A 72,089-nucleotide genomic window follows, 5' to 3' on the forward strand; every position below is an offset into this window, starting at 1 on the left:
GAGGCGCGGGGGGCTGCGGACGAGTTGGCCAGCGCCGCGGCCCGCGGAGACCTGCGCAGGGTTCGGGAGCTGCTGGACGGCGAGGCGGACCCCAACGGCGTCAACTCCTTCGGGCGGACCCCCCTGCAGGTAGCGCCGCGGAGGAGCCTCCGCGCAACGCGGCCGCGAGCGCCCTCCCTGCGCCGCCGGGCAGGAGCGGAGCGGGCAGCGCGGAGCGCGGCGCCCCCGCGAGGGCAGCGCGGGCCGCGACGGCGCCCGGGGAGCGCGGCCGAGGCCCGCGGGCGCGGAGCGGGGCGCGGAGAGCGGCGGTAGCGCCGCTCCGGCCGCTCTCGAGGCGGCGCCTTCCAGCAGAGGTGAAAGTCGGTGACGGCCGCATCAGAGGAGTTTTAGTTTTAGCAACTCCGCTCTCCGTTCTAACAAGCGGAGGTGGAGTGACTCAAAACCGAGAGATCTAGTGCTCATCTCCCCCTAAATGCGCTAAAAAGAAAAGTAGCGAGTCATCTTTTCAGAAAAATATAAGCTTTCTGTCATACTTTGTCTTCTACTTTATACATCTGTCTCCGGTAATTTCTCACGCACCGATCGTCTCACGCACCTGATTTATTCACGAGGCCTTCTGAGTACATACTCTTCTCCCTTCCACCACTCCGAGTATGCAGCTAGCCTCTCTGCAGGGCTCGTGCGCTCCCTCTTACAAAAACGGGAGCGTATTGCACCTCGCGGGGACGCCTAGAAACTAGCTCAGCTTACTTGTGCAAGTAAATCCGGAGCGGTTCTGGCCAGCTTCGCTTTAAGTTTTCAAAATAAAACGAAACCAGAGTAATCCTGGAGGCTACGTTTAGGATAAAAAGGCCAGTGTTTGCAAAAGTCTCTTCTGTAAGGTGTCAGTGCAGTATTTCGCACGGAATGCGCAAGTGACACAGATTTTGGGAATGTTTTCCTTCCCTGTGTTCGGCCGCACCGGGGCGGGCCCCGCTCGCTGCCCGCGATAGCATCGGAAGCTGCCGGGCGGGTCGGTGCCGCAGCCAGAACCGCCTTCCGTAGCTCTCCCAAAGCAAAAATGAAGGGGGAGCGGGCTCGCACTCACCTCGTGGAAAAGCCGAAGCGCGGCGGTGTCTCTAAAGAAATCCCGGTGCGGTGAGGTCAGGCGCGGCAGGGCTCCGCCGCCTGGAAAACGAACAAACAAACAAAAAGCAGCCTGGAATCTCCCCGGCATTGGAGGAGGTTGAGTTGGGGGGCGGTTTTAGGAGAAAGAGCCCCCTTGCTCCCCGGTCCCTCGCTTCTGCCCACGCCCCGCCGTCGTGGCCGCCGGCTGCCGGGCGCGGGGAGAAGGGGGACACTCGCGGCTGCCGAGCGCCTCTGGGCGGCCCTCGGGGCTCCGCTCCGGGCCTCCCGTTTGGCGACGAGGAGCCCCCCGGCCCGCCGGGCGGGTGGCGGGCGCGCTGCTCACGGGCTCTCTCCCCGCAGGTGATGATGCTGGGCAGCCCGCGGGTGGCCGAGCTGCTGCTGCAGCGCGGGGCCGACCCCAACCGCGCCGACCCGCTCACCGGCTGCTCCCCGGCGCACGACGCGGCCCGCGCCGGCTTCGTGGACACGCTGGCCGCGCTGCACCGCGCCGGGGCGCGCCTGGACCTGCGCGACGCCCGCGGCCGCCTCCCGCTCGACGTGGCGGCCGGGGGCCCCCACGGGCCCGTGGGCCGCTACCTGCGGCACCCGCCCACCCACGACGGCCACCACAGCCCCCACGGGCGCGCGGCGCAGTCGGAAGCGCAGCCGTGACAGCCGCCCCTGGGACACCTCTCCCCACCGAAATGCGTAAAGGACAGGCGCGGCATGCGGGTTTTATTCTCCTTTCCACATTACATGCTTTGCATGAGACTGCGCTCTATTTTGCCCTCGAAATTACACACCTCTCCCAGAGGAGAGTCCAGACACTGTGAAGAAATAAATGTGAAGAAACCCCGTTGCGGGGGACACAAAAGCCCCCGGTACCGGGACCAGGCCTGCTTTCCGGCACAAAGGGGTGAGAGAGGCCAAAGTCCCCACGAGCTGCTCCCGCACTCGATTTAAGCTAAATCGGACTCACGGCATAAAGCCCGACCGCGGTCTCTTCCGAGCAAAACCGGCTGGGACAGCGGGGAGCAGCAGCTTCCTGGTGCGATCGGCTCGGTTAACCCACGCCGGTGCTGTGCGTGTCCGTGCATGTCCCGGGGCGCATCCGTGGCTCGTCTCGGTGTTTGTGAACGTAGGACCTGAAGGAGAAAACAAGGCACAGTGAATGTTCCTGCAAGCCCGAGATTGCCCTGGCTTCAAGGAAAGGGTTGTCGGCAGACAGCTCAGCAGGAGACATTCCCCGGGTTGGTTTAAGAGTATTTGGAAAGGAACCAGGGCAGTAACAGAACGAAGGCTCACGGCGATGAAAATTAAAACTTGGAAATCAAGATTGAGCCCCGATGTTTCTTCATGGTGCTTGAAAGTGGCCAGTTTGGCCAAGAAGAAATCGAGACATAAAACTTGTTTTGAGCTAAAATGACCGCGCTTGCAGACAGGGAGGGCGGAGGCAATCTTCGCTTTCCCAATTAATTATATCCGAGTTCGGAGTGTCTCCCTCTGGCCGCCCTGGCACGAGGAAGACGGGAACGGGCTCCGGGAAGCCGACAAGACCAGCCAGGACGTACCATTGCTTGGTCGAGGCCTTCGAGGAGGGGAAGCGGCAGGGGACACGGGGAGCGCTCTCCTTTCACCCCCCGGGAGCTCTCAGGGCTGCACTCAGAGGATGAAAGGGGAAATTAAAAAATACGACACAGCTCTTTGATCTGCAGTCTCACCATCCGACATATTTCACACGTAAAGAACAGTATCGTACCTTATTATAATATTTAAGTTATTAAAATATGTGATTCTTTATAATATAATCCGTTGCAATGCACATCATATGATTATTTCATGAAAAATGGGAATCTCTGTAAGTATGCAGTCATGCCGTTTATATATGCAATGCATATATAGCACAAGTGTAAGATATGCAGAATATGTATTTGTGTAAAATGCATTAACTGTAATTACGTATTAAAATAAATACCTGCTCATCGAATGGTTCGCATTGCCTGCTCGTGCCTCAGTAGAACCGCGTTGCACGCCTGCAAAGCAGGCAGCGCGCACGGACTGCACATGTATATTCAGTATAAGAGTCTCAGGGGACGGGGGTTTTGGTGAGGGGGAAGCAGGCTCCAGCAGACCGCAGTTTCTCACTTAGCTTGGACGGGATCCTTATGATAGAAGGTGTTATTTTTTCTCACATAGTGTAATTTGATTTACAATCTTTCGCCATTGTAAGTTGGGAAATATCTGCTGCTTAGGAAATATCAGAGCAGCAGGGAAATAACGCCCCTTTCCATCCGGCACCTCGCGCGGCCTCCTCTCGAGGGGAGCGCGGGACGCGCCCCCACGCGCGCTCCCTCCCGACCCACGCGGGACACTCACCAAGGGTGAGTCCACCAGGGATGTCCAGCCCCTGCCCGTGCCCATCTCCACGATCGGTAAATCTCCGGAAATGATAACGGTAACAGTTAGCAACCAGGGGGATCAGCAATAATGAATATTCCGAGAAAGCCCTAAAATCGCCATGTTTAACGCGGCGGTTTCATTTCTAGTGATGAAAAACTGCAAGTCCGTCCCCCGCGCCCCGCAGCCGCCGCGGCACCTGCCCGGGCTCTCTGTCCGAGAGCCGCTTTCATTTCGAAACGGCAGATTTCAGTCACCATCCGCCCGGACCCGCGGCCGCCCCTCTCCTGGGCCCGGGCACGGAGGAGCACCCACCGATATGGACATTATATGGATCCATATGGACCCATATGGATCGATATGGACCTATACGGACGGCGCGCGGCGCCCCCGCGAGGCCGCGCCGCCCCCTCCCTGGCCGAGCTAAACCGAGCAGGGCCAGGCGGATCTGACCCGGGCCAGCTCCGCGTTTCCCCCGGACCGACACTCCGCGGCAGGTTGGGGATTTTCGTCATTTTTGCTCCCCCCTCTTCCCCCTCCGCCGCTTCCCTCGTCCCCTCCCCCTTCCCTTGTCCCCGGCCAGGCGCGGGGGGACGCGCGGGGACGGGGCGTTTTACCGGATCCTGCAGCCGGAGCGGGACGGGTCGCAGAGGAGATCCGCTTTTTATTTATTTGTTTATTTCCCCCTTTCTCACTTTCTTTTCTCTTCCCTCCCTTACCCCCCGCCCCTACGCAACGGCCCCGCGCCGCGTTCAAATGAGCATGTGACAAGGAAATAGCTGCTCGCCCGGGCCGGCGCCGCCGGGCCCGTTAAAGCGGCAGCGATCCGCTAGCCGCGCCAGGCCCGCGCCGCGCAGCACACCAGCGCACGGGCAATCATAAATACATATATAGATATATGTGTACGTGCATAGCAGAGCGGTGGCAGGCCGTGAGCCGCGGGGGGGCGAGGGGGGGGTGACACGGGGCGGGTGACGAGAGCAAATCCGTGTCGTCAGGGCGTTATTTGAAACCGCCGGGCGCTCTGTCATTGGCCGCCGTCCACGCGCGGGAGGTGACACGGGGGGAGGAGAGGGCGACAGGCCGCGGAGAGCCCCCCCCTGCAGCCCTGCAGCTCCCCCTCCCCCCGCCGGGGCCTCCTCGTCGCGGAGCCGGGAGCATCATCACGGGAGGCGGTACCGCGATGGCGGGGCGGGGGGGAGGGGGGGCTGATCAACCAAACGGAAAGAAAAAAAAATACAGAGGAAAAAAAAAGTAAAAACCCCCCAAACGCCGCGGCCCCGAGCGAAACGCCTCCCGATGAATGGAGGGCGCCGCGGCGGCACCGGCGCGGAGCGGGCGCGTCCGTGTCCGCGTCCGTGTCCGCGTCCGCGTCCGTGTCCGCGTGCGCGGCGCGGGCGCGCGGCGCCTGTCGCGCTCCGCGCGGTGCGGGCAGCGGGCGCGGGAGCGCGCGCTGCGCCGGGCCCTGCTGCGCCGCGCGCTGCGGCTCGTGCTCGTGCTGCGGAGGAGGCGCGCGCGGGGCGCGCACGGCGCTGCGAGCAGGTATGAACCCACCGGCACCGGCACCGGCACCGGCACCGGCACCGGCTCCGCGCCGGGGCTGCGGGCACGGGAGGAGGCGGGAGCGCGCGGGGCCGCCTCACTAGAGCAGATCTTATCTGGTTTTTGCTCTTTAGAAATAGAATAGAAAAATTACAAGTTATTGAGCAGGCGCGATTTCTCTTCCCTCTCCCCTCCCCGCCATGCAAAATGTTTTTGCTTTTTTTTTTTTTTCCCTCCTTCTTTGACTAAGGTTTATATAGAAGAGGGAAAAAAAAGAAACTAAGTCCTCCAGCACTTGGAGATGGCTGCTTGCGACCAGGAACAGTGTTGCTCTGCGAAAAGAAAAATGGCCCCTGTTTTTCGAGCATGATATAAGCGGCAGCGAGGTGCATCAGCTTCCCTTGCACTCCTCACAGCCCAGGGCAGAGCTGCCCAAGAAAAGGGAGCTAAAAGACACTTTGCAGGACATGGGAGGCAGCCAAACTTTAGCCTGCAGGGAGCTCTGCCAGATTTTGGGAGGCAAAACTGCATCTCTGCAGATTCACGTAGAGCAGCTTAGGCCTCAGTCCTCACACAGTGTTAGACACAGAGGGGAAAACAGGGAGAACGTAAATTTTGGGGAGCTTTATGGAGATTGTGTGCAAAAATCCTCGTTGAGGGTTTGCTGGAGCAAAAAAATACCAGCCTCGCCAGCTGAGAGCATAGGTAGAAAAAAACAGAGGAGGTAGGAGGAAAGAAGGAAAAAACAGTGCCTGGAAATCTCTACACAAAATTCGTGTGTGTCATCCCCGTCCCCTCCTTTTATTAATTATGTATATATTAATTATGTATATATGTATTATATATATTATATAATATATATATATATATAAACAGATAAACAAGGAAACCTTTCAATACGCAGGACCCAAAGTTTGGAGAAAAAGTAATTCACAGCTTGGCTGGTCCAAGCTCCGGTTAGATCACTTCGAGCTCTTTCTGTGTATCAAATGTGGGGGGTTTCTTTTTGTTTGTTAACTCACTCGATACAGTTTCCCCCCCTTAAATTCTAATATCTAATTTGTTCTATTATTTTTCTAGGCCTAATTTATTCAGCTTTCACTAATAAAGGCGAAAGCACTCATAAGTTCTGCCTGACCCCGAAAAAACATCAGTGTTAAAAATAAAGTTTAAATTCTTAAGTACTGATAATTTTTAAGTAAAATCTCTCAATTGAAGTAAAAAAAAAGAAAGAAAGAAAAAGAAAAAAAGACATAAGGCAGCTTCGTCTTTCTGCACTACAATTACCACTTTTTATTATTTATTCAGGTTCTCACTAAAATGTTCGCTAAAAATATGGAAAAAATCTGTAGGTGCTATCGAGATGAGACACAAGAAGACTTTGTAGTTTGATCTAAAAAAGAAGTCTAACTTTTTCTTCACTTTTTCCTATTTTTTCTTGACCCACGATAGGGTGTAATAAATAATACCATCACACAGAAAGTACAGAACCATTTTGGCTGCTTGCAGAAAGCGAACCTCAAAACTATAATAAATAGGTTTATAGGAAAGTGCTCTCTCCTTATTCATATTATTTTCTGTATCTAAATCAGGGAAATATTATCTTGTGCATAAATAGAAAAGAACTATTTTTCGCCTCTATTCTGTATTCAGAGAGGCAATCTCAATCTTTGTTCGAAATTAAATCCTTATATTGAAGAGATAAAAACCAAAAGAAAGGAAAAAAAGTAGAGGGGAAAATAATCCGATCAAAATTAGAGAAAGAGGAGTAGAGGGAAAGAGACAGAAATTCCTTGAAACAGTGTCAAGAAGCTGCTTTTTAACCACGGCTGTGCCCAAGACAGGCAACTGCACTTATAAAATGGCTGATAGAGTCAGTTCCACATTATGCTCACAGGCAGAAACTGGTTGCGTAGTAACCTATTTTTCTGCAAAATGCAAAAATAATTGCTTTTCTTTTTCTTTTCTTTTACTATTTTGCCCTTTTTTCCCCTTGTTTTACTGTCTGGTTTTTGAGGGAAGTCAAAAGCTTTTTTTTTTTTTTTTTTTTTCTGCTTCATAAACTGCCAGCCATTACGAGGTTACACACTTTTATTATTCTATAATTCAAAATGACAAACAGGAATAATATGAATATACACGTTTCGTGATGTGTAAGAAAAGTAAGTGTCTAGGTGTATCTTTACATTTATTTAGAGCAACAGGCTGCATTCAAGATTTATTCCCGCTATATTTTTAGAGGCTTACACCTCCAGAACAGAAAAACAACGTTCTTGTGTGGACTCGCTAATTTTGAAGTCACACAGAAGTTGAAATTTATCTGGCTTAGTTTCTGACGCTATAAAATTAAGGTGCTAGATTTTCATTGATTTACACAATATGTGTAACGAAAATTAATTATCTTTGCGAATGCCCTGAGATTTTCAAGATTAAAGACAGTGCTTTAATTAGTTTTATTCATCCTTTTTTTTTTCTATTCCTAGCGTAACTGCGAAAAAGCTTTTTTTTTCCACCCCTAATTTTAATCGTGTCACTTCCATGCTATCTCTCCATTCCAGAGTCCTCCTTTCACCTTTCTTGGTCTATTAAAAAAATAAATGTTTCTAATAATGTGTTTCTGTCTTTTGTATTTTAGCAATATTTAATCCGTCTCTAGTATTGTGGATGAAGGATTTGTTAGAACAAAAAATAATTCATGCAAATATTTTTAAATTTCCTCTTTTTTTTTTTTCTTTCTCGCTGAAAGGGTAGTACTTGCCGAAATGTTAACAAGGCGATTTGCTAAAGATGACTGCTTTTCATAAGTGAAATTTTCGACTCTATTCTAGCAAAATATCTCAGATCAGTTTTCAGGTTTACAATATTGTAGTACTGAAATGGCTCTGCTTGCAGTATACTGTTACATAGTAACTTTGCAAATAAATGGCGGGGGAGAAGGTGTTTTTTGTTTGTTTGTTTGTTTTTCTTGGTGTAGTAGATTTATATTCCCCCTCCCTGCACCCTTGCCAGGAACACGCATGGAATTTTGCCTACATGCAGAGGGAATTTATGTGGCGGTGTCCTTCCTTTACCCTAGTGATGGAAATATAATTCAGGGTCGTCTTTGACGGGCATTAGCAAAAAGTCTTATTTCTGACTCTTATTTCTGCAATTTCAGATATGACAGAGTGTTATTTTTGATACGCTCTAGATCTTTTGCTGGTGCTACAAGAGCACAAATTAGAAACTGCATTTGTAGGAGTAAAAAAAAAAAAAAAAAAAAAAAAAGATTTTCAAAAGCGTAAATTAAAGCTGCAGCTTTTATAGTCCAAGAGATTGATAACTCGTTTCTCGTTTGGAGGGTCAGCAACCGTTAGTACAAAACCCTATTTATCTTTTGACCACTTTCGAAATACTATCCTATGTGTTCTGTTTTACTGTTTGTTGCCATCTTGCAGTTTTTGTAAGTTTCAGGGAATCCTGTAAGGCACAAGAATTAAGATGGGCAATCCGAGCACCACAATAGCCATCATCACGTACAAATATTTCGTGTAAATATATAAAAAATATATATTTATATTCACAAGAAAGAAAGAAAGCCATACACGTACGTGTTTTATTTATTTATTTATGCCAACACCTAAAAGCACAAAAGCTAGTACCAGTACTATTTCCCAGATATCAAGATCTGTTAAAGAAAATACACTTCCCTGCCGCACGCCAGTATCAATGTAAGATTTTAGAAAACCCGAGAAATATAGCCCAAGAGAGCATTGGTGGTGGTGTTTTTTGTGGTGGTTTTTGTTTGTTTGGGGGGGTTTTTTTTGGTCCTCTTTTTCCTTTTGGGGGGAGGCGCGTTTTGTTTGGTTGGATTTGTTTGCTTGTTTGTTTTTTCCCCTGGTTTTATCTCCTCATAGTTGTCATTTAAGCAGACCTCTGGTGAGGAGAGGAAAAGAGTGTGTAAAGGGAGCCTCGCTTGCCTGGTGGAGAGGGGTGAGGTTGTGAGAGATGCCCTTTCTTCTTATTTGGTGATCCTTAGCAGCTCAAACCTTACCTCTTTTCGTTGTTGTTGTTTGTTTTCCTTTTTTTTCCCCCTTTTTTTCCATCCACTTTTTGGGCGTTCTTGTTCTCGTGGCCTAGGCCCGGAGCAGCGTGGGAGATGCCCCGTTTCCCCAGGGATGTGCCGGTGCCCAGGGAGCCCGGAGCGCCGAGGCCCGCGCACCCCGGACCCGCCCGCGCCTCTCCGCGCTCCTGCCGCGGCCCAGGGCAGAGCGGGGCGAGGGCCTGAGTCGCGTCCGTGGGAATCACATCTTTTTTATTTTTTCTTTTTACACATTCAATAAAATAAATAATTATATAAATAAATAAATAATAATAAAAAAGGAGAACAGGGGTCTGGTGTTCGAAAAGAGAAGGGGCGGAGAGGATAAAGCCCTCCCTTATAGTCCTCGCGCTCCATTATCCAGATCTTCTCGTTTCTCGGGAGTTCATCACTGCCGAGCCTTGCCTGCGGCTCCGAGACGTTTAAGTCCCGCTGCTCTGCCCAGGTCTCGCCTCACGCCTGCGGCCGATGGGCAGCCAGGATGCAAAGCCCTGGGCCCCGACGGCGGTGGGGCCTGGGCGCCGCCTCCTCCGGCACCCGGGGGTCCAGCGGTGCCCGAGCCCGCAGGAGCTGCTGCCGACGGGATCCAGATCTTGCTCCTCACCAAAGGTGGCTTTGCTTTGAGGCGCTCCCGAGAGCAGCGAGCGAGGCGAGCCCTCAGCCACCTTTTGGGTTCAAAAGTGCAGAAATCGGCCCCTCCACTCTGCAGTTTACCTAAGCCCAGGTTTAGAGAGGTGGAGGGAAAAAAAAAAAAAAAAAGAAAGAAAGAAAAAGAAAGCCCTTGGAAGCGTGTGGTTTGTGTCACAGGGCCCTCTTGTGCGCACAGAGAAGCTGCTGTGGCCAGGAGCGGGGGGAGGGAGAGGAGGAGCAGCGCGGGAGCCCGCGGCCGCGCAGGGCGCGGGACCGAGCGGCCAGCGCGGGGCTGAGCGCGGGGCGCGGGGCGCAGCGCCCGACGGCGGCCGGGCCGCGGGCCGGACAGGGCTCCGCGGGGCCGGGGGGCTCTGCAGAGCCGGGGATGGCTCCGCGGGGCAGGGGATGGCTCCGCAGGGCCGGGGGGCTCTGCAGAGCCGGGGATGGCTCCGCAGGGCCGGGGGGCTCTGCAGAGCCGGGGATGGCCCCGCGGTGCCGGGGGGCTGTGCAGAGCCGGCGGTGGCTCCGCGGGGCCGGGGATGGCTCCGCAGGGCCGGGGGTGGCCCCGCGGTGCCGGGGGTGCTCTGCAGAGCCGGCGGTGGCTCCGCGGGGCCGGGGATGGCTCCGCAGGGCCGGGGGTGGCCCCGCGGTGCCGGGGGTGCTCTGCAGAGCCGGCGGCGGCTCCGCGGGGACGTGCCCCCCTGCCTCCCCCCCTCAATGCTCCGCGCCACTGGATCAGCTGGATCTCAGACTTCCTGCGGGCCGCGCTCTTCCTCATCCGGGCTGCCCGCGTCGCCGTGCGCAGCGAGCGGAGCGCGCAGGACCAGACCCCAAACGGGCCCTCGGGAGCGGGGTGCTGTGGGGGAGCAGGGCTCCCTTCCGGGGGCAGAAGTGAAACCCGGGCCCTACAGAGCATCTCCTGCCGCCCCATCCCGGCCCGGGCTGCGCTCGGCGCCCGCTGCCCACCTGCCGTCGAGGGCAGCGCTATGGGGCGGGGGATGGGGCGGGGGGATGGGGGGCGGGACACGCAGTGGCAGAGGCAGCGCTCTCCCCCCGCCCCTTCTCCCTAATCCCTCAATTCCGCTGCCGCAGGCAGGGATGGGCCGTCCCGTCCCGTCCCGTCCCGTCCGGTCTTGTTCCCCTCGAGGGGCCCCGGGGACGTTGCGTTGAGGAGGGGCAGGGAAATCCCCCCCCGCTAAACTGCTCCCTGCCGGGGCTCGTGTCGCGCCTGGGCGCCCTCCCCCGGGAGCTCCCCCCGTCCTGCCTCGGGGGTCCGGGGGGGGAGAGGGGGGGCGGAGCGGGAGCCGCGGCGATAACCGCCAAATCCTGCGGCGGCGCCGGGACAGGACGGGGCGGGATGGGCTACAGCGGGATGCGGAGCGGCGCGCGCCTCGCGGACCGTCTGTGCAGCGCTGCGGCCCGCGGCGCCGTCGAGGAGGTGCGGGCGCTGCTGGAGGCGGGCGCGGATCCCAACGGGACCAACTGCTTCGGCAGGACCCCCCTGCAGGTACCGCGCAGCCCCCCGAGGCTGCGGCCCCCCGAGCACGGCGGAGGGAAAAGGGATAGTTTCTCTCTCTCTCTCTCTTTTCCCCTTTTTATGCTCGTAATCAGGCTTTAAGACCCTTCTGTCTCGACAGAAGGGCTTGTCTATGTCAGCACTCGCCGCTGCGCGAACAGGGGAGAGGCTTTAGAGGGGCATCGTCCGCAGCAAACGAATTGCGGAGGAGGGTGTTCAGTAAGAGGGGTGAGATGGAAGATTTCGCTCACAAATAGATTTGAGGAGACAGAGTTTCAACTAGTTTATTTATTTTTTAAAATAATGTTTATTAAACAAATTCTAATCGGGTCTATTGCCAAAGACAATCGAAGTGGGATTCTCAGTGCACTATTTCCATTCCACAGTGTATGAGTTAGAAATGGTTTCTGAATAGAAATTCTAGTTTAGAAGATTGTACTATTAGAATTTTTATTTTATTATTATTATTGCTGTTGTTGTTATTCTGTTTATTATTTTTCTATTGTAATAGTATCTATTAGGATACTTTGCATTCACAAATATTATGAATACCAGTTTATAGATTCTGTTTTATATTCCTAAAATGACTGTTTTAGAATGAGTGGAAAGTATTTGGAAGCATGTATTATTATAAATTATTATTACTATTCCACTATAATTACTTTCGTTATTGCTATTTTTTCTAGTTTATTATTCTTCAGTAGTAGTAGTAGCAGCAGCAGCAGTAGAAGGACACTTTTCACTCACAGCTATTACGAATTTATAGGTATTATTTTCCTGTCATTTTCAGAGAAAAGATGGTATTTTTTAATCTCCATATCTAAACTGATTTTTTAAGAAGTTCATTTAATGATTGCTATGTTATGTTGTAACTTGTATGTCTTTGTTTCATGAATAAATTTTCATTTTTGCTGATATGCTTAATGGTGCACAAACTAAGCTGAACAGCCATTTTGCACCCTGCACTTTATATAGCAAAAGGATCTTGCTTGTAAAATAAGTTACAGATGGAAAAAGAGAGCAAACACTACGAATGCTATTTGTTTAGATTTTTCTTGGTTCAATCCCAGGTGAAAAAGGTCTCCACATTTTTTTTTCTTCAGACAGAGACTAAGATCTCTCCTGTCCTTGCAAAATGGCTGCCGCTCCCACATGTGGACTAAATTTATGTTCTTAGAAAACTTAGTCGAAATATAAACTCTCTTAATCTATGAACAATTTCATACTTTCACTATAAATAAACAAAATACTTTTAGTTTATACCAAAAACATTTTTTCCGTTTGCTTTTTTTTTTTTAAAAAAAGATCTGCAGTATTAAGTTACGGTTATTCTACTTACAGTTATTAAGATTCCATTGTAAATGATGATGTGATTGTGTTAAATCAGACTACAAGTGACCTACTATGTTTACCCGTGCCTGTGAGATTAAATTTTTACTTCTGACAAGTTCAGTTACCGAGTGGCGTTAGTGCCCTGCAAGGAGGCTTCCTGCATTACACATCTGTGCTTTCCTCGCTTAGACGACAAAAAAAAAAAAAAAAAAAAAAAAAAAAAAAGGTACTGAGCAGAGTGGCTGAAATTAGCAGCGAATCGAGCTCCACACAGAGGAAATCCACACAGGGCGCCGAGGAGCGCCAAATCACTGCAAGAGCGATTTAACGCAGCTGCCTTAGCTGACTTTGTGTGCCCGAGCGTGGTGGAGCTGCTCTGTTGGCTAATAAAACACGGAGACATCAGCCAGGGCAGCAAGTTTTAGAAAGCAGACTCGTCAGGGCTGCTGCAAAATACAGGGTGGGTAAAATGTGATGTGTGTATAGTGCACAGAATAGAGAGTATTATATGTAGAAGAGAAAGTGTAGAGTACAGGTGAGTATTATATGCATTGTATGGGGAAGAGCGTATGTAGAGTACGGATGAATATTATAGGCGTAATATGAGGAAGAGAATAAGTAGAGAAGAATGAATGTTATATACATAGGCATGTAAAAGCACTATGTGTATAAAGCGCATGCTGCCTTCCGTGCTGGGCAAGCACACCGCTCACAGCTGCAGGCGCGACAGGCGGAGGGGGAATATGAGGTGGGCTGTAGGGAGGGCGGGTGGCGGGCGCGCTGCTCACGGGCTCTCTCCCCGCAGGTGATGATGCTGGGCAGCCCGCGGGTGGCCGAGCTGCTGCTGCAGGGCGGGGCCGACCCCAACCGCGCCGACCCGCTCACCGGCTGCTCCCCGGCGCACGACGCGGCCCGCGCCGGCTTCGTGGACACGCTGGCCGCGCTGCACCGCGCCGGGGCGCGCCTGGACCTGCGCGACGCCCGCGGCCGCCTCCCGCTCGACGTGGCGGCCGGGGGCCCCCACGGGCCCGTGGGCCGCTACCTGCGGCACCCGCCCACCCACGACGGACACCACAGCCCCCGCGGGCGGGACTGAGCGGCGCGGGCCGTGGGGACGAGACCGCCCCGCTTCGCATCCCCGCGCCCCGCTGCCTTCCCCAGGGTCCCTGCCCCGAGGGACCCTCCAGGCGGAGCTCGTCCCCAGAGCCCCCTGCTGCACGCGGAGTTTTCTGGTGGCAGAAAAAGCTCTCGTCGTGTTTCTCCCGCGCAACACTTCGTTAAATGGGTGTGATGATTTCGGAAAGCGACCGCGCTTTGCGCTTCCTGGCTGGTCCTAGAAAGCTTCGCGCTTTGCAGGCTCCACCGCAGCGCTCCGGGCGGAGCGCGCAGCTCGGGAGCTGCCTCCGCGCCCTTAGTTAATCCCCGGCTTGGATCGTCTGAAATAGCCCGAGGCGGCACAAAGTTAGCACTCCTAAACGCTACGAGTGTTTCGGAATAGGTCTATGCAGGGAACGGTCTCCCTGTGGAAAGTCACTCGGCCATGCCCTGTCATGGCACAGATTTAATATTTGGAGGTGGCCCGGCAATGAGACCTCTTTGGACCCAACTTTTGGTCTCTCTCAAACGGATTTTTTTTGGGGGAAAAAAAAGAATAACTGCATTTTTGTATAAATTTGACTATCTTCATACGGTCTTCCTCCCCATTCCCTTCATACCCTCTGTCTCTCCACTCACGGCTCAATTTTCATGGTTTTCCCCGTGTTCATACATCTTCTGTGTGATCAATAAACAGAAAATAAACATAATGTGTTCAACAATTAAAGAGCTTTGCAAACAGCACTATTCAAGTCTGGACAGTGTTTTTTCTTTCAACTTGGATAATCTCTGGCATATTTCGCCAATACATATATATGTGTGTGTGGAAGGGTGTTAAAACATATATTTATACAAATCTTTGATATTCGATATCGAATGCATCCATATCTAGAAAGATAGCATACATATCACGTTGAATGCGTCTGTATGCAACATGCACACATGCACGCAAATACGTTTACTTCTATTGCAAATGTGTATTGTTGCACACAGAGAAGACTTAAAACATTCATGAAATATGGCAATTTCCTAATTTAAAACAAGACTTATAGAACAGTAGGAAAGAGCAGCTCCACTTCATGCCCTTTCATGATTTTCACGAGCCTTTTAAAAGCTGAAGTACTTTTTTCTTCTCCTGCCATGAATCTCGGGATTAAAAAACGAAGCCCCGTGGATGGGGCGTTTTTTCATTTTTCATTTTTCTTTTTCTTTTTCTTTTCCTTTTTTTTTTTTTTGTTTCTATTTCATCTGCTTTTCTGCAGGAGGCTGCACCGTGCCCAGAGGACAGAATGAGAGAAGCTTTGGGAAGTGACACATTTGGGCTCTGGTTTGCCAGCAAACGGTCTAAGCTGTGCCTCCTGCTTATTCTAAAAGTAAAGTAAAGTAAAGTAAGGTAAAGTAAAGTAAAGTAAAATAAAATAAAATAAAAAAGGAGAGGAGAGGAGAGGAAGGGAAGAGGAAGGGAAGAGAAAGGGAAGAGGAAGGGAAGAGAAAGGGAAGAGAAAGGGAAGAGAAAGGGAAGAGAAAGGGAAGGAAAGGAAAGGGAAAGAAAAAAGCCGTTTCTCAGCGGTTTTGGAGGCACCGCGGGGCGGAAGGGGGCGGCCCCACGCGTGAGGGGTCGCCCCGCGCGAGGCGCCTCAAGCCCCGCTCCGGCGGCCGCTGCCGGAGAAGGGGGGCGGATCCGGGGACGTGGCCGCAGCCTCTCCCCACGCGGGACCCCCGTGAGGCCTCCCCGCTGCTCCGGACAGGGGCCCTCGCACAGACCCCGGGGCGCCGCCTCCCGCTTCCCTACCAAAAACAAACAAAAATATAATAATATAAAAATTGCCTTTAAGCCTCATTCCAAGGGGCTGCTCTCGGCGCTGCGGAGCTCTCCTTCCTTGCAACTGCACTGCTCTCCCCGTTATTTGCTTATTTATTTATTTATTTTAAAAAGCGAACAGCGGCTTTAGAGTACAGGACCAGCATCCCAAGGGAGCGTTACCAGTTTTGCTATTGTTTTTTAATCTGCGTTTTCCTGCTGAGGAACAACTGCCCCGGAGCTGTGAGAGTTTAAATAGAGGAGTTTCAGACAGACAATGCTTTTTGCGATGAACAAAGAGCATTGCCCAGAACTGGACCTTCCTCCGTGAGTTTTGGAGCTGTCAAAGCAACAGCTCCAAAGCAAACTTGGAAAGTTACTCAGACGTTAAAGGTTAATCCTGGGACTGAACTAAATGCAGCCGTTTGGGAGGAGAGTGGAATAAATAAGTGAATGGATCTCGTCAAAGACATTTAACAAATTGAGCAACACTCCTTATTGCAGCCACCACTAATAGCAAATGAATGGAAAAGATCGCACTGCTTAGGAATACAAATAAAAGGTTTTTCTTGTAGTAGCCCTTTAAAAGTCCAGTTGGACAGACATGAAACAACAATGACACGTTTTTATCTCATAAAAAGATCTATAAAAAGATAATTTCATTACATGCTTTCCCTTCTGTGATAAATGATCACTGTTTAAACAAGGGCACCAGCATCATTACGTGCTACAAAGCACATTTTCATTTTTGTTTGAGTGCCAGCTCTAAACTATTTGACTACATGTTTTCTTTTGTGGTAGAATACATCAGCATTTTTCTTTCTTTCTGTTTTTTAATAATAAAACATAAAAAGGCACTCAATTATATTAACATTTGGAAGGGGGGAAAGGTGTTGTTGTTGTTGTTATTGTTATTATTATTATAAGTTCATCTAGAAAATAAATACTTGAAAATATGACTCCCAAGCTTTGGGACAAGCACCATTCTCATAAGACACTTAACCAAAGCTCTGTGTGTCTGCAGGTTTTGTACACCGTGCTCACAAGTCCTTGCATGCTTCACAGAAGTGAAAAATGAAGAGCACTTTAGAAAATAAGGTCATCACTTCATGTTGCCTGGGCTAAGGGTTTGGAAAAAGGTTAATCCAACCCTCTCTATCCTATCAAATAGGCCTCAAGCACCATGACCCACAGGAAGAAAACATGTGTGCTTGGAGTCTTCAAGGAGCAGGTGAGAAGAAAGTGAGAAAAATGAAGAGGCAAGGAAGCCACACTCAATGGACCTTGACATCAAATCAGATCTTGAAATGAAATCTTGAAAGAGCTTCAGAACCTCTCCAGCTACCAACAGTAGAGATGGGGGAGGATCCAGATGTCCAATCTTTCTCCTTTCTCTCTTTCTCTCTCTCTTTCTTTCTCCCTTCCCTTCCCTTCCCTTCCCTTCCCTTCCCTTCCCTTCCCTTCCCTTCCCTTCCCTTCCCTTCCCTTCCCTTCCCTTCCCTTCCCTTCCCTTCCCTTCCCTTCCCTTCCCTTCCCTTCCCTTCCCTTCCCTTCCCTTCCCTTCCCTTCCCTTCCCTCCTCCTTCCCCTCCCCTCCCCTCCTCTCCCCTTCCTCCTCTCCCTCTCCCTCTCCCTCTCCCTCTCTCTCCCTCTCCCTCTCCCTCTCCTCTTTCTCAAATGCCATGAGATCCTGGCAGCTCACTGTTAGCAGAAGGTAAGCAGGTCAAGACCTGGAAATACAGGATATAGGCAGTGGAGAAGAGCATCCCATGAGGGAACAAGATTCTGGAGAAAGGGGAGACAAGCAGTAAAGTTCATTAAGAGCAAGAGGATGCACAGCAAAGCTACGTGCACCTGGGAACGTCACATCAGTATTTGTCTGGCTTTTCTTACAGGCACGGAGGGTTTGCGTTGGCCTCTAAAGCAAACTCATTGCTGCAGATGTCCTCTGCTCATGGGATGGCTGTTTAGTAACTGAGCTTTGGATTAGATGCTGGACTCCTTCTTGGTAGACCTCATGAGGAAAGGGGGTAGCCCTCACCCTGAAGTTGTGCTCGTATCTGCTTATATGTGCTTTCAGGGCCAGGACAGAGCGGAGAGGGGCTTAGGAGTCAAATTAAAGCACTAAAAGCACCACAAGGTGGAGAATTTGTGCTGGAGTTATCACTGACCAAGCTCAAGGATAGACCTGGCTCCACAGATCTCTTCACATACTAGAAAGGAAAAGCAGCTCCTTCAACTGCTTTTCTCATGCAGACACTCACTGGTTTATCTTTGGGCTGAAAGGAAAGAATGGTGACAAAGTAACTTCACATAGGGCCCAAATTCACCTTTTAATAGATCAATGGAATGCAGGTTTTAACGTCAAATTAAGAAATTTCCTTATATCACGTCCTTCCACCTTTGCAAGAGGAATGGTACTGTAGAAAAACAAACAATGCAGTGGGCTTCATGTTTCCTGTCACATACATTTAATTTACTATAGGCATGACCTTTGGTTCTCTGTGTTACTAAGCCTAGAGACAGAAGTTGTGACTGAAGTTATTTGTTTTCCCCTTTGAGGTCTAAGTAGAAACTTCATTTTTTTAGCTCATTTTGGGGTATAAATTAAAACACAGGAAGTTCAATCTCCATATGAGGAAGAACTTCTTTACTGTGAGCGTGACAGAGCCCTGTGATTTTGTTCCTTTGAGCAATGCTTTATACACCACAGATGTCACGATATCCTACAGATAGATTTCTACTATCCATTCCTTTTCTGAGACTGCATAAAGACTTACAAAATATTACGATTTCTGAATGTCCTGGATTCACACACATGATTATTCTGTGGTTATTTTCAATAAATATTCATGCAGTTCTGTTTCCTGGCAGCGATACAAACTGTTTCACCAAGTGTCACGTAAGTATTGCACAGGAAACACGATTCTTTGAGGAATATTAACGTAAGGCGGGACAGTTGGAAGTACTGAGAGAAATAATCACCCAGCGAGAAGAGAGTGGAACTACTCCAGTCAACAAACTGAGTCACAAAAATAATTGGCTGAAGTTATTTTGTCATGTATTGTCAGTCAACAATGTTGTCCATAAAATCTCAGTCTCTATAGCTATGGACAACATAGATGATGTTAACTGAAAAAGTAGCATCTTCTGAATTTCTGAGGTTTATTCCAAGTGAATTTGAAAGATTATCACTGATACTGTAAGGCATTTATCTTACACTGCTGTTGTACTCTTATCCATACCTGCCTAAGGTTTCTGAAAGCCAGATGTATATTCAGCATTAGTCAGACGAGCAATAAGGTCATTCCTTGTATTTTGCCTCTGTAGAAGTAAATTCATAAAAACAAAAAGCAATAGAAAATACTGACTCAGGTGTGCAATTTCTTATTTATATGCTGTACTTCTTCCTTCTTAAAGTGAAAGAATAAACTTAGTGTTACCTTATCTCACACAAGCTAATACATACTGAGTTCCAGAAAGGCCAGTTCTGTGTCAGGAATTAGCTATGGGACAATGATCTTATTGTTCATTAAAAGAACTAACAGAAGATAAAACAAACAAAAAGAGGTTTGAATTATTTATTTTTAATTTGAGAATTTAAAGATTTTCCTAGAGGAATAGGGGTGGCTTCCACAGTGAATTCAAGAGTACTGAAAACTGATTTGTTTTCTTTATAGTGCGATTCTAGGGGCAGGTGGCAGACTCAACATTTCACAGCTGCTGAGAAGGGAATAGTCTTTCCCTCGTGCAGCTTCGGCCGTGCAGCTCTCCTGTGCCATTCTCACATTGCATCTGTTACAATCTCACATGGACCTGCTTTAAGCTCCTTGTGTGGTAGAAGCTCTCCCACCCCGAAATGGCTGCTCGGTGCTGTGTGGTCCAGGAAAATGACTTGAGCTGTAACAAAAAACTAGCCAGCTTGGTGGGAATAACAGGGTACTGACTTCTTTCTCCAAAAGCAGGTCTTTAAAGGCAGAAGAGGGAGAAATTATTTTAATGTACATATAAATATAAATGTAAACTGTAATATTAAAGGTATCAAAATTACTGTAAGAACTGTAATGGTTCTATAATAGCTTTGCACTTTTTTTTTAACCTTAATGTAGAAACTATTAATTATTAATGAATCTTGCTTAAAGCTCAGCCAAAACTGCCTTGCTTACTTTTCAGTTCATAATAAAACCCATTTTGCAACAAAACTCAAAAAGTAGCCCTTGACCTCTCATGGCAGGTTTGTCACGGCTGAGTCAGCCTTCTAAATTCATACAGCTTGGTGGTGTGATGGAGAATGGAAAACGTATTTTCAAGTATGCCTATCTCATATTATTTTATAGCACAAGTAATCTGAGTCAATTTGAACTAAAGATACTAAAAATTTTCATAATTACCAAAAAAAATACTTTCATAAATTAATTAGTAAATATTAATTTCACTTGTTTAATACTGTCCTGAGTATTGCAATGACAGTGGGTCAAGGAAGCAGTTAAAAGTTAAGCTGGAGTTTCCATCTCAAGGGTTGATCCAAACACTCCAGCACCTCCTGACTGAATTTCTCCTCTAACTGACAGAAACTCAGCTGGTTTCGATAAACAGAATATTCTCTTGCATCAGTTACAATTCTGAGAACCCCAATTGCTTTCAGATCTGTTTTGAATAATAATATGAATAATAAAGACAGTTGATGTCACATGCCACCTGTACTCATGCTGAGACATGCTTCAGTTTTGTTAGTATGACTGTTAGATAGTAGTTGGCTTTTAGTAAAAATGAGGTATGAGTTGGCAAACTTGTGCTAGCAGAGCAGATCTGTTCTAAGCAACATGGGAAAACGATTTAAAGATGCAGACAGGAGGAGAGGAGACAAAAAAGGCAGAGAAAGACAGATCTAGCTGTCTATCTTGTACTGTATCTGGACTTGCAATACTGGCATCAACGCAGCACGCTGTAAGCGCACACTGGAGGGATACTTAATGCAAGCCAAAGCACAGACAACTCCTCCAAAGCAAATCTCTTTAAAGGCCAAGGAGAGCTGGGGTCAGTAGCACCCAAACAACGAATGAGAAAACGAGCAAGGCACAACAGCATCTCCATGTTAGAGAGAGCAAACACTCAAGACAGATGTGGAACCTAGGCAAGGTATATTCGGGGCGGAGCACCACCAAGCCCAGAGCTAGCAGCTCCTTTGGTTACAGCGGTAGGACTTCTGTTCCTGTGATGTGTGCACCAGGAGTAAGCAGAAGTCTGAGAGGAACAATCCAGAGGGAGCTCCTGTGAGTGGGTGTACTGCTTCCTCCTGTATTTTTCATTTGCGTTATTAAATAGTAACACTTCTCCCTCCTCTGGCCCATGTAGTTCTGGACAGTTTAGGAGCAATCTGCACTATTCCCCTTGGTGCCCAATGGAAAATTTTACAAGGAGTCTGTTGGATCTGAATTTTTTATTTCCCAGTCCACTGCTATTTTTGCTGTGTGGAACTGTGCTCCATACATACTCACTTTGCTCCCCTTCATGTATATAAGGAAGAGATTTTCAGTATTGATTTCTAATACCCATGCTGCTTCCCAGCTGCCTTCCTCTCTTCCTCAGCTCAACACTGCATATACACATGATGAAGCAGAACTGTTCTTAGCAGCACCTGCTTGGTCTAGCAGTGACCTCCTTTCTCCCACAGCCTTGGAAGTACTCAAGCCACACAAATCAGCGAGCTAGGTCGGGACAACTCCACTGGAGAATGAGAAGCAGGGTTGAAAAGTACAAGCTTAAGCTTCATCAGCTAACACTTCACTTGGCATTTCACAGGCCTGAGCTGTCTCCCGTGAGACATTCGATTCACTCTCAGAGCAACTGCTTCAATTGCTTCAGTTCTCACTTTTTTAGGTATACACACACACATATATATATATAGGTAGCTGTGTTGAACTCTTCATTGTTTAGATGAGATTTAAAATGTAATGCTTGGCGAAATACACAAACATAAATCCTAAAGGTTCCAAAAGGCCTTGCTAAAACCTTTTTGTTTTTCAAAATGGATTAATATCTGGCAGATGTAAAGCTATAGACATTAAGTATATAACGATTCAACAGAGAGAAGGCATGAAGTTTCTGTAAGTTCTCTGTCTTAACTCTACATGAGACCCCCACTGGATGAGACACCTCAGAACACCAGGTATCCAGTCTAGATGGTGCAAGAGGGCACCACCTACCCCTGCACATAAAGGTGAGGAATTCCGACCAGGACGGTTCTGAACCACGGCCTTCCTCTGTGCTGCTGTGTTGTACTTTCCTGCGCACTGAAGCATGCAGTATATATAGTATATGTATATAGTATATGTATATAGAGACACATATTTACAAAAGCACTGATTTTTTAGATTACCTACTTATGTCACTAAAAAAAACACAGAAACTTAACAGGGATTGAAAATGGAAGCCCAGAAACAGCTTCTTCTGAGATTAATTGACTGTGAGCTTTGCAGCTTCCCTTTGTAGCTCCCTAGAACTGTGTGAGAGACAAAGCCTACTTTTCACGCCAGCCATCTGCTCTGGCTAGATATTGATGACAGTAAGAGTCATGTTAAATATTCAGCCATGCCCTCTCAAGCTTCAAGATCTTCAATCCAAACTTCTTAAAAAAAGACCAGGACGCAAGTAAAATTGACTGTTTTTTTTCCAGTATCTCAAAGGTAGCCACAGTCTCTTCCCAAGTGCTCAAGCACAGAGCTTTTCAGAGTGAAAGACTGGTTTACAAGATAAAAGGCTGAGCTACCTCTTTTTTTATGTGTCACCATATTTTGAAATCTTCAGCCTTTCTAAACCTGTGTTTATAAACTACCCTACCAATTTAATCCATTGGTAAAAGAACTGCCAGATGCCAGACACACAAAATTCAGTCAATTAATAATAACTAGGAGAAAATTAAAAAATCCATTTCCACACAGTTTGGGGAAGAATAGGTTTCATTTGTTCTATTTTCTATGCAAGAAGCAGCAGGTTATTTTATTGAAGACAAACAGTATTCATGAATGAAATGTGTACAAAGAGACCAAGTACATTCATCATTTAGAATAAAAACTAAGAACAGAACTGTTCATTTCAACGTAACAAAAAAAAAAAAAAGGCCAGCACAGTGTTCAAGAACTGACATTACCTTCAGTCACAGACACCTATCTTCAGGCACAAATTTGACTTAGCTATCAGCTATTTTTTAAAAAATCACATTATTCACCATTATACATCTGCTGTGAAAGAACCGCTGTAATTACCAAAACAAATTTTGTTTGCACAAAACCAAAATTCACATTCTATACAAATGAAAAAAGTATTTGAAATAAAAAACAATGTATAAAAATATTGTATTTTGGATTTTATTTCCATTCATTACATATTCACTCACTATGTCCTGAAGTGAATGGTAGCCACATTCCTTCTTGAAGGAAAAGTAGAGAGGCAGAAATAGCAAAGTAGCTAAGTATCTGCAGAGTTGCTTTTTTTGTACTTAATGAAACTGTAGCAGAGCATTATCTAGCCCTTCCTTTTATCAATCAATTAAAAGATACCCTTGATGATACATACTGACCTCATGAATCATGCAGTAGCAAGATTCTAACTCATTATGGATCACTGTCTGATCCAGTTACACAGTAAAACCACTCCAAGTTCAAAAGATGTATTTGAAAAACTAACTTTAGACATCTCATTAATTATCCATATGGCTGTCTTACAAAAATTGTCTTTTACAATACAATCAGTCACAATTTATTATCATTATTTTCCTTATCCATCACAGGAAACATTCTTCCATGCTTGTAACATTTCTTGAAGATATTATAATCCATACATTCAAAAGTGGGTCCGCTTTTCTTTCCGAGTGCCCGAGCTTCCGCGTTCATCCAGGCTGTTAGTGCTTTGGCAGGATGACCGAACATTGCACGGTTGTCTGAAATACAGAAACGGAGTAGATGAGTGCTCCTGCTTCCAATACAGGGCCTTTCCTGGGTGAAGGCAGACTGTATAGCTTCCATACAGATTAAAAACAGCTACACCTGACACCACAAGAATAGTAACTCCATCTCCCCCCAACTCCACAGAAGTCAAGCACGGAGCACACACCTTCCTTACAGCAGATGATGAGTTACTGTCACCAGAAATCTTCGAAAATAATGGTGCTTACAAAGATAATTTTTGTATTTTCTTTTACCCATTTTTAAGTACAGTTGTCTCTCTAAAGTGCATTGGTCAGGAGCAAATGAAATGCTTAGAAGATGCAGTGACAGGCAACTTTAGAGCAGGACACATTAAAGGGCAAGACCTATAGCCTTTTTGGGAGGCCCTTAGCCTGCAAAGACCACGGTGTATGTACTGTCCAGTTGAAGTGGATCCTTAATGAATTTCCTCTCTCCACCTTACTCCAGCTGATCCAGTTCACTCTAATCACACAAACATGTTCACTGATTTCAATGAGATTGTCTCAAGGAAGAAAATTACTCGAGAATCTAAAATCAGAGCTCTGCAAGCATAAATTATGAACTTATGTCAGGCATGGAAAGTGTTAACTTTCTACTGGAAAGTTAGTGAGGTAGGAAAGAATTAACTTTCAATATGTTAGTTATCAAACATGTTACATTTCAAGTATGCAGAGGATGAAGAGTGCTAAAACACACCCTAAGGTTAACTTACCCAGTCTAAAGTATTCACCTCACACAGCTCCATCCTAAGAGCACAAGATTATTCCTTGTACCAGGGCTCTGACAAGTATCGCTTCATTCAGGCTAGTTAGTTTGTGAGTTTAAAAAAGGAAGGCAGTGTCAGCAGGACTGCTCACAGAGACAAGATAGCTAAACTGATATTTCTATCAGTTTTAGATATTTCTATCTGTTTTCCTGAGATGGATCACTCGTGTTTGGAGGATGCTATACCTGCAGGATTGCAAACGCCATTATCTCGTGACCACTATAATAAAGACTGCCAGTGATTACAACTCCCCTAAACATTTTTCCTGGTCATGGAACAGCAGATCCAGCCATGCAACAACTATAGTTGGTCCACCCTGTCAAGAAGTTTCCTTGATATTACCTAGAAATTACTTGGATTACCTTGGATTACTTGGATCAGGAGATTTACCCTCTGTGTTTCCTCAATGGACACTCAAGTCCGACTTTGTCACATCCTGTTCTGAAAAAGTATTACAGCCTGGCCATGCCTCAAAACAGCAGGCTGCTGTACCCTTAGAGAGGATTGTTAAAAATTCATTTTTTTTTTCCAAAGCTCATGCAATCTGAGGCTGGACAACCGTCTATTTTATAAAACAGTGAGGTTACATAACACCAGGAGACCCTGACCTACAGACATCCTGGCAGTTAGAAATAGTAACACTCAAACTATACTTAAATTAGAAAAGTGAAACAGAATGGATGGCAGTCAGCCTACATAGAAAAAGTCATCCCTGGCCACTCTTGCACTGAAGATACAAAAGGATGTCCCGAGGGATGCTGAAGGGCTACTTTTCATAAAAAGTCCTTTACATGAAGGACTATATACCACTATACTAGAACTATTGTGAATTTCAGAAAGGACACTGTGTGCATGTGGATAGAGTACACAATTCTGAGTGGGAAGAGAGATAAACACTGCTGTGAAAAAGGCCTGGCAGCGCCTTCTCTCCTCTCTAGTCAAATTTCTTCAGTGATAGTAACTAGAATAAAGAGGCAAAAAAAAATGAAATGTCCTCTGACCTTGAGGAACTTTAAGGTTTCATATGCTTTCCCAAACACTAAAAACAGACCATGACAGAGGCTCCTTTGGGCTGCCCAAACTCAGCCTGGGCATTGTTTGGGGTGGTTTCACTTTATCACTGTTCGCAGTTCAGCAGCTGCAATCTTGCTCCTCCTTGTCAGTTCTCCTGCCCACACAGTTGTGTTAAACAGCGGCCAGGGAGATGACGGAAGGGTTAGTCTTAATGAAAGAACAGTAACATTACACACGCAGGGCCAGCGCTTTCCACCCAACAGCTCTCTCAGCCTCTATAATGAAGGCAATGAACATATGATAGAGAGCAAGAGGGTACTGGTTACTGAAGCACACATAGCAGAACTTTGGAAGTAGATCTCTCAGTCCCTATGCAGAGGGAAAAGTGCCTAAGCATACCTGTGAAAATTCTCTCCATGGCAGCATGATCACAGGAGCTGAGGAGTATCCAGTGCATTTTTACAATTATTTATTTGAAGTCTGAGAGGTTTTTTTGTTTGTTTGTTTTGTTTTGTTTCCAATACAACCAGGCATCTGTTTTAAACATGAAGTGTGGCCCAGGGCCCTGAAAAAATGTTTTCTGGAGATTAGAGAAAGAATATGACTCTGTTGTCTCCTTTATCTCATCATGCCCCACCTTCAAGCAGACTATAAAGCCATCTGCCTCTCACAAATAGTGATAGTGCGGACTAAAAATAATTAATTCCTGCTCCAGATAACTGTGTGAGGAAGGGTGATGAATATATCATCCAGAGCTTTCCTCAGAAAAAAAAAAGGTTTTCTAAAGAAGTACCAGGAAGAACACATTTCCAGGATTTTGGTTGGAAATCCATGACTTGTTCAAGCTTAAAAATGCTTAAACTGATTTGTGGTGAACTTTCCATAATGCTTCTTTGATTTCTGTACATCAGATTATTGTCTAAACTGGATGTGACAGGAGTCACTTACAAGAGAACCAGACCACAAATAAAACAGAAAATCTGATCAAAATCCAAAGATTCAAATAAATCCAGGGACACATTATCAGATATCAGAATGATACAACTTATGCCTTCTTTTTCTTACACACTGAAACTACAGTAAAGAAAGTGTTTTTCAACTTCTTTTATAAAGGTAAGGATAAAGAGGGAACCTGAGAGTGAAGAGAGTTTTTTCTCAGGTGGCTTCCTCCTTTGCAGAGGAGGAAGCCACCTCATATAACTCTACTCATGCTTCTACTCATATAGCTCTTTCTGGACCACTTCTGTCTGTTTTCTGTCCCACATCACAGTTCTCTTTCCCTTTGCTTTTGCCTTTGCCAAACCAACCTGGTGACATCCTTAATTCCTGGGACTCTGCCTGTTGTTGTTGTCTTAGTAGTGGCTATTTGTAGCAGAAAGCTTGAAAAGAAGTTGCATAGAGTTCCAAACTATTTAACATTGTTATTTTCCTCTACACTGTTGGTAAAAAGGAATCTCAAGCATTCCTGTGAAACAGAGGTGATACAAAACACATACGCAAACTCTGTCTTTGAAAAATCCTGCTGGTAAGTCCCCTCATCAAGACACTTAGTAGTATTTTTTTTCTTTCCATTCTTTTTTTTTTTGTGACCTCAGGTCTGAAAGTGACCGAGACATAATTCCAAAAAAATTTAAACTAGATAATGGCTGTAACTTGCAAATAGTTCTTCACCTGTCATACATTCAAAAGAGAACAATGTTTTATCCTTTAGCCTTCTCCATTTGGCTCTACATTGTTTTAAAACACAGGCTAAGGCTGAACAGAGGAACAGGTTATTGTTCTCTGTACTATGAAGGGTATCAGTTCATTATCCATAATACAGGTGTGTTGAATATTTGCAGCTTTTAAATATACTGGGGATGTAATATGGAGGCTTGATTTTCACAGCGAAGCTTATAAGGCCATTAATGTTTTTTATGGCCATCCTGAATTGTGGTGGATATATTAATGCATATACTATATTCTAAGAAGTCGCATGTCAAGTAGAAACATCCTGAAACATCTGCCTATATTATGTGCATACACATACTTTCCCCCAATACTAGTCATGCTCATATACTTACTTTCAGAATGTGCAGGGTGTCTGACCATTCCATGGAAGCTATCTGAGGTATAGCAGTAAGGAGTATGCTCGTGGCCTTATTTGCATTCTCTTTCAACGTCTTTAAAACCTTATCCACTGAAACCTAAAAAGAGAAGAAAACTGTAATTATCTCAAATTTGGTGGCACATGTTTTAAATCCCCAACTAAACTCACGTCACTCATTAAGGTGTGAGTGCAAAGCTGAAGTACAGACAAAAAAAAAGTAGGCATTTTAAAATCACCTTCTTTCTTTCCTTTTTTTTTTTCCTAGCAAAATCATTTTTTTATCTTTTCTGGATGTGCATTTGGTTATGTTTTATTCCTTGGGTTCAATTCCATTAATTAATTCCCCAAAAAATCTCTATAGGACTTTTCATCTGCACTTATTAGAAGAGAAGTCACTGGTTAAGATACATAATGTCTTCTAGCAATATGTATGCATTATCATAATAATAAGAAACAAAATAAACACAAATGGATATACTGAAAAAAAACAAGAGCTGACTAAACATAAAAAAATATTCTGGGAAATCCTGATCAAATTTGTATGGAATTTTAATTGCAAAGAAATCCCCAGTGTTTTTCTCCATGGGGCACAGATAGCTTTACATAAAAGGCCACATGGGGCCCTTTAATACAGTGACAGTGCAGGCATGTGCGTATTAGTTTTAAACAGACACTTCTTGCTCACACAGTTTTCTTCTATACTAATTATTATTTAGAGGATATTTTTTATATTATTATATTTTCATATTCAAAAATTCAGCTGAAGAATAATAAACAATAACAGAGCCATGCTGGATCTGATAAATCACATTTCCATAATATCCAAGTAATTTATGGCCTAAGTAGCTCTTAGAGCAAATCATGCCACTTGTACTATTTATCTGTGCTTTTACATTAAATCAGTGCTCCAACAGGCAAACTTGTACTGTAAAAAAATTAAAGGAAAGTTAAAAGTGAATTAAATAATACCATATGGGAATGCTGTAGGTGGAAACATTTGACAAATATTAATAAAAACTGTGAGAGGAGAGTTTTACAAAGTTACTGAGACAATTTTGCATGTGTTTTAAGAAGCTGTCTGTCTCCATTGTCTCAAGTGCCAAGACTGCACTGCCATTTCCTATGACTAAGATTTAATTGGCAACTTTCATAAATATTCTGCTAGTAATATGTATTACATGAGAAAAAAAAAAGGACTAAAAAAGGTATATCCTTTCACAAAGCTGCCAAACAATACAACTAGAACAATTACAGGTCAGAGGTCACACTGGCCTTATAGCATTCAGACCAGCTGATTCACACAAGAAGAGTCAAAAGGTTTATAAGGAGAGCAGTTTATAAAAATTAATGAGGTAGCAATGTCTGATTTTGTTCGTGCTTTCATAATTGTTAATCAAGAATAATTCAGTGATACTGATGTATGAAAGACTGGATTTAGCTTAATACATGATTTCCACCTAAAGGTACAGGTTCTCATCTAGATCCCTGTGAACAAGACCCAGAGAAATAATCAGTTTCACTCACTGCTTCTTCGTGCTCTTTCCAGCAGTCGTAATCTGTTGCCATAGCAATACTTGCATAACTCAATCCAGCTTCTTTCGCAAGAATCACCTCAGGAACTGTGGTCATGTTGATGACATCAGCTCCCCAGCTGCGAAACATCAAGCTTTCTGCTCGAGAACTGAAACGTGGGCCTTCAATTGTGATCATTGTTCCCTTGGAATGAAATGGAAGCCCAAGCTTCTTGGCAACTTCAATAAGAACCTAGAAAACATGCTAAGGTCAACAAAATCATTTTCCCTTACTGGTGCAGAATTAGGAAGCAATTAATCCCCCCCGCGAAGTGCATTGCTTTTGCATCTCACTCAAAAAAAAAGGAAAAAAAAAGAAAAAAAGCTTTTTCCTACAGGAAAATTAACCTTATACTTACTAGTTGCACTGAATATGTCTATAGCTGTCCAAAAATAAAAAAGTTTCAATTTCCTTATCTAATAAGAGAAATAAATAGTCTCTAGTAGAAATGATTTGAATTCATCTGATTTTATTTACTATTATTTGGATTACTATTTTCAGTACAGACGAAGGAGACTGAAAAGCAGGCAGCGTGTGTGTTTTGACTTTGCTTACATTAAGCATAGTTTACTAAAGGTAAACACCACCAAGCACTATGTGGGCACAAAGTGGGAAATTTACCTTCTGAAAGTCTACTAGATTGAAAACTTTACAAGCTTGAAAGACCTCTGAAGAAAAATTATTATCTCCTTTTCCTGTATCAGCAACTAACCATATACTTTACACATACCAGCAGTTTGGTATTACTCCATTCAAACCCAACCAGGACTGTGCATATGGGTGAATCACTGCAACTTCTCTTGGTAAATGGCCTTGCTATTAACGGTTGATGTAACAGGAATACAACTAGTATGGTGTGTGTAAACAAAATACTGCTCTGAGAAGGTGCTAGCCCCCAAACTGGTAACACTTAAAACAGAAGTATCAATGATGAAAACTGCTTAACATGACCATCAACTGCCCTCACAGTAACCACGGGACTGCTAAGAGATGTTTGAGAAGTACTTGGCATGAAAAGAAGCATGAAAAATTGTGGCAGTAGAGACCTTGGTAGCACAGCAGCAGTCAAAACCTATTCTGATATTGCCAAGAATTGCCTTCCCAGCACCATGAACTCCAGCTAGTCTTGCCATCAAACACTGCAAGAAGCCTGTGCTTCAGCTACTAGACTGTCACACAGGGTGCAACAAGCAGTGACCAAGCCTTGAGTGTCCTATGCGATCTTGTGGGCATCATGGATTGTAAGCAATAGCACAGCTACCCATGATGATGTAGCACCCCACAGATGCCTGTAAATGGGTAAACCTGCACTCCTGAAAGCAGGCGGGTATTCTCCTAACCCCCTCACGCTGGGGAACAGCATTTGTGCACACAGCTGTGTGACAATACATGTAGTGGTGGGAAATCTGAACTTCTAGGAGTTAGTTTTTATAGAATGTTTAGAAATTTGTAGGTGTTTATAGAATGTTACCAATGTATAATATTGTGTTTTTTTACTGATATAAACCCTCAGAGTATACTCTACCAAGTTACTAATAAATACTCACTTGATTTAAAACTTATGAGCTGAGCACTATTGTCCCGCCACATTTACAAAAGCCCAGGTTCATTCCTTATAAAATGTTTCAGTGGGTTCTATTTTCTTAAAGTAATAGCAATCAAAACAGCCTATTTTATTCAAAGCAATTATGATTATTAGAAAAAAAGACAAACTGCTTTCAGATGATTTACAGTGTATAAATCAAACAGAATATCTTCACAAACTTCACAAATGCTATGAAATATGGAACTGTCAGATATTTTTCATGCAAAGTCCTTAGTTATTCTACCATATTAATAATTTTGGCATTATTACGATTTCATTTATCTGTGATATTTCCTTGAATCCAGACAATCTGGATGAAAATGGTCACAGCAATTTTCAGGGTCAGGTCAGGGAAAATATTATAGATCAGTTTGATATTTTCAAATGAAGTGAAAGGAACTTCTAGCCCCTTTAAGAGCTCAAAAATACATGTTCTTTAAAACATCTGTTGGCCTGATTAGAATGTACAGGCTAATGACATAATGATCACATGTGAGATTGGGAAGTACCTAAATGTTTGTTCTCTATTTTAAAATGAGTATTTCTCTGTTACTCTTAAAAAAAATTGTCAAGAAGTTTTGTCTCTAGCTACTTAATAATCAAATTAAAAACCAGCTTTTGTATGCTTCATTCAAGCTCACGAAATGGCTTATGCTAGGCTACTTGCTTTTTTTCCCTTTTTCTTTCAAAGTAAGAGAGAGACACCTAGCATAACAACATTCCTTTTTAATCCTTTACAGGTGTGCAGAAAGTATCTGGTAAAATCTTTGTACTTATCACGACATGGCATCGGGCTCACTATCAGCAAGATAATATATTACACCTGCTCCTTGATAACATTGTGGAGGTATTCATTGTGTGGTTTCATTAAAAAGACAAGGTATTTTGCATAGTTTGCTGCCCAATGGCAGAATAGGAAAGTGCAGGTATATATAATGCAGGTATATAATGAGCATTGGTCTGTTTCCTCCTTAACTTTGCAAAACAGTGTAGAATCCTAGTACACTGAAATTTCAGCAGTGCTGACAGACACTTCAGAGCAAATCATGTTGCATTAAGCTAACTAAAAGAAATCACCTACAATGACAGCGAACTGGTCATAAGAGCCAAACAGCTCAACAGGACTAACATTTTTAACATACTCTGGGAACAGAGCGAGTCCTGTGCTGCATGATTCAGCTTTTTCACCTGTTCAGTCTTGCAATCAACTGCAAAGAGAGTAAGTCTTTTGGATAGGTAGGACTATTATTTTAAAGATTCCTGTGCCCCTTGAGAGTGTACCCTGCATTCTACAACAGCACAAAATGCTAAATTCCCTCTTCACCTTCCCTTTTACTCTGCTGTAAGGATCCACTGATTCACTGAAATGGTATATGTATTTACAGATAATCTCCTCCCAAAAGCTTACAAAGGTGTTGAAAAGCAGAACAGTATTTCACTCTTCTTAGTCTAAGTGTTAGCAAACCCTGAAAATCTTGAAGCAACAGAAAGAGTGGCAGGATTTAAGAACAAAAGATTTGCTGTAAGTTGGCTTGTTTCCATGCTAACATCCCTTAAACAAAGCCTTCACTCCTCCAAGACCAACTGCTAGAGTACATAAAAGCGTAAATGCAATAATGGCCCTTCTATGAATGCTTAAGTATTACTTCTAATTCTTTATATTTTAAGTGTGTATATGCCCTGCAGTAGGTAAAATTCCATTTAAAACAAAAATTAATTATCCACTAATTCTCTCTCCTTATTATGCCCGCATTGCTGTTCCCACTGCTTGCTACCTGATAAATAAAGATCATTTGTCCTTTTATTAAGTTCCTGGGATATCTAACAGGTTGCAAACTGCCTTCTTACATCCTTCTGTATATTTAATTTAAGAAGATAGCTCTTACAGTCTTATAATCTCTTACTTCCAAAGCCTTCAAAATGTTACATTTTTATTTAATACCATAAGACATCTGTGAAATAGGACCAAAGGGGTGGAGATTGCCTCTGTGTTCTGACGGTTCACAATTATCCTAAACCACATATGCCATTAAAAAAATAAACTTTTAAAGTACTTCAAAAAATTCATTTACCCCTCTGGTTCTGGTGCAGAATGGTTCTGCCATAGGAATATGACATACTCCTGAAAGAGAGGAACACTGCCCATCATAAAACGTAGAATGTCTCCTAGTAGTCCTGTAAAAGAAGAACACATGCTTAGAGATGAAGGAGAAGAGCAGGGAGAAAAGAGACAAGAAAGTAACAAAATCGGAGGTCAACAAGGTGGTCCTGTAAAGGGATTAAAAAATAGAATGATAAATGTTTTTGATATATGTTTTGTATAGATCTTTCAGAATTGAGGTCAAGAGCACAAAACTGTTATTCCAGTAGCATATTACCAATTCATTAGAGAATATCAACTGTTAGCAAGATACTGAAATGCTGACTTGTTCTTAAGTGCCAGAAACAGCTGAAGGAAAAGAGATAAATGTAATCATGGTATAAGCAATCTTTGAAAAAAGACCAGAGAGCTTCCAGAAAGGGAAGGAATTAAGTCTGAACAGTCCACAAAACTAGTCAAAATAGAACTACTTCATCATATTACAAACAATTTGTTCATTAGCTGTTATATTATCATGTATCTGCTCAATAAGCAGTATCACCTTAGTCTAATCGTCTAAACTGAAACCAAATGCACAGAGCAAAATTTCTGCTCACAAAACTTGCTCACAAAAGTTCCCCACCCATGTCACCAGCAAATATTTACATGAGATTTTAGATACAAGTTGCACAAGTAGGTTTTGAAAAAAAAAAAGTAGTAATACAGTTGCCTTAATTATGAGATTATAAAGAAGGGAAATAGAGGAAATAAATTGGCAAATTAAAAATATATGCATAATGAAATAACTGATGATAAAATCTACCAAAACAGTAATATTATTTTTGCCTTCACAGGATACTGAAAAGCTGCAAATAATATCCCCCTGATACTGGATTCCTTTATATGTTAAGTGTCTGCTAATGAATTATTTAGAATTGAAGGAAATGGAAAAAGTCATAATCCATTTCCTGCTATAGAGTATTTCACATATTGTTTGTCAGGCACTTTCACTTGGAAAGGTCCTGAAGAAAGACCACTTATGTACAACTTAATTTCTAGTTTTCAGCTGTCTATATTCTTTGAAGAGAATGACCACAGCACTAATAAAGAAATCTTGCTATACTTAGCAGAAGCTGTGCAGGAACCGGAAAACAAGGTGAGACCTGTAACTGCTTTGAGCGAAGGACCACTTGTGCAGTGACCTCCCTTCACAGAATGTTTCACTGTGATTCGATATGGGGCTGCCTGCTGTCAGAATGCTGCTAGGCCTAGGGTGGGCGTAAGGGCAGACCTGAAGCAGACTCTCCTCCTTGAGGTGAAGCGAGGGCTGGCACAGAGCCATGTCTTTTGGGTCTCATCCTTTCTGTCACTCAAGTCAGGAGTGGCCATCCTGATCTGTTCTGTTAACCTATCAGGTTAGGTTAGGCAAGGTATAGGGCAATAGCACAAATCTTTCACAGCTGCTATACTGCTATTTGTACCAGTCACCAAAAGAATGAACCTTACAGAATCCACATCTTCTTTCTTTGCCTTGTGCTCACAGACCATGAGGAGATATAGTTCTCAATAAGCTGCCTGCACCTTTCACTGGAGCAAAGAACCACAAGAGTACCTGTGCAAGACTCCTCATGTTGCAGGACTTTCAAGGTCTTCTCCATGTACCCTGAGTGGCCTTTTTTTTTTTTTTTTTTTTAACAAAATCACCAGTGAACAAGAAATGTGGAGTTCAAAAATCACTGTTCAAACGGAATCTGCTCTGAAAGTTTAAAGACACGAGAAGTCACCAAATGTCTGCACAGAAACCAAGCCTGTCTGCTAGCGACACTGATCCTGCACAGAAACCATGTCTCTCTGCTAGCCACAGTTATCCTGATAGCACAGTGGAGATGGAAAAACTATCCCTGGGAGAGCACGATGTGTGCACATATATTTGTTTATGAAGAAAACCTTGTATACCAAACTCAAGGAGACAGTGTATCTCTACTGTAAGCAAACCTTTGTACTGTTCTGCAGTTCTGCTACTGCTGTATTGCCCTTACCCACTTTTCATTACAGTGAATTAAAAATTGCATGTACTAAAATTTTGAAGATGCAAGCACAGTTTATGTTCCCTCCTTGTGGTAATAAACAGACTTTTAGCCAGACAGTAAGGTTAGAAAAGTATTTCATTTTCTTACAGAAATGCAGGCTTTTCTTGCCACAACAACTATAACTAGTGGTGGGAATCAAAATCTAGCTAAAATAAGTAATTAAAGAAATTCATTTCACTCTGTGATTAACAGTTTTTTGCTATTGGCATCACCTTACCCTTTCTTTCAGCAGTATTGAAATACCAGCAAGTCAATGTAGTAATAAAAGGACACCATGAAAACTCACGCTTGGATCAAAAGACTGCCAGTGTTTCTCTCTTCAGGGACACTGGAAGAAACTCACTCACCTTCAAAATTCTGCTAACATAGTGTAATAATATTGCAGTAACTGTAATGGTGTGACAAAAATTAAAACAAAGCTGGCAGCTGTTACAGAATTCATTTCATCAAGTTATTTCCTGTATCTTCTTCACTGAGCTGAGTCTACTTCTTACTTTACTTTTCCCAGCAAACAAAACAGAAACTTACAAAAAAAAAATAAACCAGGCAGTTTGATATACCCCGGTGACTAACAGCACAGTGTGTTTACAGGAGCTCATGGCATCCTAAAAACTCAGTTCCAGACTTTTTTTCCCTAGCAATCTGTTTCAAAGGGAATAACTGCTGTTCCCTATAATGGCAGCTGTGGTTATCTTGAGATTCTGGGAGCATGGTGAATACAAGCCAATTATTTTGGTTCTTATTTAACAAAATATAACTATCCACATTTACACACAAATAGGTAAGTGTGAAGAACATTAATTTAAATACAGAGATACTTCATATGTGAAATCAGACACTTAAGTGCTGAATACATGCAGAGTTTGTCTCTCTAAAGTTTTTAAGTGCTATGGTCCTAGTTACACATAGTTTGTCACCTGATTATGAATCATATGCCATAAACCAGACAGAGACGCCACAAAATTCCAAATATTTTGAGATCTACATAATAAATGCTGCAGTACACATTCCCATCAGGAGAAATATGAGGACTATGGCAAGTCAGTTCTAGCCCTCCTCCCATTCTCATTCGCTGTTTCTGCCTGTTGCCTCACACCTAAGACACATGCCCCTGCTAAGAATGAGAGAGCATGGATTCACAAAATTTACTTAGGTAACCCAAAAGCACTAATTATAATGGCAGCCTAAGCAAATCCTTTCCGTCTAGACCCATACCTCTTTCCTATGTAGCGCTTGTACTGATTAAAATCATATAGAAGCAAAGATACCTTGAATAACTCATTGATTTTGCTAGTTAATTGACACTTTTTTTTTCACAAGGCTGCTTGCCTCTTTATAGGACACTGATCGGGCATTAGAAGGTGTTTCAGAAAAAACTGCATCATCCTCAAACTTGAGCGGACAATTCATGCAACTATCCCATGAAAATATCTGCCTCTCAGCAGTACTATCTGCTGGATGACAACATTTTATCATGTATAATGCAATCACTTTTGCAGACAATATACTGTGAAAGAGGAACATGCAGGCCCTGACCTCAAATACTTATGATCTAAAACCCACTCACAAAAAAATCAGAAAGAGAATACATCACAGAAATTGAATTGTATGATGGAATTGACGTTATGACTTGCTAGTTTTTATGAACAGTAGGAGAGCTAGTAGAGTTTTTAAAACTTAGATTATCTATTATTTTCCATTTTCAAATATCCTTGCACATTTTTCTGAGAAGCTGCTTGGCTTCCTGAGCCATGAAATGAGTTCCCACATGTTTCCACTCTTCTGTGTGGGAATGAGAACTTACCTGTACAAAAGAAACACTGCTCATCTATGAACTATGTCAACAGTTGCCTGCTGGTCTCTGAATACACTCTAAATGAAGACATCATGTAAATGCTGCCTGTTCTTTCTGTCCCTTCACTCCTCTTCACACATATATACACACTAATACTTTTTACAACTCTTTTTTTTTTTTTTACCTTGAAAGAGACATGTTCTTAAAACCCAAACCTAGCCAGCTGATTATTTCCTTTCCAGCTCACAGGTTATGATGCAGACTCACAAGTGCTAGGAAATGTAAAGCTGTGGGAGAAGACTAACTATATTCAGAAAAAATTGCTAATTCTGACATTCTAGATGATGAATGATCTCAGATTTCACATCTGGGTTTTTTTCCTGTCTCTGTCAATGCTTTTCTGCCTGAGCTTGGCAAGAGCTATTATCTCTGGATTTCCACCCTTCATCTGTAGCATATAAAAACTCTGCTTTCATCCCAAATGTTTCTTGTTTAAAACTGCAGACTGCTGGGGCAGAGTCTATTTTTTAACCAAGCATGAAATTCATCGTTTAGCACAGTTAGGTTCCAATTCTATCACCCTTGGAGCCTACCAGGTGACAATACTGTCAAAATAACTGACATTTTACTACCACAATTATTCAGATTGTGTATCAAAATCTTTTTATTACATTTTTTTCTCCCACAAAATCGCAACTGTTAATAAAACTATTAATATCCAAGTACTGGTGGCAGAATAAAGACAAATATGATTGAGTCTCTAAAAACAGTGATCAGAGTATTTTTAGACTGAGAAGAAGGACCATTGCCAGGAATAAATCTACTCTCCACCCATAAATCAAGTTTAGTATAACCCACAAATACAGGAAGCAGTTTATATGGGGCTTGTTCCTGCAGGGTGCTTACTCATTTAGATACCTCTATTCAGATGGTACTCCTTTACCAGAAAAAGCATTCGGTTTATAGAAAAAAAATCTTAAGTAAAAAACTGAATAGTACTGTACTGCAGAAAACAACCTGGGTAAAGAGCATTCAGGCTCAACTAGCAATCAAATATTATCAACAGCCATGTTGAAAGCACAAAGACTTGCAAACCATTTCAAATACAAAAAAAGGATGAAATACCCAAATAAGACTTCCATATATAGTACATGTATAATATTAATACTAAATTCACTTGTAAAAATTGCAATTACATTGTTGAATTATTTCATATAACTGAGTCACTTTCAATGTTATTTTCAGTGGCAAGATTCCTGTTTGCTTGGATTTTTCTAACCATTAGACAGTCAAGGAGAAGGAAACAGTCTGCAGTAAACAGTATTTTTTTTGAAAAGCTGTATGTCTTTATGGTTTTTAGAGAACCACAAGGTTTGGCATCTCTCCTTATTTTAAACCAACTGTGCCTCTTGTCCCACTATGTTTCAATCGATAATACTTCTGCAGAGCATTTATCTTTTCTTACTTGGCTCCTTTTATAGTGGGTTGTTTCCTGCAACTCTTCACCGTGTTTCAGATTCTTCTTAAAAATGTTTAGTGCCTTGTGCTTTTTATTCGTGCTCCTCCTGAGTGTTAGGATGGGAGATCTCTCCCACTCTCCAGAAGACTACTCTCAAGAGTAGTCTTTGCCTCACTGCAGACAATTCTTTAAAGTTTAGCATTTTCTATGTATGCTATAGTTGCACTACCTACAATCTCATTCATAATACCTATCATGTCTGCTCACAGGAGTATCATTTTTTTTTTGCCAGAAGAATTGAGGTTATCACGTAATTCCACACACACACAAAGGAAAAAGAAAAAAAAAGAGAGAGAGATTGACACTATTACTGCATGATTTAATTCTCCCTTTTCCCCTCTTTTTTTCTCCAAAAGAAAAAAAGGAGAGGAAAAGTACAGATGCTTCTCACATACCTGTCAATGAATTGGTCAATCATGACAAGATCTCCAGGTTGTATTTCTTCTCGTAATGAGCCACAGGCAGTAGTTACTAAAACATGGGAACAATTCTCTTGTTTAAGTGCCCAGATATTGGCACGGTAATTCACATTTGATGGCATAACTGTATGATGCCTTCCATGTCTGCAAAGATAAAGGTGAAAAGAGTGCAAAATAAACCAGAATTCCAGGAAATGTAATTGCCCTAACAACACTGCAAAAGGAACTTAAGCAACTTACAATCAGCCTGTTTTCCTGGATTTATTATGAGTCTCTCAATACTCAGTTTGTAAATGACTGGCAAGAACTTCCGTAATTTTCATTTTGAAGGCAAAATTAAATGATTCAAAAGTTGAAATTCAAAATAGATCTTGAAAATGTAACACAAATACACCTTGGCAGATTAAGAGCATAAAATACATTTTTCAAAAAATTTTTGAGACAGTTTCATAAATTCTGAAAAACTAGACTTGATGATATTAACTCTTCTACATATTACAGCAGATTTATAATCAGTTCTCTAGGTTTGCTGTTCAAAAGTGCTGTTTCCATCCTTCTACCCAGGAAAGACTGACACAACGTAAGAAGTAAAAAACAGGAAAAGTCCACTGTTTTAATCTATGCCCCTTCCCAAGAAAACAGTGCGATTGCAAATTTTTTATTTGCTCTTAATATGATCTAACAAGATTTTTCTAAATAAGAATGACAGTAGATCATGGTAGTAGTCTTGTATTTTTTTTAAATAGCACAGAAAATATTCAATCATATAAGCACATTTCAATTTATCTCTGGTATCACGTTGTATAAGATGATGAACTGAAACTCAAGCAGTATTTTTTCAATTTTTTCCATCTCTAGCACTATAAAGATGAAGCAAGGAGTCCCTAGATTTCTAAAAGAAAATAGGAATCAGCAGTATTCTGTGAAATGCCTTGCTAAAAGTCAGTCTCTCCACTGCCTACAGCACTGCTAGTAGACAAGTATTAAAACTTCTCTTGACCTTGTTATCTTCCTCTGTCCAGAAATGCTGGAACACTCTTCAGACTCCCTTCTATTCTCCCAGATCAAGAGAGAAAACGTTTTGCTCCCTCTGCTGGAAATTATTAGTATATAGTCTTTGACAGTATCAAAGTACATTGGATCAGAGGATACAGAACAGCACTACTCAGATTAGCTATAGCAATGGAAGAATATAAGAGAATTAAGATTTTGTATCTGCTGTCAAACACACTTACCTACAGAAAAACCTTAGTGGTATTCCTGACTGCAACCTAAGTCTAGGTAATCACTATTCACACCCCTAGGCAATTTGTTCTGTACTGACAAAGATATAGAAGGAAGCATGAAGAGACACACCCAAGTTTCATTCTTATGCATATGCTGCACAGGGTTGTCTTCCGATCATCTGACCTAAAAACGCTGACAGAGGCCCTATGCAAAAACTTCTGCATGAGATGCCAAAGTTGAACACCATGTCTCTTCCCTCCCAGAGAAGAAAATTCTTAGAGGAACTTTCTCATTGGGAGCCTTGAAGAGAGAGAATGTAGAAGAGATGTCAGAGGTGATGTTTATGGAGGAAGATAGTTACATAGGTGCCAGGTAAGTTTAAGTTTTCCCAGACTACCATGACAAATGATTTGAAAGCATTGCCGTGTCTCTTTTTGTCACATAAAAAGAAAGGTAAATCCTCTTAACACAGCTCCACAACAGCAATCTTCCCCACCATCCTAAATGAACAAACAGCTGTAGTAAATTTATGGCACAACATCACCCACTACAAAAAGCCTGGAAAAACAAAGCAGGAGAGGTAGGAAGTTGTGAGGACTCTCCCTATGACTCAATAGCAGTGATATATCTGCACTTGAGGTCTACCCTCTTCGCACAGAGTTAGCAGTGGAAGGAATACAGGAAGGTATTCCTCATCAGGAAGAAAGGAAATGCATGGACAAGGAACATACAAGATAAGAAAAGTAAAACACAGAGTAGTTGCTGAGGTGGTAGCAGTCAGCAGTTTAAGGGAAAAGTACTGGTATGAAAAGTAACAGAGTCCTCAGTGTACTAACAGCTTTTAATTGCCCTGACCAGCCTCACCTTGGGCCTACAGGCATGCGCCAAAGTGCTACTGAGTCCAGGAACAATGTTTAGTCTCATGACAGTGTCTTCAGTCCCTCGCCAGGCTCTGCTGCAGGTGTGCTTGTCTCCAGCCCTGTTCCTGGATGGCCTTCAGAATTATATCAATATATCATTATATTATATTGTCTCCAGGCCCATGCAGCCCTGTTTGCTGAAAGGACTGTGGACTCTCATTATGGCCTCTTGCCTGGCCCTGTGTCCTACCGTTCCTGCCTAGACTCCTTGGACGGATTTTGGACTGGTATGTCATCAGTTTGGCTTGTCTGCAACTGTCATTATTCCTCTTACCATCACCTATCTGGATAGCCTATAATATCCAGATGCTGTGAGCTGTGCCCTGGCTTGTGAAAGCACTGCCTGAGCTACAGTCACCTTCAGCTCCTAGCTCATCCCCACTACTCAAGCGGCCTGGCCCTTGCTGCCCCACATAAAATGTTATAAAAACCTATAAAAAAGATAAAACACACAATCATCGTAAGATGGCAACTATAAAATATCAATAATCAACCTGTCTAAGGCCACTGCAGAGGCTGGTCCTTTCCCATCTAGCTGCTGACTGCATGACCTAATGATTGCCTAACCACTCATAAAATGACTTTTCACATGTGGTGAGCATTCTCATGTTTGGTCTAGAAGAACACTAGTCCTAGATACCTACTGTTATATTAGCCAATATGATTTTTTTAAGCACTCTCTTGCAGATCCTGATCGCAGAGTCTTTTTTGCACACAGTTAGAGATACCTAACACAGATGACCCAGTGAGGGAGAATTAAAGAAATTATACAGTTACATTTTAAGACATACAGACTTCTAAGTGATAAGAGTAGCAGCCACAGGTTTAACTAATCAAGCAGAACTGGAAGTGGCTACACTGTTGCTGTATGTAAAGTTAATCTAAAAATTGACAATTTTCTAGTTTCACAAAGGAAATTCACCAGCAAAGTGTGCAGCCAGATTACTGAGATTATCAGGTGTCACCTACCTGCGACTGGAACAGGCAATCTTGTGGGTTGCCACTTCTATCACAGCACCATCCTCCACTGTATTTTTCCTTCCCAAATCTAGATGGTATTGTTAATACTTTCAGCCCCTGGAGTACTAAATTTGTTCAGGCAATAGGCAAGAATATTCCATTGGTCTTTGCCATCAGTCACACAGAGCAAGATGTGAGAGTGAAAAATTTAATCATTTAGTGTAAAAAGAAAAAGCTTCTGAGAAAAAAAAATCCTATGATATAAATTATCTATGTATCTATTTATCTATGTATCTATCTATCTGTAAAAACCCTGAAATATATATTTACCTTGCCAACAGCACACAGTCCACATTTTTTATCTTTCCCAATATCAAAGCATCTGATGGCTGCAAAACAAACAAACAATAATGAGTTATAAGCTTGCCAGTCACACTGGAAACCTTAACAGCTACTTATAAATACATATTATATTAAGAAAGAAAATACTCGTTACCACTATAGTCTCAACATTTATTCAACTCAGAAGAAACCTGTGATGCAGTGTGGCAGATTAATGAGAGAGTCTGAAACTGGAAGATCATTTACTTGACACAAGAGTGATGATCACAATTTAGCCACGTTCATTAGCTCTAAAACTGCAAACCTCAACTAAAAATAGTATTTCCAACAATGCAACATGAACATGAAAACAAAATCATGCACACATTATCTTTAAATAATTCAGCATGTCTCATTCTCTGCAGTTAATTTTAGCTGTTTCTTGCAAAATAGGTGTCATTCCTTACTAAAAAGCCCCACCACCAATAAATAATCTGTCTATTCCTTTAGTACTTCCCATCGACTTTCCCATCTCCTTTATATCACAACTCTTAGCTTGTACGCATGTTCCAGACTCCTTCTAAGCCACCCTTTTGCTTGCCCACCCTCCTACACTTCCTGATAAATTCCATCTTTGCTGCAGTTGGAAACCTCACTTTTTTTTTTTTTTTTTGGCAGGAGGGGCCCTCTGACATGATAGGGAGCTCCTCGTGCACTAACTGCAGAAGCAGAGTTATGTTTGGCCTGCCCAAGGATAGGAAGACAGTGTGCACACGCCTCTCATTGGTGTACAATGAGCACATGCATTGCTTCTGCAAACCTCCTACATAATTAATCAGCCTGGAGTAAGGGCATCAAGCCTTCAGGAGCTGTGCTGGGAGATATGCCCTGCCTTGGAGGATGGATACACAAAGGCCTGTGTATGGCAATTACGAAGTCATCAAACGCCATGAGAACATATATTCTGTTTTGTAGGCTATATTCTGCTCCTGAGGTAAACATGAAAGGGACAGGAAATATACAGTGCCTCTAGGTTTTCTTCTTCAAAGCTATTGTTAAAAAATACAGGTCCTCTTTACGAGATGCTGAGTTGTACTGGTGCTGAACACTGGTGCAGCTTTTGTAATGCTGCCTTGTGTCCCACGCACCTCTCGGAGGGATTTTATTCAAAAATATTCATGTGCTGGTTGGAGGAAGAACTTAGGATGACTACATCCTACTATAGGACGAAAGGGCCCTGGAACAGGTTGCCCAGGGACATGGTGGAGTCTCTTTCCTTGGAGATCTTCAGAACCTGCCTGGATGAGAGCATGAGCCTTGTGCTCTAGGGGTCCCTGCTAGACCAGGGGGTTGGACTAGAAGATATCTAGAGGTCCCTTCCAACCTTAACCATTTTGAGATTCTGTGAGTCTGTGAGCTAGACATATTGCTTCTCCTGCCCAAATAAGAAGCCAAGCTTTCCACTGCTTATTTCAGTGTAGAAGAAACTTCACACCAAGTAAATTTGCAAGTGTTTGGAAAGACTCACACATTCACATTTAGAAAGGTCCCGTTCTGCTTGATATAATTTTATCTGTATTTTACTGCTAATTACAGGCTCTCAGTTATTATTTAATTTTGCAACTGTAACTTTAGTTAGGCATACAAAAATTTGCAGAGATTTGTAATACTTAAAGTAAGACTTGAGTCCAGCATACCTGCATTTTAGCACTTCTTACTATCCAATGCACAAGTTGGTTTTGGTAGTTTTTAATGTGCTGTGTCTTTCAAGCATCATAATTACTCCACCATGTACGTTTAAATACTGCTAGACAGATTTTACATATACTTTCCAGGGAATTTACTTTCAGAACTACATATTCTGATTTTTTTTCATAAAGTCCTCATTTAAGTTTAATCTGTTGACATTTAAATGTTTAAACTATTTGCCTTATTTTATGTATACAACTGTGAATCAGGTGTTCTTTGTGCCAAGACAGATCATATTACTTTTTGTTGCAAAATAGAAAAGGAAACAAGCAATCCTGCACAGTTAATCCTCAAGCATGATAACAACAAACAATATATCCTATTTGATTGCAACAAAATTAAACATTATTTATGCAGAGGGTTAAAAAGAAGCTTTGTTTGTTACCTATACCTATGACTAAAACAGGCATTAAATAGGTCTTACTACAATTTTCTAGAATATGAAGATTTTACTGATTTGGGGAAAGGAATTTGAGAACCTAGTTCTGCTTGCCAGAAAGTAAAAAATTTAATCATTTTAAATTTAATCATTTTAAAAATTTAATCAATTTAAATGTTTGTTTTCCACAGCATACTGACTCTTCATCCAAATGTTTGGTAGAATGGAAATGGTGAAAGGAGGAGAGAGAAAAGAACATATTTAAAAAAAAATAAAGGTAATTTACTACACTTCTACTAAAACTACCAATGTAATCTGAAAGATCACGGGAGTACCCCTACTGATAGAAAGAACTGCATAAATTCTTGTATTAATTTTTTCTTAAAATTTTCCAGATTTCCATTATTCAGATGGTAATTCTAAATGACTCAGCCTCTTCTGGTTTTAAGATACTACAGAATGTCTGAGATCCAAGTTCTGCTATAAATACCCTGTGTTAAATACAACCTCCCTCTGCTTTGATTTCCCAGCTATAGAACTGCTTTTGTCTTGTTCATGTTCCCACTGCAAGCTTTCTGGAGAATTTCTTTTTCATTACACACTAGACACAGCATAGAGCACATATCCATTCTCTTTCGCTGAGGAAAAAGGCTGAAATAATGTGAAGAAGAGCTGATTGAGAATACTTGTGCCATGTAAACAGCCACAAGGATTCATTTTCAAATCACTTTCCAAGTCATCCTCAAATCATTTTCAAATGATGCATTTACAGGCATGAATTTACATAAATTGATATATGAAGAGATAATGCAGAGTCTGCAAGGAAAACTGGGCCCGTATATGTAAAAGAAAAGTTTTTTGTCATTTAGAAAATCTCCTAGAACTGTTTGACATATATTGCAGGCCACTGAATAGCATCAATTTGAAAGAGCAACTTATCCCATCTTAAACTGTAAATTTAGTATTGAGTTTGCAAATCCATTCAATGTGCAAAGGCGGAGAGCTATAATCTCTTCAGCACGCCATCACTCATAAGACCTTGTTTTCACAGATTTCCAAGCAGAAAATGAGCATCAATGAAAGAGAATTAGTCTTGACTGTACTTCCTTTACATGTCTATTTAACACAATAGACTTGCCCGCAAATTCTTGAAGGACAAAAATGTCTTTAAAAACACAGAAAGTTTTAATAATAAAAAACAGATTATACAGACCTTGCCATACGGAGTATCAACATATTTTTCTATTCTTCCTTCTAAAATATCTGGATCATCCAGGCCAGTTCCACCAATAATTCCAATCTTTAACAAACAAAAGCATATTAGATTTCTTGAGATTAAAATCCACTTAACAATATAACTGAAAAACTAACTGGGCAGTAACAACATATGATTTCTGATTGATATGCATTTAGACTACAGATCAACCTGAGAAAGGAAAGCTACATGTGATTTTAAATAGTCATATTTAATGCTTTACTTCTACACTATCGTTACAATTTTCCTCTTTAAACATACCTAATTTTAAAACACATGGAAAAGCTACCGCTATATGCCAATTCATCACTTATCCCAGTAGAAAAATAACGAGCACTGCTTGGGAATGCCTCTCTAACCATCGAGAAACAGGGACAGTTTCTGAAACAGGGACAGTTCAGTGGTATCTCTGCTTGCACAAATCAAAGGAATGTGCTGAGAACTAAAAGTGCTGTACGGCTTTCTTGGCAGTTTTGCAGCAGGATCCGCCTGCTGTAGGATCACTAATTTTCACCTGCATTAGATATAATGCCAGATTTTGTTCAGACACCAGCTAAGTGGGAATATGAATGGATTCTTGCTTCTGCTACTTTTTAGGAAGTCTTTCATGATAACTACTTCTCTTTCAAATTTTTATGAAACTGACCAACTGTTTCAAAGCAGAAAATAAAAGAAAAAGCAGAGGGCCAAGCAAGAACCAGTTTAATTGCATGTATCTTATTTCCTTAGAAAATCAGGCTAGACAACCTACGGTGTGCTCTGATATAATTTGCAATGTCTAAACATCAAGTGAACCACAAATACCACGTATTTGTCATGCTTTAGTAATTACTGATTTCTTGTTCTTGCTCATAGCTGACCTGTTTTAGTTCTTCAGAAAAAAAAAATCAATCGTATTATCATTGGATCTAAGCTTACTTATGACTTCATATTCCAATAAAATAAAAACACATCAGAATTTTCTTGTTTCTAGTGGTCCACTGGAAAGCAAGTTCCTTTGCCTTTCTAGGAAATGTCTTTTCCATTTTCAGTGAGTCAATACAAAACTTTCTATCGACTTCAGTATACTTCTGGCTCTTTCACCTTTCACAACCCCAAGCCTCATAATGGCATAAAAAACAATATCATCATTCATCGTACACAAGGAAAATCCTACTGGCTTGTTTTCAGTGCAACTAGCTGTTGAAAAAATGTCTCAGCAGTATTAAACAAAATAATTTATGGTTTGGTTGCACTTCTGAAGCCATTTTGGCATAAGGTGCTATCGCATGGTTAAAGATTTTTTTTCCTTATAATAGTACAAAAGTACTGCAAGAAAAAAAAAAAGTCTTAAATGTAACCCACCCCACACATGTTTCTTAGGTTTCACTTTCATAAAGATGTCATTGATTCCATCGATATATTTCAGTCAGCTCACTGAGCACTTAGTCTCGTGTAGAAATGTGTAGAAACTCCGTGGCCTTTTCCTCAAGCCAAACAGTTCCCTATGAGAAAGCTTTCCACAGCAGATGGTTACCGAAGTACCATATACTGAAGCAGTTGTTCTAACATCCTGTTTCCTTTTGCTACCCCCCTGTGGTGCATGAGGAGCACTGCAAAGGAAAGCACCAGTTTCATACACCAAATCCCGAATGTATTCAAGCACTACAGAATTACTAGTGTTTTTCTTCAGTAGTACTGATGATCTGCCTGGTCTTCCTCGTGTTGCTTATTTATCACAAGTATTCACAGACTGCCCGTGGAAAAAAAGTGAAGACTATGTAAATTTTAGGATAAACAATGTTTTGTCCTGAAAATTCTACCAGAAGTGTGCAATGGGTATGTCGCTCTTTTTTCCTCTTGTTTCAAAGTTATGCTAAAAACCTTGCTGTCTGAAATACCAGCAACAGGCTTGCAGAGTATTCATGACTTCCAGGGACAGAACCCACAACATCACAATAAATGCTAGAATCCAGCTACTAGAATAGCACCTGAATTTTATTTTTCTTTCTCTTACCTGCAAAATAACTCACTTGCAGCCTGGTCGGCCTTCAGGCCACTTTAGGCAACACTGGCAATGCAGAGGGAATGTTGTCGATGGCTACAGAAATGACAGCTTTTGCTGTAATTAACAAGGGAAGAACTCCACTGGAAGGAAAGACTGGCAAGCGCTGATTCACCCATTAAAGAAACTGCTCCTCCAGACCTGGAAACCAGCCTAGAGGTGGCAGCAATAGTCACAACACTTATTAACCTTTTTTCTCTACAAGAGGCTGATGGTTTTTCCTCCTGCTTACTTGATCCTCAGGAATATCAGCTGAACCTGGAGGCAGCAGCCCTAAAGATTCAGTTCTATAGTAAACTCTGCTTTATAGACCTTGTAGTGAACTATCAAAAGGAGAAGTTGCTCCAGGGTCAGTGTGGAGAAATCCAGCCAAGAGGGCTGAGGCCTGACTCCACAGAGTAGTACAGGCTTTAAAGGCAAGGAATAGCAAAGAGAAGCTGACCTGTGGAAAAAAGTCTCATCCTCAACAAGCAAGGAAAAATTATTTCTAGGAGTGACCTCAAGCGATCAAGATGCAGGACTTTGTGTTCCATTCCCAAGCACCCTACAAAGGGGCAAAGGAGGTAGCACCTGAGATACAACCTCCACTGATTCCTACAGGTAATCAGGAATCAGCTTAAGTGAAGACAGGAGGCTGTGGAACTAAAGATGTAGCCATCTTAAAATGCTGGCATGAAGAACGAACCTAAACCAGATTATTATCACACCAGTGATAAAGAGAAAATATAGAACTTCTTTTTTCCTTTCTTCCTGGGGGAGTCTAAACACCAGTCATATTTATGTCTTTCTTCACCTATTGTTTGTTCAAGTATAGGACATGATTCTGAACTCACACTTGTGCTGGATCTCTAAACATTTACAAGAACATTGTCATAATTAGCTCAAGTCTTTGTGCTACATTCTTCCCTTCTATTTGTGAATAACAGAAAGAGGGAGACCATGTCATTAAAAAGCGTTTTACTTAGAAGGGCACAAAGAGCAAACTGTAATCAACTTTCAACTAAAAGTTTACAAAATCAGAGTTTAAGCATATCTGGCCTGCTCAGCCATGACACAGGGCGTGTTTTTTTTTTTTTTTTTTTTTTTTTTTTTTAAAACACGTGGGATTCCAAGTTCGTGTTGACTTAAACGCACAAAGCGAGTGAGCACAGGGTCCTTGCGGGCCCATCTCCGCAGCTACCGGGCTCCGCGGCAGAGCCCCCGGCCGCGCGCAGGCCCGGGCGGAGGCGGGACGCGGCTGCCCGGCATGGCCGCGCCGCGACATGGCGGCCGCGCCGCGCCACGGGCCCGCGGGAAGAGCTTCCCGCCGGCGGCGCCCCGGAGCGGGCAGCCCCGCCGCGGGGCGGGCCTGGGGCGCGGCGCGGGGAAAGCGACGGGGAGGGAAGCGAAGGGAAGCCAAGGCAAAGCCCCGCACCGCGCTTGGCACGCGGGGCCCGCGCCGCCGTCGTCCTCCCGCCGCTGCTCGTCGCCGCATGCCCGCAGCGGGCTGGGATCCCGCCCGCGGCGGGGTGGGATCGGAGGCGGCAGTGGTGGGCACCGCCTCCGCAACGCCTGCGTTCCTTGCACGACTTTTGGTCGCGCTCCAATCTTACCTTCACCGCCGCGGCAGCCGCGGCCATTTTAACAGCAAGGTCGGAAAAGGGGAGCAGCGGGGGGCGGTGTCGGCCGCTGGCAGCCCGCCCAGCATGGGCCGGCCCGCGGGCGCGGCGGAGCGGCGGGAACCCCGGCGCCGCGCTGGGCCGTGAGGGGCGCTGCGCGCGGGGCGCCGTTGGAGACCCGGGCCACCGTTAGCCGTTGAGGACTGAGGGACCGTTAGCCGTTGGGTGCGCAGGGTACCGTTAGCCACTGGGCACGCGGGGGATCTTTAGCTGTTGGGGACTCAAGGGACCGGTAGCCATTGGGCGCATGGGGGAGTACTGGCTGTGGAGGACGCGGGGGACCGTTAGCCATTGGGTTCGTGGGGCACTTCTGGCTATTGAGGGCTTGGGGGGCCGTTAGCCGTTGGGGACGCGGGGACCGTTAGCTGTTGAGCACGTGGGGAGCCATTAACCGTTGGGTGCACAGGGCACCCTTAGCCTTGGGGACGCGGGGACCGTTAGCTGCTGGGGACTTGGGGCACCGTCGGCCGTTGTGGGCGTGGGGGGCTGTTAACCACCTCGCCTTCCTGACCTGGCCTTCCTAAAAAGCCTGAAACTTTTTATACGCTTTTATAAACTCTCTGTAATATAGACAGATAGATAGATAATGTATTACTCTATATAAGGCTTTGCATATTTCATATGTAAACCATATCACAAAAAAAAAAAAAAAGAAATCAGAAGACACTCCTCACTGTGAATTAGTAATGAGAGAAATACTTTAGACTGAGAAATTTTGTGCTGAAAATTCAAAGGAAACTTTAATGCGTGCAGTTTTAGAAGACAGCCTACCCAAGCCACACTTCTGGCATATTCAGGTAGTATTTAGAACCACATTCATGTTCAAAACCAGAAAAAGGACTGGAAACACTGAATTCTTGCAGACAAGCTAAGTACATTTTCAAATTTAATACCATTCTTCTTTCATATTTAGCAGTAAGCAGACCCAGTAATAAAAGCCTGCTTCAATTTTGCATTTATTTTTGAAGTCCTATGGCTGTAAACCAGCAGCTAGAGAAGTCCCATCATCCATACCAGCTCATAACCTAGCTGAAATCACATAAGCATTTAAGCCCTTGAAAGGGTCAAAGTATACTGTAACAGGTAAGAAATACTGCTTTGTGAGATAAACATTTTAAGATGCTTTCTCTTTTGATGACAATATGCTTTTGGTAAATCATTTTGAATACTTTACAAATAAAATCTTGTCATAGAACTAAAAGGTGGAATCCGGTTCAGTGACATTTCATCAATAAACTCTAATGTGGAAGTTTTTAACCTAGCATTTATCACTGTGGGCTGCTTCTGCTATCATTTATCTGTGTTTTGAAGAATAATAATTTTTCTCCAAAATCAGGTAAAACTGGAAGCAGGCAGTCAAGAAGGAAAAAAGAAAGATTTCAGGATGGATATACACAAACATACATGAAACAACACTATTTATAGGTCACTAGAGATATAGTATTTTCAGTTTACATTTTCATTTATGATATCACAGAACCCCTTGAAATAAAATTACAGCTTTGCACTTTCCCAGCGGGTATACTTTGTACTTCATGTTGTAAATGATGGAATGTAAATCTATTTGGATAAAAATTGAGGTCATCCAATGAAGTTTCATTTCAGTTTAATAAAAGTGAGAGAAATATGCAATGATTTTGAGCCTTTGTTTTCTCTGTGTTTCAGCTGTGGCTCATGAGCAGTGTTTCCGTGGCTTAAGTCATAATAATGTGAAAGAACCACATCTCATTTGTACTTGCAGCACTCATAAAGTACAGAGGAACCTTGAGATGAAAATTATTTATATTTGCAGGTTAAGGCTCTTAAGAGTGTTTACTGCAAAGTGGCATTTTTATGCCTCAAAAGAGTCATGGTGAGTGCATACATTGCAAATAACAGAAAATTCTGGCCTTGTAAGAAGTATTGACGGCAAGGTCTGGCAGTTTGAAGTCTCTGCAGCTAGCTGTATGTGTGGTAGAGCTGTAATCCAGGCCAAATTAATGTGTAACATTCCTGTTGGGGAGTAAGTACTTGAGCTATACGTAAGTATATTATTTAGTTAAATATCTGTAGAAAACAAAATTAGTCCATAAGAAGATAGTTCTTCACAGTGCAAACTGACCTGGGGAGAAGCTCTGACACCATTGTGGTCAGGGAATGAGGACAAAGGGAGTCCTGCATTTTAAATCCCCCTTCATCAAATTCTTTGTGGATTTAAGTAATTTAAAAACTGTCCCTTCAATATAATGATAATCGTAATGATAATCAACCTTAACTGCTTTAAAGGAGTGTTCAGATTAGCTAGAGAGTATTTTGAAAATGCTTTGAAGATGAAAAGCACTATATCAAGTCTAAAGGTCTTATTATTTTTCATTATAACAGAAATAGCTGTGAAGAAATAATAATGCTGTGTACACATTGCTGAACTTTGAATTGCTCTTGCTAAAACTACTTCAAAGGAAAAAATCAATCACATTAAAGAGAGGGAAAAATAAAGACGTGATCCAAGTCAAATCTACCTTTCACACTCATTGACCTGGACCTCAGTGTCAGGAGTTCCCATTATGCTGTATTATTTGTTGACTTTGCTGTTTACTCACGACATTTATTTCAGTAGTGCTGTAGGATTGTGGTCTGGTCAAAGGGAGAGCGTTCTTTATACGCGCCTATAGCAGCCATGTCTTGAGACAAAGAGGAAGCCTGTATTCGCCATGCGCTGGTGGAAAACAGGCCTGTTCTTGCACAGTATGTGTAAATTACCTGTTTTCTCCTTTATACTAGAAGCAGTTTGCTGGACCCAGACCTCAAGGTGATCAGTAAAAATTGCAGCTGACTTCAGAGTAAAAGGAGATGAAGAATTTGGTGTTAGGAGTAATGAATTTTAAGCATAAATAGCTTTAAGGATTCTCTGTGGATGTGTCTAAACAACCTGGTCATAAATATTTGAAAAGTTTTCATTTGTAGCTCGTTGTTACTATGGACTGCCTAGAATTCCTTGTTCCAAGACTGCCCTGTGCTGGGGATGTGTCGGTGAATGCTCCCAAAGCACACCAGTAAAAGGCTGACCAGGTATGTTCAAGTGGCCTTCACAGGTAGCTTAAGTGAGGACAAATGACACTGCTGTGAGACTCTTAACAGCACTTACTGCTCCATGTATTTGTAAAATGAACAGCTGCCTTTTCACTCATTTGCAAGTAGTGTCGAGTGTCTTCAAGTGCCTGTTCTAGCAATTCATAATTGCCAGGAACTCCTTTCCTTTCCCAACATGGTTCTGTGTCTAGCCAAAATCATTAAGGAATTAACTTCATCTTCTTTAAAGCTGCTCTGTGTTCCTTGAACACTAAATAGCCTCGTGAGGCTAAGCTTGCACATCCTAGACAGAGCTAAACAGAGATAGGGCAGAGCACCCTACCACCTGTTTGCAAAGATGCTTACAAAATCTATCTAGCTAGCTATAGCATGACTCTGCTGGAATTTGATCAGTCCTGATTTGCAACATGCTTTAACTTCTGATCTTTTAACTGATGCATCAGCTTTAGCTTTACGTACATCACATGATGGTTGAAAGGGGAAGAATGAAAATGATTAATGTATTTTTTCCATTGAACAGCCTTGAGGTGGAGTTATTTGGACCAAAGGCAGACTGAGTTTACACATAGCTGTAATTTGCCTGCATCCTAACTTCCTGTGTTTCCGTTGGCTCCGTTCAGCCTGTACTTCTGCATGACTTAGAGGTACGTAGGCGCTAACTCCCGCAATCCGTGATTGTAAACTGCCCCACCAGGGACAAGGCCTGGGAGGCATCATGACTCAGGGAGATGGGTGACGCACGCTGCCTCCCCTCACTGCTGCAGGGCGGCAGAGGCTTGAGCGTTGGCCTGGTGCGTCAGTCAGTTGCTCTCTGCTCTCCCACACAGTCTTGCAGCAAGCCATGGCCAGTGAGCAGTGGGAGTGGGGCCAAATGCTCACCCTGTACTTGTCTCTGCCTGCTGCCCTTGCTTAGGCCCATGGTACTTTTATTTCTGTGTAGTTAGAGCAGATCCTCTGTAGAGGTTTATAAGGGGGTATTTATGGTTTCATTTAGAAGTGTGTTGGTACCTCTATCCAACATCTGGCCATGCTGTGCCGAATAAAGCCCGCCTCACAGTTTAATGCAAGTGCTTTGAAGGTAGAACTGATGTCCTTCACCAATGTGATTTAATTCTGGTAGGAAAATAACTCCTTTTCCATAAATGAGGTATTTCTTTGCTAATGTAACCTGTGTGTCTAGATCAGTTAAGCCTTGCTGAATGTATCATCTCCCAACTCATTATCTGGCTCTTAATAGCAATTAAAATTCACGAAATGCATGTTACCTGAAAAAGGGCATCATTTTGTCCAGTCCCCTTGCTCCAGCAGGGACCCCTAGAGCACGTGGCATAGGGTCACATACAGGCAGTTTTGGAAAATCTCCAGAGACAATTTTCTGGGCAGCCTTCTCCAGTGCTCTGTCACCCAAAATATTGAGAGTAAAGAAAAATATTTAAAAGGTTGCATTTAATATTTTATTTGGTCTCACTATAGAATGATTGACACCCTGCAGTAAGAGGAACAAAATTAAACTCCCAAATTGAAGGACATTCCAGGTTAGTAAAGTGCACCTTTCAAAGGGCTCATGTCTGCTGATACCCACTATGTGTATGGGATTTATCTTACTATACCTGAGAAATACACAATGTTTTAAAAGTATTTTTCCTAGCAAAACCTGGTCAAGATAGGAAAAGTAGGTAACAGACTAAGGGCTTGATAAAGCCTGGTGTTCAAATGCTGGAGACCTCAGCAGGAGCTCTGCCCCTGGCTTTGTGATCAGGTACACAGAGAGGGTTGTGCACCTCAGAGTGAGACCAAGAGCCTCATCATCGAGAACTAATGAGTAAATTCTGTCTTGTCTCTGCTATCAAGTGAGTCCCTTGGTGAAGATAAAGAGTCAATACAGCGTAAGCCCACAGAGCTCTTCTCACGTCTGCAAAGAGAAGTAGGGGAGCTTCCCAAAAAGCCTTTTGCAGGAGAATTCTCTGCATCCCACATGGGAAGGGGGTACAGTGGTGTCTCCTCAGGAATCTCCATCTAGTCATCCCTCAGACTGAGTCACAAGGCAAGAAAACCTCTGATCGTATAGTAGGGAATCGCCGTCTGGCGATCACATGATAGGAGGAGGTTTCAAAGGCTGACATTTTGTCTGTGAAGAAAAGTATAGCTAATTTCCAGAATGGAGGTGAACTTCACTATTGGCCTGTGCACCCAGAGGCTTAAGAAAAAGCTCTAAGATAAAGATCACAGTTCTATTTGGAAACAACTGGGATCAGCATTTTGTACTTTTTTCTTTTTTTTTTTAAGCAGTAATAAATGCAACATGATTAACAGTGATCATTAACATGATTATTGTGCTGAATGCCTCTTCTGGGACTGACTGTAGCCATCAATACTTGTCGCACAAGGATAATGTATAGCGTAGACAACCAAAGTGCTATTAACTGTGATGACAGTGCTACACCACTGCTCCATATATAGTGAAAGACTATGCTTCAAAGAACTCTTCTTTTTTTTTTTTTTTACACAGCTCTAAATGAGTAAAGAGGATATGAGGCAGAAAGAGAAAGGTCCTAAGCTACTTGAGCATTGAAAATACTGAAACTGAATTCAGGTTTCCCAACTCCTGACCACATATTTCTTTCACTCAACCACAGAATCAGTTATAGGAACCAAGCTTCCTCAAGAAACAGTAAGGTTCCCAAGGCTAGTTTTGAGCTCACTTTCATTGAAAAAAGAAAGTGATGCTACTTTTCAGTCATTGGCCCCCACCCTCCTAACAGTGCTTAAGGAAAGCAGAGGGAACAGGAAAAAAACGTGATCATCTCTCAGTGTCTGTGAAATGAAATGGTAATAATTCTAGGCACTTGAAAAATGAAGAAACTGTTTAATTGGTTTGTGATCACTCTGTAGTCACCACAGCTCTTTTAAAAAATGCCATCTTTCCTGTTTTCTGATTTAATGAATAGATTTAATTGAAACTTCTTTTAAAAAAAATCTCAGTAACTATCTCCTTTTTATGAGCAATTAATATAAATCTTTTGATGAATAGATGGTAAGAGTTATGTTGGAATAACTGGTTTATCTTGTTACTAGCATGCATTATCAAAATTATTTGAATTATTTGAGTTTAACAGGCTTTCACAAAATGTCAAAAGCTATTAGTGGTGTAAACCCCTGCAGCAATAAAGGAGCTTTTCCTCTTGATAGTTCTACCATGAAGAAAATTAAGAGATGTACAGTCTGAGAGATCACGTGGTCAAAGAGCTTTTATTGGCGTGGTTGATTCAGGGTGTACCACAGTTTATGAATTTAACTAGGAACTAAAATACAAAATTATTGCTGGAGGATAACAAATGGAGCTGGAATATTTTGATAAAATTTGGAGGCATTTAAAGAAATAATTCTTAATGCCCTATTTAGAAAGTGCTCAAAGTTAATGCCTTTGCTGGGGCTTCTGTGGAACCCATATTTCAACTGATATGTTGGAGAACTGCTCATACTGCAACTGGTTGCATGATTCCTTGACTAATTTATACTAATTTATAGCAAGGAAAGTTGCCTGGGAGAATGAAGAACAGTTGGCAAGATAATAAAATAAATAGAATTTGATGTGTGGGCAGGCTATGTGACACAGTGCTATCCCATGCTGTGTGGGTGCACATGCTGATGGCCTGAATGCATTGCCTGCTGTTGTCAAGAAAAAGGAGCTTGTTAATTAGTAGGAGAGAAATGGGATATTTCAAAATTTCTTGGCAAACACCTTCTGACTCAGTGGGAATGGAGTAACTTTAATCCCATGTGAAGGCCAGCAATAAGTGCTCCTTTATCTTCAGTGTTATTAAGAGATTTCTTACAAACATTCCTTATTTTTAAGTGAAGTCAGCCTCGAGATAATGGCTTTTTATGTGAAACACAGAAGATAATGACCATGAAAAATAAATAATAAATAAAACCTGATTACATAGCTACCATATCTGGCAGTTTTGACCTGATCACCTAATCTGCTTTTCAGCTGATGTGTATGTCTGTCATTAAGAAAAAGACACCAGATGTGAGAGGTTGGAGCCCTTGGGTCATGTCTGGTTTCAGAGAGGCACTTTATCCAAATCCGCTTCACACTTTCTCAAAGGTGGTAATATTTTCTGTTTCTATAGGATGAAATCAGAGGACAATGTGAAAGAAGATGGAAAATCTGGAAATTAACTTTCATTTCTTGTTGTTTTAACACATAAGCTAAGACTCAGAGGGAAAAAAATGTATCGTTAGGCACAAGGAGGGCAACCTTATCACAGTTCCTGACTTTTCTTTAAAAATTCATAGAATCATAGAATGCTTAAGGTTGGAAGGGACCTCTAGAGGTCATCTAGTCCAACCCCCCTGCACACGCAGGGTCACCTAGAGCACGAGGCACAGGACTGCGTCCAAGTGGGTTTTGAAGATCTCCAGAGAAGGAGACTCCACAACCTCTCTGGGCAGGCTGTTCCAGGGCTCTATCACCCTCACTGTCAAGAAATTTTTCCTCATGTTTTATTTCTTTTTACATATCTTATTTCCTTACCTTTTATGGTAGAGTTTAGCACATTTACTCATATATTCTTCCCCTTTTCCTTTGTTTCTAAGTTTCTCCTTTGTCAGTCTCATTCTGTCTTTCCACTTTTCTTTTGAATGTCTTCATATCTCCTCTCTTTTTAAGTTTCAGGGTAAAAAAAATAAAACTCGAGAAAAGCAGAGAAAGCCAACTCCCCCACCTTTTTATTCTCAACAATTTCCTTTCACTGTACTGCCTTCTGCTTCCACCATGGTGGCAAATACATTTGTGCAGAAAGCCTTCTCCAAAACTCCTTACTGGAATAAATTTTAGTTTGGATTTTTCACCAGAACTAGTTCCTGCATCTTTGTTGTTAATTTATGAACTATTACAATGTTGACATTTTGGCATTTTTTGTCTAAATAAACAGACACTGTTCTTCTTTGAAATAAAATTACATGCCATCATTCGACTGGCCTGGCCTTTCCAGATCCAGAAAATATTTCTTGTTAGATATGTTATTTTCTATCTAGCCTGAAGAGATATAGTTGCCATGCCATTGATATATCCTGTCTGTCCATTGAGCTCTCAACGATTTCATAATACCACAATGTCATACTAAACACAACATGGAACTGGTTGACTAGTCAGTATTTGCTGTCAAAAGGTTGCAAAATTAATATAATAAATTTGGCTAAGAATACATGTTTGACCATGCTTATATTTAGGGAGAACGTGGAAGGAGCAAAACTCTCTTCCTAAGAAAATCTTGTTTCCTCAAAAGGTAATTGAATTTTAAATTGCATTTTGTTATTTCAGCTGTTTTCTTTCAGTTGTGACCAAGAAAAACACTCTAGTGACCTTAAATACTATGATGATGATGATGATAATAATTGTAAAAATAATAAAGAAAACAAGAGATAAGGTCTTAGTTTTGGAAATGAGGTTGTCCCAGGTCAAAATATTCCTTGCTATAAGGGTGATGCAAAAAGTGTTAAAAGCCTCTCATTATTATTTTACCAACAAATGCTATCATTTTATTTTGGTATATTAGAAAAACTGCTCTAGAGAAGGGAGATTATTTGATTATTTGATAGGTGACAACATCTCAGGAAGTCTGAGATGATTACTGAGCAAACCAAATGTTTATAAAATATGGAACAAATTTACCTTAAGTAGTTAATTGGCTCACAACTTACCAACTAGCTAAATCTAAGATCATTAAAGAAAAGGAGGTGCCTAACTGTTGCATAGCTAGTGGATAGTTGTAGGAAAATTGTATATGTTTGGGGTTTTATAAAATCTAAAACAGAGCGGCCTAGTATTAGCCGTCCATTTAAACAAATGTAATAAATTATTAACAAATAAAAGCCAACCTACACATTGCTAATAGTGCTCAAGTAACTGCATTGCTTATACTAAAATGACAGATTGTTACAGACCCAAAAAACAAATCACATTCAATACATAAAAGTAATTTAATTTATTCAAACAAGTGTAACTCATAACTGCCATTCATTTTCAAATCAGGATTAGACAATTAAGATTAGTGGCTTTGTTTACATTTGCAAAGCACTGAACATATATTTAGGGAAACAGGTGGCTTGTAGTAAAGAACTTAGAATAGTTCTTTACTTCTCTGCACACAAATACAGTGTAAATGTCATGGTAAAGACTGCTGAGGTAGAGAGGCTTCAGGCTGCTTTTTTTCTTTAATAAATAGTTCGGTCTCATGCATATATAATGGGGATTCAGAAACTATTCTTAATAAGAGACTAGTTTTATGCAGACAAAAGGCAACAGTATTACATTAATCTGTTGGAATATAGTCCACCAGATGCTTATAAAAGCTAAAGCTGGAGCAGAGAAAAACACTCCCCCTTTTACCTTTTAATTGAAGATACTTAACGATTAAGAGAACCTTTAGTTAAAATGAGAGGAATTATTAGCAAAACTAGGATCTTCTTCTCCAAATCTTTCATCTCTGCATGCAGGATATATTTTGGTCCAAAGAATTTGCCATGTTTAAAATAGAAATTTGAGACAGAATTGCCTTAAATTTTCTTCCACAGACTCCCTTCATTCCCCCCAGAAAATCCACAGATATTTCACATTTTGAAACCTTTGGCTTTGGCATCAATCCACATTTTCTAAGTATTCATTAGAAGTATTAATTTTGTAAGGGTGTGTAATGGAAAGCAATCAGCACTCTTTGAGAGTTCCTTTGATTTGATATCTCAAGCAGTAGTTGATAAAGTTTTTTTTTTTTTTTTTAAAAAGGAACTGAATCATTGCTTCTTTTGCACATATTTGTCTTGCATTAATTTTATTCTAAAATACTTGCTGTAAAAAGTCATTATTTATAGGTTGTTCTGAAATTATGGACATTTACAAGATTCAGGTTTGATGTAATTTTTTTTTTTTTTTAGTTATGTGGCAGTTGTCAAGCCTTTTGATACAAGACTGATATATTTTTTGTTTCCTTGTCAAACAGTCCAAACAATTGTTTTGTATGATGGGTCAGTATTAGATCTACATCAGTTTTAAGCAAGGAAGGAGTCATTTTGACTTCCACATTTGTGGTCATGCGCTGAATCAACCAGCTCCCGTTTAAGCAATATATATTCTGGCAAAACTGAAGGAAAAGTTATTTTGAGGGTCTTTTTATATATGCATTATATACAGTTTTTGCCTTCACAAAACAGTATAAAATGCTTGAACTTAAGACAAGCTGGTCCATTTTTAGGAATACCTTTGAAAACCAAGCATCTGGTCGTCAAGTAGAAAAAAGATACAATGTCTGCACTGGTGAGCAAAGAAGGCTCCCTTATAGCTATGTTTTAGATATATCCGCCTTAGGGAAAAGATTCCTACTTCTGTAAATTCTGTAAATGTAGCTGTTTGGACATAAATTAATTTCTGTTTGAATTGCATGGACCCCCATCACAACAGAAGTGGGTCAGCAATGATGATGTTTGAGAAATCCTCACCCACTGTACAAAATTAGTGGAAATACAGTATTTGAGGGACTTGCAGACCATTCAGATTGATGGTTTGATTTTTGCTGCATTAGTCGCAAATCACAGTTCCTTGTGAAGCAGATGGAATCTCACAACTAAAGTCCTTTGGCGACTCACAGTTTAGGCAATAAAGCCAAGAATTTCTCTTCCCTGAATGGGGTCTCCCAAAGCAGGATCTTATAGATCATCAAGAAGCTGGCTGCTGACTCCATTAGGCCTGCCATGTGGCTCAACAGGATTTTAAAAGTTTATTGATACATTACCATTCATGGGGGAAATAAACGTCTGTAAGATAGAACTTCTCTCCTTTCAGGTATGGCAGGTGTAATTACCATCTACTGCATAATTTTGCCGGTACTTACTTTAGATGTATAGGTGGAGACATATTTTGAAAGTATATGTTGATAAAATGGGGATAGTGTTGATTTTACACAATTATTAACAGCACAAAGGTCAGATCTTGATGCTGGTAAATGACTGGTTAAAGCACTGGTGGAAAACTTTTTAAGACAGTCAGTTTCAAATTTAAAAGCCCATGCATTAAGATGATATTTCTTCTCCAAAACACACAAACACATACAAAATATCCATAGTTACAAAGGTATGTAAAAAAATTATTGCAGGGAGACATTTATGACAAAGTGTTAATAAACCATAATTATGCTATAATAGTCTATTACAGACATAGAAAAAAAGTTCAGATTTGTTGTTTTTGAAAAATATATCTTATAATAGCAACAAAGGTCTGAAGCATGTGTTTAGTTCAATACTTAAACAACAAAATATTTAAGGACAGACTTACTTCTTAGTATTCTGTATGTTTTTTGTTTTGTTTCTTGTATTTTTTTTCATATTATTTTCCTGGTCTAGTTTTTGGAGGGTATACTTCCAGAAAAAGGTGTATGTGTGGGGTTCTTTGCTGTTTTGTTTTGTTTTGTTTTGTTTTGTTTTGTTGTTTGAGAAAGGGTTGGAGAGCTAGGAAGTCTTACAGGAAAAAAAAAAGACAATGATTTTTAATGGCAAAATAAAAATATAAATTTTTAATTAAACACCAAACCAGAAATATTCCAGTTAAAGGATTAGGATTTCTGCAGGTTATTCTCTGAAGGTTATAGTTTGAGCTGTTAATATGCCCATTCCCCCTTACAGCTTACATTCTCCAAATAGACTAAATATCCTCAGAAGTCTATACAGTTATTCCACAAGAGGGAGGTAGTCATGCAAGTTGTAGTGCCAACCAGGAATGTGGCTCAGAGGGGATAAAAGCTATGAGATGGTGGTTAAATTAAAGCTTCTACAAGGCACCAGGACTAAATGGGCAATTTTCAGTTTCAGGACAAATAGGGCTAAAAAAGCAGATAGTTTGGGGGAAGCCTTACAGCTCTTTCTTTTATAGTTTCTCTAAGGAGACTGAGGAATAAAAAGGAGGTTAAAAAAAAGGCAAAAAAAATCCAGAACATATTTAATTATGTTTGGGAAAATATGTATTATGTATAATACATACCATATATTTTAGTAGGTACCAAAAATCAGCTAGGCTCCTAGAAACTTTATTCGGCGTCGTACAAAGATCTTTGTTGACTGCAGCTTGGAAACACATTAATTCCAGAGCCTAGAGGAGAACATGAAGAACATGATATATGGGATCTGGAAGAAACTAGTAGCTGAGGTGTGGTCTCTGGGTAACAATGTCTGGGGGCACACTTTCTGCTAAGCTTGTTTTTTGTTGTCATTAGAGAAAACTGCTGAAGTGCATAAGGAGCGTGGCCTGCAGGCGGCTGAGGTGAAGGCTGAAGGCCAGGGCGAGGGGAGGCAGATAGGCAGCCATGAGAGACGCCGCCCGGTCAGGCCGAGAGGGCCTGCGAGTCCCGCGCCCTGAGCGCACCTCCCTGCGGCCTCCTCTCGCGTCCCAGTCACAACAAAACCGTGCTCGTGAATCACGACTTGATGGTGGATGTTCTGCCCCGCGCAGCCGCGACTCAGCGGATCCCAACCGGTGGCAATTTGTAGCAGATATGCTGTTTGCCTGCATAACAACAGCAGGAACAAATGAGTGGCTTGGACACGTGCCAGGTTCCATGAAGAACCTACATTAGGGCAGAGGCAGCCTACTTAGTCATCTAGTCGTGCTTTCAACCCTGGTGGATGAATTTGCGCATGTAAATATCATGGCTGATTTGAAAACCTTCCAAACCTTGTCTTGAGTTATAAATCAGATCATTGGGATAACATTCTGTAACAAAAATCATTCAAAGTGTACTTCCCTCAAGAGCTACAAGAGAAGCCATTTTCCTTCCTCACACTTCGGAAATGTACATGTACATATTCATCCCCCTTCAGTTGGGATGAAATGGGACCAAAATACATTGTGGTGAAGAAACTAGCATAAGTTATGTAGCTGCTGCTTAGAAAGTAGCAGGTTGATGTTTGGTTCATTATCAATACTTATTTGGGAAAGAAGAAATTCATTTCACCTTAAATGGTCCATAATATATCATATGGTATGTAAGGCTTCTAAAAGTAAATTGTGTATATTGCAAATATCTCATTGTTATATTTCACTAGCAACACGATTAGACATTAACCTTCAACAGACTGGACAGACCTTAACCTTTACAGACTGGACAACTGGGCGGTGAAAAACCTCATGCAATTCAACAAGGCCAAGTGCAAGGTCCTGCACCTGGGGAGGAATAACCCCAGACACCAGTACAGGCTGGGGACCGACCTTGTGGAGAGCAGCTCTGCAGAGAAAGACCTGGGTGTCATGGTGGATGACAAGTTGACCATGAGGCAGCAGTGTGCCCTCGTGGCCAAGAAGGCCAATGGAATCCTGGGCTGCATTAAGAAGAGCATCTCTAGCAGGTCGAGGGAGGTGATCCTGCCCCTCTACTCAGCCCTGGTGAGGCCGCATCTGGAGTATTGTGTCCAGTTCTGGGCTCCACAGTACAAGAGGGATGTGGAGCTGCTGGAGAGAGTCCAGCGCAGGGCCACAAGGATGATCAGGGGCCTGGAACATCTGCCCTATGAGGAGAGGCTGAGGGAGCTGGGCCTGTTCAGCCTGGAGAAGAGAAGGCTGAGAGGGGATCTAATCAGTGTATATAAATACCTCAAGGGAGGGAGTGCAGAGGACGGGGATGGTCTCTTTTCAGTGGTGGCCACTGATAGGACTAGAGGAAATGGCCGGAAACTGAAACATCAAAAATTCCATAGGAACTTAAGGAAAAATTTCTTAACAGTGAAGGTGACAGAGCACTGGAACAGGCTGCCCAGAGAGGTTGTAGAGTCTCCTTCTCTGGAGATCTTCAAAACCAGCTTGGATGCAGTCCTGTGCCACGTGCTCTAGGTGTCCCTGCGTATGCAGGGGGGTTGGACTAGATGATCTCTAGAGGTCCCTTCCAACCCTAAGCATTCTATGATTCTATGATTCTATGATTCAAGTAGGATAGAAATAGAGTGTCATATGGTCAATTTAATCACTGCTGCATAATGTACTAATTCAACACACACACAAGTTGTAAATCAGTTTTGAGATGCCAGATACCTCTGAACTGCAAGAAATTTTTGAGAAAAAAGAGCTTCAGCTGCTCAGTCAATTAGTCAAATTATCACAATTTCTATTCAAATAGAAGTCTTTGAACAAAGAAAATGAAGACTCTGATGTTTCTTAGTTCTTCAATCTATTCAAAATAAAAGCTATTAAAAGTTTTGGTTTCTCAGGCTGATCCCCTAAGATTTCAGATCACTACCATAGAAAGGATTTGATTTCTAGGTAGGTCAGATGTCTTTTAACAGTTTATCTTATATCTGTCATCAGCCCCACTGTCACCAAATGATACAGAGGAAGAGATAATATAAAAGGACAGTGATTATGTGAACTAATAAGAGCAAACTCAAAGGTAGAAGGGTTCTCACCCTTAAAGTGGGGGAAAAGGGACCACTGAGCCAAAATAAGGCCTTTATATAACTTTCCGAGCCCTTAACAAATAGATTTAATATTGTCTGTGGCAAGAGAAAGACTAGCTGTGTTGTTGGCCCAGCATAATTATAAGGCCTCAGTGTATTTGTAAGACCACAACAAAGCTGCTGGCATGCACTGTCATGAACAGATTTAGCAAACTGCTGATTTAACATAATTAGTAGAACATAGGGTAAGTCATGCAACAGCAGCAGGGTTTAGCAGCTAAAGAACACGTGGTGAAGGCAGCGGTCTCCAAGTCCATTCCAGGGAAGGGACTCCCTGGGGAAGGCTGCAGGGTGAGGACCCAGTGAAGGGAGGACACTGTGACTGGTTGTGTTTGGGTTATCTCCAGAGTGACTCAGAGGAGCTATGCATCTGCCTGGAAAAATAAGGAAGGGACACTCAAAAGGCCAGAGGTCAGAACGTCTCAGGGGACAAAGGGATGGCTCAAAGATGACATAAGGGGTCAGCATAAGACCGGTGTTGAAGATCCGAAGTGTGAGAAGTGGCTGCTAAGGAGGCAATCACCCTTCCCAGGGGCCCTGTGCAGACCCTCAGGGCAAAGAAAGGAGTCTGGCAGACTTGGACACTTTGGGAGAAGCTTGGGATTTGGCAGTAGCTGCCATGACCATGACGCTGTACTGCTGACACTTCCATGACAGATGACTGCTGAGCTTGTTGATGTTAACCACTGCCTTTGCCATGGTTATTTCACAGTTATCTTACAATTCGCTTCCAAACCATAACTCTAGCTGCTGTTGAATTACTACATTACAATTGTATAAAGTGTCAAACCACCTAAACCCTTAAAAAATATTATTTTGACCTGACATAGTCACAGTCTTTTTCCTTACTTCTGCTTCACTGCTATCAGAATTCCTCTTGCTAGACATGATAGTTGTTTTCCAGGACAAGTTGAATAAAAATATCTGATGATGCCTTCTCCACCCATCCCTGGAGGCATCTATAAATTATATCCCCTTTACTGTGTCAGCATGTGGAGTGACATTTCAGCATGCCAGAGTGGGACAGCAGTTTGTAAACAAGTTCTGCTTTTCCAAAATGCCCCAGAAGGTCTAAAAAAGGAGATGTAAAACCATTAACCTGAAGAAAATTACGAAATTAAAAAAAATATAATGGAAAAAGGTGAACACTGGGGATGGACCTATTGTTTTGTCTCATTGCATGTTACATATGCCAATTAACTCTAAATAACTAGAGAAACCTGTTTTGGTGGAGGAGTTACAAATACTGATGTGAACACCAGACTCAGACGTTTCTTCTGTGGACAGGTACGTTATTTGCTGTTATCTATGAAGACAGCTTCTTGATGCATAAAACAATTTAAAAATTTATAATCTTTTTTTTCTACAATTTTCCAAAATATGGAAAATTCTCTAAGTGATGGATAGATTTAGCAGATTGCAGTGGCTTGACTAAATGATTTGACCTATCTGATTTCTCGGATGGTTGTTTGGAAGCTACTGCATTAATCTTGTAGCATAGCTCAGTGAGGCTGAGGCTTTCCAGAGTGCAGTCCTGATTTTGGCAACATATTTACCACGATCACAAGGGACAAGTAAAGTCAAGTGACCCACAGACTGCCTCAGAGAGTAAGTCCAATGTCTGAACTATTCCACAACCAACACTCAGAGTTTTGGTTACAAAACTTTGGCTCTGACACAATAATGGAGCAATCAATTGCTAAAAATATATGTGCCCAGGCTGCATGAAGAAGACAAAATCTGGCCTTTTTGGATGTTCTCCATCCCTTTTTTTGATGATAAAAGAGGGAGGAGAAAGTTCTGATATTTTTGAGTGCTTGAGAAAAAAGACAAGGAAGCTCATGGCAAATATTGAAAACCCTTGATTTATTCAACAAGTGTTCCTCTGTACTTCTCGTGGATACATAAGCTGCCATATAAGCATTTACATAATCTCTCCAGTTCCTTAGGAAATATTTAAAGACTAAGTTAACTTTCCTTTAGGATTCTCTGCATTCTTCGGGCTGTACTGTCCCCATAAACAATACAAAAGTCAAGAGAAAATAATGAATATTGAATACTGAACTCTACACTCATAATTACAATATACAATAGATGTTGCAGTGGTAGGAATTCCAGCCTGAAAAATTTTCACCTGGTGAGGAAGAAAGATTAAAATTATTTTAAAAGAATCTGGAAAACATAAAACAAAAGAACACTTCCCCCTCTTCCCCTTCAGAGAAAAAAGATAAAGAAAAGAGAAAAAAGAAAAAGGGCAGATTCTAAGACATCTGGAGGTGAATAATGTATCTATTTCTATGAACAGATTTTAGAAAAAAAGCAAATAGATTTTAGGGATAATTAATACAGTTTCTTCATGCAAAGATCCTTGTGAGCTTGAGACTCTTTCAGTCAAGAACCACACAATCCATAAAAAAAGACCCAGCTCCCAGGTGTCTCCAAGCAGCATCTGATACAAGTGTAGAGAATGGTGCCATGGTCTCACGATGAGCAGCTGCAAAACAGGGGGTTGCCAGACCTCTTTGCTTCCCTTTTTCCAAAGTAGACTGTTGCAGTCAAGCCTCACCAAGGCACAGCAATACTACACAAGGTTTATCCACTTCTTCCCAACAAACCATTAATTTCAAGGATGATTTGTGTCAAGATTAGCAAAAATGACTAGGTTGAACCTTGAAGAGTAGCTTAACTGGTGTAGTTAAAAAAGGCAGACAGATCTTTTTGATTTGTAAAATCATTGCTTTTAAATTGAAGTGGCTGAGGATTTATAAATTGCTGATATCAAGTTTGTCTCCCAAATACAGACAGTGTTAAAGACTCACCTCTTCCTTTAATTAAGGCCCCAAACATGACTGCCCATTTGCCAAGGGTTTTGTTCCAAATATATCTAAATTTCTGTAGTGTTATTTCTCCTGCAGTTTACCACCAACGTATTGCATAAATTTAAAGCATATATAATTGTATTTATCAGGTTGAACAGATTTTAAAAATGGAAAATGCTTAAATTCTATATACTGCTTATATTGAAAACATATACATAGATATTCAATAGTCAGAGGAATCATTAGGACCACTTTGGAGCAAATGATATGGATATCATGGTGACTACAGGTAAGTAAAGTGAGTGACAGGAGAAGAGACCAAAATATACACTCTTTCTTGTTTAGAAAGGTTGCTACATGTTCTTTCTACTGGTACCTTATGGCCACCGCATGCAGCATATATATGTCTGGGTCACTGTACACAAATAAGAATAGTCTTTAAGCAGGGGATTATCCTTGTGCACCGTTTAATAATCAACTTCTAATCAGTTGGTTTGCAGTATCATACCTAGCACATTTGCAGCTTTTTTCCTTTAAACCACTCTCTTTTGATAAAAGTGTTCCAGCCTGAGCCTGGAATAAGTTTTATTTCTTTCTTTATCCCTTTTTCCATACTGGTCCTTTCTAACATTAGCCTAACAGAGAGAAGGGGCTAGAAGCAGTGTTGGATTTGTATATGCTAAAACTGTGCATCTTGTACTAAAGAGTCTCAGTCACCAATATGGGCTTCTTCGGCCCATGACAAATTCCTTCCACTACTTCAATGCCTGCCAGGATTTCCTGGCTTTCCCAGAGAAACTATCTCCAAAGTTCCTATAGCATTTCCTTTAACAGGTTATCTGTTTTGAGAACAACCTCAGCACTTCACCATTACTGTCGGTGAATTATTTAGTTAATTTACAGGCTCAGGTTTCTCCCGCAGCAGCACACTTACCTGGCTCTGTCAACACCAAACATACAACATGTAACTCCTGCACATCTCTGCTGGAATACAGGCCCAAAAGTCCCTTCAGTGAGTGTGCAAAGGGGTCTAGCTTTGAGTTGAGAGAGTAGAGATAGTCGTGACATTTCACATCTGGGTGAATTTGATCCATACTCATATTAAAAGAAAAAAAAAAAAGATCGAGAGGAAAAAAAAAATGGTTTGTGTTTTTCAACGTCTTTACATCTGGGTATGGGGGAAGAGTACCAAATTCTGCAAGTGGAAGGTGAGAGCAGAGCAGAAACCACACGCTGATATTGCCATCTGAGCCAGATGAGTAGCAGGCAGAGTGACAGGGCAGAGGGTGCTCAACCCTCTGAGATGGTTATCCTTTTAAAAACTGTTTTAAAAATGGAATTATATCTGTAACATATCTACATTGGGTCTTCCAAAACCACAAGCACTTGTGATGTCAGTACAACAGCTGCATACAGCAAAAATGTCAGGCACTAATGGGCTGAGAAATTCCTATTTTCAAGCCTGCATTTGTATGCCATTTGGATGCGTGTCTGGCTGCAAAATATGTTTTGAGCTTTGTTTGTACTTTTTACTAGGTTCCTCAGAGTGTGATTTCAACAGCATGATGATTGCAGGTAAATAAAGCCGATGACAAGAACTGAGCCTGTGATAGAGATGTGGATCTGTTCAAAGCGGGAATATCTGGCAGCACATGAAGGGGTGGGGAGGGAGATAGCAAAAGCTGGAAACACTGAAGAAAACTGTTTCTCTTTTTCAGAAGCTCTTGGTCACAGGCTTTACAGTCTCCTTATCACTCTGTGATAAATCCCACTCATTGCTGCTACTGCATTACAAATATTGGCTCTTTAGCAGGGCCCAAGCCACTTTGGGATATTTCACCCTGCTATTAAACTGCTGCTTCAAACAAATCACCCTGTGAGTAGCACAGGGAGTCAAGCCCGTTCCTTAAGGCTTGGTGTGCTATGCCTCATTTTTCTCCTCTCCACAGTCTTCCCTGTTTTTCCAGGCAGGGACCCCCACTGGTCCTAATGGGGCCCTTGCTGTGACCAAGCAGAGGGCAGGCATCGCCATGGCCCTGGCTGCCCATGACAGCAACCACTGGTGTCTGCAATCCTGTCCCTCTGCAGTGTCACTGTCAGTCTTTTTCCTTCACTTATATGGAGAATATCTGTGAACCCTGCCAGAGTTGCTGAATTTAGTCCACAGGTGAATAAGGAATGGACGAAACGAGGAATTAGTGTAGTTGTTATTAAGCCAGGCAGCTTCAGCTTTGCCTTCTTGTGGAAACTAGGCTAAACATGCAGAAACAGTGCTTGCACAATAAAAGCAAGCGAGGCAGGAGAGGGAAAGGGGGGTATAAAGCTCATGATCCTTGCAGCACACACATTGCTTCCCATGACGGAAAAGGGAGAGCGATTCCTCAATGCCCCCCTGACTGAAGCTAGTGTAGAGCACTCCAGTTTTGCTTCCAGCACTATTCAGTCTAATCCTTTCTTAGTTAAAACATTACTAAATGCTCTTCCCTGCAACATAACCAGTCAAGATCCTTGCCATGACTAAGCTCCATCTGACACTACTTCGCATTTATGTCCTTACAAGGGCTAAAAAGATGCTACAGGAGCTGTATCAACATTTTGAGTTGAGAGTGGTCTGTAGAAAATTTAATTTGATATTGTTAGAAGAGATTTTCCCCAAGAGTTTCCAAAGACAAGGTAAGGTGACTACAGATTATTCCAGGTCAGATGTATACTCAGATACGAAATCTTGTCCTGTCTCTCCGACCTCTCTTTCTGTATGACTGTCATTTCAAATTCAACAAGATTTTGAGATATCTTTCTCTCCTGACAAACTTTTCTCACTTTCCTCTGTTTACACCTACCTGCCGCTTGGGCTCTCAATTGGTCATAACGAACTGTAAATCTGAGAGCCCACTGATCTAAAACTTGTGCAGTTGTGCTGTATAATTTTCTCTCTTCAAGGATACACCCATTCCAACTATCATAATTCCTTTCTTCCAGACTCTTACAATGTGACACTTCCATCACAATATTATCTTCTGTGACCTCAGTAGACAAAGAACTAAATAAGCTCTTTCAGGACACTGCTGCAGTAGAAATTCATCTTCCTAGACTGCTTACCCTTTGTAACATCAGTCTGCATGTCTGTTTTTGGTTTTCACCACAGACGACTTCTTTCCCTTGTTGAGGTTCGTCATGTTCCATTCTCTGCCTTTCCTCTCTTCTATCATCAGTAGGGTGACTGACACTGTTCCAGTCCCATTTCAGTTTCAGCTGAATCGTTTCAGTCCTTCTCTCTCATTGCCTTTTACACTTTCAGAAGAGTCTATGAGGAAAGATCAGCAAACTAGACCCATGAGTGTACCATTACTTATATCAGATTATATCAGACTTGCGTGTCTGAAGCCATGCTGCTGATTGTCTGCTCAAAACTCTTGTTATACTTCATGTTTTCACAGTGTGAAGCATCAGTAGAGCATCAGTAGGGACTTTCTTAGGGTCCCTAACATTACAAAGAGCAAAACTCAGGAACAGAAGGAGCTCTTCAAGTTATCCACAGGTGTTCACAAGAGCTATGCTTACTGCTGGAAGAGAACAACAGAGCACTTGCACTTCTGAGTACACACCAAGAAAACACTCACTGACATTATTAACTTTAAGTCCGAAGACATTTTCACAAGCTTATATACAAAAAAGTGCCATTATACTTTAGTTATTCATTATGTTGAAAAAAATACATTTTCTAAAATTAATTCCAGCAAAAAATAGATGGTTTATTTTAAAACATTACTACAAAGCCCTTATTTCAAGGTGACTTTTAAGATCAGTGAAACTTGAACAAAAAGAATATGTTAAAAGAAAGCAAATTCCTTTCTCCATGAGGGCAAAAGTTTCTTGTGTGATTTTGTTTAACTAAAAGCACGGGTTGTGTCTTCATCATGAAAAAAAAAGTGTAAAAGGGGACCATGTAATAGAAAGCAGTAGAAGGCTAGGAATACAAAGACCAGGCCTATCATACATGAATTCAAGCAAGTTATTTTGCTTCTCTGATCCTTAGGCTCCTTCTTTAGAAAATGTAAACCTTTGCAAAGCACTGTGGTCTAGGGAGGATAAAGTGCTCCATGATCGCTAGTTAGTAGTTGTTATGTTTCTGACAAGTCAAAACTTCTAAGGAGGCGGTGAATTACAGTGAAAGTACCGTTACATCTAAAACAGGGCAATGACTTCATCACAAAGCCTTGTGGGAGGGAAGAGGGACTATGGGATGATTGGCAAAAGGTAGAAAAAATAAGTAAAAATAAGGCACGTGAACTTTTGCATGTGCCGCCATTGAAACACTCAGAAACAAACTCCAAGCAACCTTTTAAATGTTTCAAATATTATGTCAATCTTTCCATCTCTTCCCCCATGCAATGCCTCAAACTCCTATGTGGTCTCTGTCTTCCTCCATAACGCATCATGAATAGCTAATCACCATCGTTACCACCTCTTATCAACTATAACGTTAGATCAGCTCAATCAAATGCAGACAGTGAAGTCAGCATAAAGTATTCAAAAGATGACAGAAACAGTTTGCTATGCAGAAAGGAGTTGATTATTGTATCACATGTTTAAATTTATAGGTTCTGTTCATCTTTAGCTATATATCTAGTTATTTAACAGCTGTTATGAGTCAGCCAGAGAGAGGATTAGTTAAAAAAATGTAGTGGTAAAAAATGCTTTCATCTTGAGTTACAATAGAAGAGCAAGTCTGGTCAGGTCACATCTAATAAAGCTGGCTCTCTAGTACTACTTAGGGTGGTATCATTGTTTGTACAAAACAAGAGATGGTTTGATATAGTTAATCCTGCAACCTTTGTATTAACCCTATGGATTTTAGAAATAGCCAGATGAGAGTTTTCAAGACATGATAAAAATGTTTTCAGATAAGATATTTTTGTAAATAGGTGCACTAGAAAAGTGATATACCACATATAGAGCTTTGTAAATGCACCATAGTATCTTGACTCAAGGACTTTTGATTTTCCCATCATGATAATATAGGAACATGAACAACTTCTTGTTAGTATGTCTTTATGTCACATCTGTAGTAACAGAGACACTGAGACATGATGTTGGTGTCCTAATTTTTGTCAGTGTCCTTTCTCTAGGTAAAAACACATAGGGAATGAAAAGCCATCAGAGTAGCTCTTGTGATACCTCAGTTTCATGGGTTTCCAATATTTTGTTTCTACTTGTCTTAACGTGACAACTGCTGCTATAGTCTGTGCAGACAGCAAGGCTGGAGGTGGGACAGGTCCAGCCACTGCTAAGTTTTTGTTACTTTGAACTTGAGATGATCCTCAATGCCACCATCTGTTGGGTAGTCCCAATGCAATTCCCATAAACAGGTATGATATGTTGGCTTCAACCCCTCTCCAGGCTAGAGAAATGGGAGTAATAACACAGGCACAACTGGATACTTGTGCCAGGCACAACTGGATACTTGTGATGGGGAGGTGTCTAACATCTCTGAGGTGTGAGGCAAAATTTCAAAATCATCACAGCCCACAAACAGCCTCAAGGCTGAGGATCTGTCAGCTCTGAACCCCTATGGCTCATAACAGTGCTGCCTTTGAAAAACTTACATAGCCAGCTGGAAAATAAGCCAAAACTCCATCACAAAAAGCTAAACTCCCACCCACTTCAGTAAGGTTAACTCATTAAAGTTGTCATGTAACAGGTCTTAGCATTTTCAATCACTTATTCAAGGACTATTTTACTTGTTTGTTTTTGTTTTTCAGATGCAAAAGTATGCCTGAAGAAAAGAAGGCAATT

The 72,089-nt window shown here is 42.0% G+C and overlaps 2 protein-coding genes across 2 annotated transcripts in view; one reads left to right on the forward strand and one right to left on the reverse strand.

Annotated features, from left to right (window-relative positions):
- The window catches only part of LOC148594929 (cyclin-dependent kinase 4 inhibitor B-like), a 1,842-nt gene extending 63 nt beyond the window's left edge, over nt 1-1,779 (forward strand). The window contains exons 1-2 of the mRNA XM_088523366.1: nt 1-129; nt 1,468-1,779. The exon at nt 1-129 is cut by the window's left edge and continues 63 nt beyond it. Of these exons, the coding sequence (XP_088379492.1) occupies nt 1-129; nt 1,468-1,779 (441 nt within the window). The remainder of the gene's footprint in view (nt 130-1,467) is intronic.
- A 21,467-nt stretch (nt 1,780-23,246) lies between these two features.
- On the reverse strand, nt 23,247-48,870 carry MTAP (methylthioadenosine phosphorylase). The gene is made up of 8 exons (XM_088523367.1): nt 48,844-48,870; nt 45,166-45,252; nt 41,834-41,892; nt 38,373-38,540; nt 32,566-32,668; nt 28,861-29,100; nt 27,311-27,433; nt 23,247-23,439 (listed from the first exon to the last, which is right to left on the reverse strand). The coding sequence occupies exons 1-8, from the start codon at nt 48,868-48,870 to the stop codon at nt 23,401-23,403; spliced, it is 846 nt and encodes a 281-aa protein (XP_088379493.1). The 3' UTR covers nt 23,247-23,400.
- Nucleotides 48,871-72,089: the final 23,219 nt, after the last annotated feature.

The sequence above is a fragment of the Tinamus guttatus genome, unplaced genomic scaffold (assembly GCF_059628265.1).
Source record: "Tinamus guttatus ecotype Peru unplaced genomic scaffold, ASM5962826v1 Tinamus_guttatus_pri_ptg000185l, whole genome shotgun sequence".
Classification (NCBI taxonomy): domain Eukaryota; kingdom Metazoa; phylum Chordata; class Aves; order Tinamiformes; family Tinamidae; genus Tinamus; species Tinamus guttatus.

Coding starts and splice junctions, on each gene's coding strand:
- MTAP (XM_088523367.1), bottom strand. CDS start 48,870: ATGGCCGCGGCTGCCGCGGCGGTGAAG. Junction 45,253..48,843: donor CGGCTGCCGCGGCGGTGAAG/GTAAGATTGGAG, acceptor TGTTTGTTAAAG/ATTGGAATTATTGGTGGAAC. Junction 32,669..38,372: donor ATTGACCAATTCATTGACAG/GTATGTGAGAAG, acceptor CTTCTTTTACAG/GACTACTAGGAGACATTCTA.